Source organism: Camelus dromedarius, chromosome 9 (assembly GCF_036321535.1).
Source record: "Camelus dromedarius isolate mCamDro1 chromosome 9, mCamDro1.pat, whole genome shotgun sequence".
Classification (NCBI taxonomy): Eukaryota; Metazoa; Chordata; class Mammalia; order Artiodactyla; family Camelidae; genus Camelus; species Camelus dromedarius.
In genome coordinates this window covers 59,394,916-59,467,004 of record NC_087444.1, presented here as the reverse complement: position 1 = coordinate 59,467,004, position 72,089 = coordinate 59,394,916, and the positions used below count along the sequence as shown (strand labels likewise).

The following is a 72,089-nucleotide window of genomic DNA, read 5'->3' as shown; positions in this document are numbered from 1 at the left end:
TTCCAAATGTGTGTGGAATGATTCCTTCAGGTAACTTGTTGGAAAAACAGGATTTCTGTGTTTGGGAGAGAGAGAACCCTATATATATTAGGGGAGGTATATTCTCCAAATCGGTTTTACAGCACAAACTGCCTTTAACTTGGAACTGGCACTAAGAAACATGCTGAATAATCATAGTAAGTGTTTCTAGATTTATGCTTGCACTTTAGCCTAGCTGAATAAACGCTACTGCACATTTTCCATTCTTGGATCCGAATGTGTATTGGTAGCGTCCTTCACCTACCTTGGTGGGAATATAGACTTCCCGTGTTTTGGTGAGAGTCTTGTCTATCTATCTTTATATCTATATATCTATATCTATCTATCTATATCTATATCAATCTATATCTATATATATGGAGGCATTTGCTCAAACTCGGTATTACAATGCAAACTGCCATTAACAAACAATCAGCTCTATGAAATTTGTTGAGAAATCAGGGAAAGTTTTTCTAGGATTACATTTGCATTTTAACACAGCTGAATGAATGATTATACATATGTTCCATTCTGGGTTCCGAATGATCATAGAAAGTGTCGTCCACCCAACTTGTGGTGATAACAGGGTTTTTGTGTTTGGGATATAGGCTTATCTGTATATATAAGGGGACGCAATCTCTCCATCTCAGTTTTACAGTGAAAACGGCATTTATCTTGAAGCCAGGTGAAGGAAACATGCTGAGTAATCAGGGTAAGTGTTTCTAGATTTAGCATAGCACTTTAGGGTACCTGAATGAAATCTTGTCCATATGTTCCAATCTGAGGTCCGAATATATGTGGAATCCTTCCTTAGCTACCTTGTAGTGAACACAGAGTTTCTTTTTTTGGGAGACAGGGATACCTATATGTATAAGGGGAGGCACTCACTCCAAATCGGTTTTACAGCACATATTGCATTTACCTTGAAACTGGCTGTAGGAAATGTGCTTCAAAACAAGGGTAAATTTTTCTCTGTTTAGCCATCCACTATAAAATAGATGAATGAATGCTTCTCCTCATGTTCCATTCTGGGATCTTAATGCATGTGGAAGCCATCCTTCACCTACCTTTTTGGGAACCCAGAGTTTCTGTGTTTGGGAGACAGACCTACCTGTTTATATAATGAGAGGCACTTGCTCCAACTCAGTTTTACAGTGCAATCTGTGTTTACCTAGAAACTGGTTGTTGGAAACATGCTGAGAAATCAGGGTATTTCTAATTTTAAATTTGCAATATAGAGAAGTTGAAAGAACGCTTCCCCACAAGTTCCATTCAGGGATCCAAATGCAAGTGGAAGCTATTCTTCACCTACCTTGTTGGGAAAATAGATTTTACAGGTTTGGGAGAGAGGCCTGCTTATATATTTAAGTAGAGGCATTTGTTTGAATTCAGTTGTACAGCACAAACTGCATTTAAGTTGAAACTGGCTGTAGGAAACATGCTGAGAAATCAGGGTAAGTGTTTCCAGATTTACACTTGCACTTTACCATAGCTGAATGGACGGTTCTCCACATGTTCCATTCTTGGATCCGAATGTGTTTGGAAGCTGTCCTTCACCTACATTGTTGGGAAAACAGAGTTTCTGTGTTTGGGAGACAGGTAAAGTTATATATATAAGGGGAGATGCTTGCTCTAACTAAGTTTTCTAGTGCAAACTGCACTAAACTTGAAGTTGGTAGTCTGAAACATGCTGAGGATTCAGGGTAAGTGCTTCCTGATTTACACTTGCACTTTACCATAGCTGAACAAACACTTGTCCACAGATTCCATTCTGAAATTTGAATGTGTGTGGAAACGGTTAATCACCTACCTTTCTTTGGAACACAGAGTTTCTGTGTTTGAGAGACAGGCCTACATGTATGTATAATGGGAGACATTCTCGCCAACTCAATTTTAGAACATAAACTGCATTTACTTTGGTACCTGCTGTAGGAAACATGCTGAGAAATCTGGGTAATTGTTTCTAGATTTACCCATTACTATAGCTAAATGAACACTTGTTCACATGTTCCATTTTCTGAATCGAATGTGTGTGGAAGCCGTCCTTCAACTACCTTGTTGGGAACACAGAATTTCTGTGTTTGAAGACAGTCCTATCTACATATATAATGTGTGTACTCTCTCGAAATTGGTTTTACAGTGCAAACAGCACTTACCATGAAATTGCATATAGGAAACATGCTGAGAAATCAGGGTAAGTGTTTCTAAATTTACCCTAGCACTTTAAAGAAGGTGAATGAATGCTTGTTCACATATTCCATTCTGTAATCCGAATGAGTTTGGAATCCTTCCTTAACCTTCCTTGTTGGTAACACAGATTTTCTCTATTTGGGAGACAGACCTACATATATATAAGTGTTTCTATATTTATTTTTCCAAACCAAATATGTGTGGAAGCCGTCCTTCACTTCCCTTTTGGGAACAAAGAGTTTCAATGTTTTGGATACAGGCCTACATATATATGTAAAGGGAGGCAATAGCTACAACTCGGACTTGCAGTGCAAACTGCATGTACCTTAAAACTGGCTGTAGGAAACATGCTGAGAATACAGGGTATGTGTTTCTAGATTTAACCTTGCACTTTACAATAGCTGAATGAACACTAATCCACATATTTCATTCAGGTATCAGAATGTGAATGGAATCCTTCCTTAAGTAAATTGTTGGGAAAACAGAGAATTTGTGTTTGGTAGAAATACCTAACTATATATATAAGGGGAGGCACACACTCCAACTCGATTTTCCAGTGCAAACTGCATTTACCTTCAAAATGGCTGTTGAAATGATGCTCAAAAATCAGGTATGTGTTTCTAGATTTACCTTTGCACTTTATCATAGCTGAATGAAAGCTTATCCACATGTTGCATTTAGGGATCCGAATGTGTATGGAAGCTGTCCTTCACCCAACTTTTGGGGAACACAGAGTTTCTGTGTTGGGTGACAGGCCTGACAATATATATATATATATGGAGGCAATAGCTTCAACTTAGTTTTACAGCTCAAACTGCATTTACCTGGTAATCAGCTGTGAGAAACTTGCTGAGAAATCAGGGTTCATATTTTTAGGTTTAACCTTGCAATTTACCATAGCTGAATGAACGCTTCTCCACTTGTTCCATTCTGTGATCCGAATGTGTGTGGAAGCAGTCCTTCACTTACATTATTGGGAACACAGGGTTTCAGTGTTTTGGAGACAGGCATATATATATATATATATATATATATATATATATATATATATATATATATATATATATATATATATATATATATATATAATGGGAGGCATTCGCTCTATCTCAGTATTACAGCACAAACTGCATTTACATGGAAATCAGCTGTAGTAAACCAGGTGAGAATTGATGGTAAGTATTTCTGGATTTACCCTTGCATTTTATCATAACTAAATGAATGCTTCCCCACTTGTTACATTCTGGGTACTAAATGTTTATAGCAGCTGTCTTTCACCTAGCTTTTTGGAACATACTATTTCTGTGTTTTGCATACAGGCCTACCCACATATATATATAATGGGAGGTATTTGGTCCAACAGCGTTTGTCACTGCAAACTGCATTTACCTTAAAACTGGCTGTAGGAAACATGCTTAGAATTCAGGGTAAGTATTTCAACACTTACCCATGCACATAACTATAGCTGAATGAATGCTCCTCCAAATGTTCCATTCTGGGAATGGAACCCTTCACCCAACTTTTTGGGAACACAGAGCTTCTGTGTTTGGGAGACAAACTTACCTATATATATAAGGGGAGGTACTCTCTACAACTTGGTTTTACAGCTCAAACTACATTTACCTTGTAACTGGCTGTTGGAAACTTGCTGAGAAATCAGGGTTAATGTTCCTAGATTTACCCTTGCATTTTACCATAGCTGAATGAATGCTTCTCTATTTGTTCCATTCTGGTATCTGAATGTGTGTGGAAGCCGTTTTTCACTTACCTTGTTGGGAAAATAGGAGTTTCTTTGTTTGGGAGGAAGTCCTACCAATATATGTAAAGGGAGACACTCGCTCCAACTTGGTATTCCTGTAACATGGCTGAAAGAATTCTTGTCCTCTTGTTCCATTCTGTGATCTAAATGTGTTTGGAAGCCGTCCTTCACTTACCCTGTTGGGAACAAACAGTTCCTGTGTTTTAGAGACAGGCCTACTTAAATATATAAGGAGAGGTACTCGCTCCAAGTCAGTTTTCCAGAGCAAACTGCATTTACCTTGCAAACGGCTGTCTGAAACATGTCAGAAATCAGGTATGTGTTCATAGATTTACCCTTGCACTTTACCATAGCTGAATGAATGCTTCTCCACATGTTCCATTATGGGATCCAAATGTGTGTGGAGCCGTCCTTCACCTACCTTGTTTGCAATACAAGGTTTCTGCATTTTGGAGACAATCGTACCTATATATATATAAGGGGAGACACATGCTGCAACTCAATTCTCCAGCATAAACTGAATTTAAATTGAAACCAGCTGTAGGAAGCATGCTGAAAATTCTGGGTGTTTCTAAATTAAATCTTGCACTTTGTCATAGCTGAATGAACGCTTCTCCACATGTTCCCTTCCTGGCTCCAAATGTGTGTGGAAGCCCTCCTTCAACTAACTTCTTGGGAACACAGAATTTCTGTCTTTGTGAGACAGGCTTACCTATATATATGATGGGAGGGAATGGCTTCAACTCGGTTTTCCATCACAAGCTGCATTTACCTTGAAGTAGGTTGCAGGAAATATGCGGAGAATTCAGGATAGTGATTCTAGGTTTTCTCCTGCAGATTACTGTAATAGAAAAACGTTTCTCTACATGTTCCATAATGGGATCTGGATGTGTGTGAAAGCCGTCTGTGATCAATTTTGTTTTTAATATAGAATTTCTGTGTTTTGGTAACAGGCATTTACCTTGAAACCATCTCTAGGAAACACGCTGAGAAATCACAGTAAGTGTTTATAGATTTACAATTCTACTTTACCATAGCTGAATGAATGCTATTCCACATGTTCCTTTCTGGGACCCGAATGTGTGTGGAAGTCGTCCTTCAACTAGTTTGTTGGGAACGTATTATTCCTCTGTTTGGGAGACAGGCTTATCAATATATATTAGGGGAAGAACTCACTCCAATTCGGTTTTCCAGTGCAAACTGCATTTAGCATGAAATTGGCTGTAGGAAACATGCTGAGAAATCATGGTAAATGTTTCTATATTTACACTTGCACTTTAATATAGTAGAATGAATGCTTATCCACCTGTTACCTACAAACATACAAATTTGATTGGAAGCCGTCCTTCACCTAGCTTGTTGTGAAGACAGAGTTTCTGTGTTTGGCAGACAAGCCTACCTATACATAAAAGGGGAGGCTATTACTCCAACTCGGTTTTCCTTTGCAAACTGCAAACTGCCAGTTGAAACTGGCAGTAGGAAACATGCTGAGATATTAGGGTAAGTGTTTCTAGATTTAACCTTGCCCTGTACCATAGCTGAATTAACTTTTCTCCACATGTTACATTATGGGATCTGAACATTTGTGGAAGCCGTCCTTTACATAGCTTGTTGGGAAAACAGAACTTCTGTGTTTTGGAGACAGTCTTTTATATATATATATAAAATACATATATATATTGAACCCTTCACCACATGTTCAATTCTGGGATACGAATGTGTGGAAGACATCCTTGACCTAGCTTGTTGGGAACATAGATTTTCTGTGTTCTGTACACAAGCCTACCTATGTGTATAAGGGGATGAACTCACTCCAACTCGGTTTTCCAGTGCAAACAGCCTTTACCTTGAAAGTAGAAATGGAAACATCCTGAGAAATCAGGGTAAGTGTTTACATATTTACACTTGCCCTTTAACATTGCTGAATGAAAGCTTCTCCACATGTTCCATTCTGGGATATGAATGTGTGTGGAAGCTATCCTTCAGCTAGCTTGTTTGGAACACAGAGTTTCTGTGTTTGGGAGACAAGACTACCTATATATATATAAGGGGAGCACTTGCTCCAACTCGGTTTTCTGGTTCAAAATTCACTTACATTGAAACCGGCATTAGGAAACATGCTGAGAAAAGAGGTTAAGTATTTCTAGATTTACCCTTGCCCATTACAATAGGTGAATGAATGTTTCTCCACATGTTCTATTCTGGGATTTGAATGTATGTGGAAGCCGACCTTCAACTAGTTTGTCGGGTAAACGGAGTTTCTGTGTTTGGAAGACAGGCCTATCTATGTATATATAATGGAAGACACTTGCTTTAAATCGGTTTTCCAGGGCAAACAGCATTTACCTTGAAACTGGCATGAAGTAATATGCTCAGAAATCAGGGTGTTTCTAGATTTAACCAGGCCCTTTACCATAGCTGAATGAATGCTTCTCCTCATGTTCCATTCTGGGATCCGAATGTGTGTGGAAGCCATCCTTCACCTAGCCTGTTGGGAACACAGAGTTTCTGTGTTTGGAGACAGGCCTAACTATATATAAAAGGGAAGCCACTCACTCCAACTCGGTTTTCCTGCACAAACTGCATTTATCTTGAAAACAGCACTAGGTAACATGCTGAGAAATCTGGTATGTTTTCTGGTTATATTTTGCCCTTTACTTTAGTTCAATGAACTCTTCTCCACATGTTCCATTCTAGTATGCGATTGTATGTGGAAAACGTCTTTCAACTAGCTTGTTGAGATCAAAAGAGTTTCTGTGTTTGGGATATATATATATATATATATATATATATATATATATATATGTATATATATGTGAAGTGACACCCCCGAACAAAATTTTCCAAGGCAAATTGCATTTACCTTGATCACGGTTTTAGGAAACTTGCTGAGAAATCAGAATAAGTGCTTCCAGATGTACCCATGCCCTTTATGCTAGATGAATGAACACTGATCCACATGTTCGATTCTGGGATCCGAATGTGTGTGGAAGCTGTCCTTCAGCTACATTTTGGGGAACACAGAGTTTATGTGTTCAGGGAAATGCCCTACCTATATATGTAAGGGGTGGCCCTCGCTCCAAAATGGTTTTTGAGTGCAAATGGCCATTAACTTTATACACGCCGTAGGAACCATGCTGAGAAATCAGGGTAAATGCATCTAGATGTAACCTTGGCTTTTATGCTAGATGAATGAACTCTTCTTAACATATTCCATTCTTGGATTCGTATGGTTGTGGAAGCATTCCTTCAACTACCTTGTTGGGAACAAAGAGTTTCTGTGTTGGGGCACTGCCATATATATGTATGTATATATATACATATATATATGCCCTGGCTTCAACTCTGTTTTCAAACACATATAGCCTTGAAACCGGCTCTAGGAAACATGCTGAGAAATCACAGTAAGACTTTCTAGATGTATCCTCAGATTTTATGCAACATGAGTGAATGCTGCTTCACATGTTCCATTCTGTGATCAGAAAGGTGTGGAAGCATTCCCTCAGCTACCTTGCTAGGAACACAGAGATTGTATGTTAGGGTCTCTCCCCTACCTGTATATATAAGTGGAGGCCCTTGCTCCATATCAGTTTTCTAATGCAAACTGCTTTTAAACTAAAACCGTCTCTAGGAAACATGCTGAGAATTCAGGGTAAGTAGGTCTAGATGTACCATTGCCCTTTATGCTACAGGGAAGAATCCTGCTCCACATGATCCATTTGGGGATCCAATTGTGTTTGGAAGCTGTCCTTCATCTGCCTTGTTTGGACACATAATTTCTTTCTTAGGGGCTTTCCCCTATCTATATATATAAGGCAGCCCCTCGCTCCAAATTATTTTTCCAACACAAACTGCCATTATTTTCAAACAGACTCTAGGACATGCTGAGAAATCAGAGTAAGTGCTTCTAGATGTACTTTATGCTGGTTGAAGGAATGCTACTCCACTGGTTCCTTTCTGGGTTCCGAATGTGTGTGGAAGCCATCCTTCAGCTAACTTGTTGGAAAAACAGACTTTCTTTGATAGGTGCACTGCCCTACTTATATATATAAGGGGAGGCCCTCACTCTAAGTCGGGTTTCAACCTCAAACTGCCTTTACCTTCAAATCGGCTGTAGAAGACATCCTGAGAAATCCAGGTTAGTGTGTCTAGATGTATCCATACATTTCTGGTAGATGAATGAAGGCTGATCCACATGTTCCATTCTGGGATCCTAAAGTGCATGGAAGCTGCCTTCAGCTACTTCTTGAGAATACAGATTTTATGTGATGGGGTACTGTCCTACCTATATACAGAAGCGGAGGCCCTCATTCCAACTCGGTTTTCCAGCACAAACTGCCATTGCCATCATTTCGTCTGTAGGAAAAATTCTAAGAAATCAGGGTAAGTGCTCCTAGATATATACTTGCACCTTATGATAGATGAATGAACCCTGTTCCACATGATACATTCTGGAATCAGTATGTGTGTGGAAGCCTTCCTTCATCTAACTTGTTGGGAACACAGAGTATCTTTGTTAGGGGGGACTGCTCTACCTATGAATATAATGGGATGATCTCGCTCCAACTCGGTTTTCCAGTGCAAACAGCCTTTACCTTGAAAGTAGAAATGGAAAAATGCTGAGAAATCAGGGTAAATTCTTCTAGAGGTACACTTGCCCTTTATGCTAGATGAAGTAACCCTGCTCCACATGTTCCATTCTGGCATCTGAATGTGTTGGAAGGTGTCCTTCAGCTACCTTTTAGGGAACACAGATTTTCTGTGTTAAGGGCATTGCCGTTCATTTGTATATATAAGGGGAGGCATTCACTCCAACCCGGTTTTTGCATTACACATTGCCTTTACCTTGAAACTGGTTGGACCAGTCTCAGAAATCACAGTAAGTGCTTCTAGTTGTACCCTTGCCCTTTATGCTAGATGAATGACGGCTGCTCCACATGTTACATTTTGGGATCTGAATGTCTTTGGAAGCCTTCTTTCAGCTATCTTGTTGGGAACACAGAGTTTCTGTGTTAGGGGTACTCCCCTACATATATAAATTTTGTTGGCCTTCACTCCAACATGAAGCATAAACTCCAGCATAAACTGCCTTTATCATGATACCATCTCTAGGAAACATGCTAAGAAATTAGGGTAAGTGCTTCTAGATGAAACCTCAGACTTTACGCTACATAAATGAATGCTAATGCACATGTTCCATTCCAGGTTCCCAGTGTGTGTGGAAGCTTTCCATTAGCTACCTTGTTTACCTTGTTGGGAACATAGAGTCTCTGTTTTAGGGGCACCCCACTTCCTATATATGTATAAGGGGAGACCCTTGCTCCAAATGAGTTTTCCAACGAAAATTTCCTTTACCTTAAAATTGGCTCTAGGAAACATGCTGAGTTATCAGGGTAAGTGCTTCTTGATGTACACTTGCAAGATATACTAGATGAATGAACGCTGCTCCAAATGTTCCATTCTGGGATCCGAATGTGTGTGGAAGACACCTTTCAGCTAAGTTGCTGGGAACTCAGAGTTTCTCTGATAGGGGCACTGCCCTACTTATATATATAAATGGAGGCCCTCACTCCAACTCGGTTTTTCAGGGCAAACTGCCTTTACCTTGTAACTGGCCCTAGAAAACACGCTAAGAAATCAGCGTAAGTGCTACTAGATGTACCCTTGCCATTTCGGCTACATGAATGAACGCTGCTCCACGTGTTCCATTCTTGGGTCCAAATGTGTGTGGAAGCTGACCTTCAGCTTCCTTGTTGGGAACACAGTTTCTGTGTTAGGGGCACTGCCATACATATATTTATATATATAATTGTAGTCCCTCACTCCAAATTGGTATTCGAGTGCAAACGGCCATTACCTTTATACAGGCTGTAGAAATCATGCTTATAAATCAGTGTAAATGATTCCAGATGTAACTTTGGCCTTTATGCTAGATGAATGAACGCTGCTCAACATATTCTATTCTGGCATCTGACTGTGTATAGAGGCATTCCTTCAGCTTCCTTGTTGGGAACACAGAGTTTCTCTGTTGGGGGCAATCCCCTACGTATATATATAAAGGGAGGCCCTTTTTCCAAAACAGTTTTTCAGTGCAAACTACCTTTAATTTGAACCCAGCTCTAGGAAACATTCTGAGAAATCAGGGTAAGTGCTTCTAGATGTACCCTAGCCCTTTATGCTAGATGAATGAACGGTTCTCCACATGATCCATTCTGAGATCCGAATATGTGTGGAAGCTGTCCTTCAGCTACCTTGTTTGAAACACAGAATTTCTGTGTTATGGGCACTGCCCTACCTATATATATAATGGGAGGCCCGTGTTCCAAATCTGTTTTCCAGTGCAAACTGCCATTACATTCAACTGGTCCTGTTTTAGAGGAACTGCCCCACCTATATATATACAAAGGGAGACCTTCACTCCAACTCGGTTTTCCAGTGCAAATACCCTTTACCTTGCAACCAGCTCTAGGAAACATGCTGAGAAATGAGGGTAAGTGCTTCTGGATGTACCCTTGCCCATTATGATAGTTTAATGTACGCTGCTCCAAATTGCATTCTGAGGTCTGAATGTGTTTGGAAGCTATCCCTCAGCTAACTTATTGGGAACACAGAGTTTCTGTTTTATGGGCACAGCCCTATCTATATATATAAAGGGAAACCCTAGCTTCAACATGGTTGTCATAGTGCAAATTGCCTTTACTTTCAAACCGGCTCTAGAAAACATGCTGAGAAATCAGGATACTTGCTTCTAGATGTACCATTGCCCTTTATGATAGATGAATGATCGCTGGTCCACATATTCCATTCTGGTATCCTAATGTGTGAGGAATCCGTCCTTCATGTACCTTGTTGTAAATACAGATTTTTTGTGTTAGAGGCATTGAACTACCTATATATATTAGGGGAATCCATCATTCCAACTTGGTTTTCGAGTGCAATCTGCCTTTACCTAGAAATCGGCTCCAGAAAATATGCTGAGGAAGTAGTGTAAGCGCTTCCAGATGTACCATTGTTTTTTATGCCAATTGAATGAACGCTGCTCCAAATGTTCATTCTGGGATACGAATGTGTGTGGAAGCCATCCTTCAGCTACCTTGTTGGGAACACAGAGTTTCTGTATTAGGGGCATTGACCTTCCTATATATATAATGGGAGACCTGTGTTCCAAATCTGTTTTCCAGGGCAAACTGCCTTTACATTCAACAGGTCCTATGAATACTGCTGAGAATTCAGGGAAAGTGCTTTTACATATAACCATGCCCTTTATACTAGATGAATGAACGCTGCTCCTCTTGTTCCATTCTGGGATTTGAATGTGTGTGGGATCCATCCTTCAACTACCTTGTTGGGAACAGAGATTTTCCATGTTTGGGGCACTGCCCTACCTATATATAGGGGAGACCCACACTCAAACTTGGTTTTCTAGCACAAACTGCATTTAACTGGAAACTGGCTCTAGGAAACATGCTCTGAAATCAAGGTAAGTGCTTCAAGCTATGCCTTGCCCTTTATGCTAAATGAATGAACGCTGCTCCATAGTTCCCTCTCTGGGTTGTGAATGTTTGTGGAAGCCATCCTTCAGATAACTTGTTGGGATCACAGAGTTTCTGTGTTACGGACACAGACCTACCTATACATATAATTGGAGGCAATCTCTCTAACCCAGTTTTCCAGTTCACACTGCCTTTACTTTGAAATCGGCTGTAGGAAATATGTTCAGCAATCAGGGTTATTTTTGCAAGATGTATCAATGCCTTTTATGCTATATGAATGAACGCTGCTCCAAATGTTCCATTCTGGGATCTGAATGTGTGTGGAAGTCAGCTTCAGCTACCTTGTTGGGAAAATAGTTTCTGTGTTAGGGGCACTGTCCTACCTATATTTACAAGGGGTGGCTCTCACTTCTACTTGGTTTTCCAGTGCAAACTGCCTTTACCTTGAAAACTGGCTCTAGGAAACATGCTGAGAAATCAGGGTAAGTGTTTCTAGATATACCCTTGCCCTTTATGCTAGATGAAAGCACGCTGTTCCACATGTTCCTTTATGGAATTTGAATGTGTGTGGATCCGTTCTCCAGCTACTTTGAAATGAACAAAACATTTTGGTATCAGGAGCACTGCCTTACCTATGTGTATAAAGGAGGCACTAGCTCCAACTCGATTTTCCAACACAAAATGCCTTAAAGTTGAAACCGGACTTAGGAAATATGATGAGAAATTGGGGTAAGTGCTTCTATATGTACCCTTGCCCTTCATGATACATGAATGAACACTGCTCTACATGTTCCATTCTTGGATCCATATGTGTGTGGAAGCCCTCCATCAGCTACATTGTTTTGAACACAGAATTTCTGTGATAAGGCACTGCCCTAGTTAGATATATAATGGAGAACCTAGCTCCAACTCAGTTTTCCAGTGCAAACTGCCTTTAAATTGAATCTGGCTTTAGGAAACATGCAGAGAAGTCAGGGTAAGTGATCCCATAAGTACCATTGTCCTATATGCTAGATGAATGAACTCTGCTCTACATGTTCCATTCTGGGATCCTAAAGTCTGTGGAAGGTGTCCTTCAGCTACCTTTTTGGGAGAAAAGAGATTCTGTTAGGGGCACAGCCCTACTTATATATATAGGAGGAGGCCCTCACTCCAAGTTGGTATTTCAGTGCAAACTGCCTTTACCTTGAAATTGGCTCTTAAAAACTTTCTGAGAAATCAGGATAATTGCTTCTAGATTTACCCTTGCCCTTTATGCTAGATTACTTAACGCTGTTTCACATGTTCCATTGTAGGACCCGAATGTGTGTGGAAGCCCTCCTTCAGCTACTTTTTGGGGAACACAAGTTTCTGTGCTAGGGGCACTTCCCCATCTATATATATAAGGGCGGCCCTCTCTCCTACTTGATTTTCCAGTGCAAACTGAGTTTACAATGAAACCGGCTCTAGGAAACATTCTAAGAGATCAGGGTAAGTGCTTCTAGATGTAACATTACCCTTTATGCTAGATGAGTGAACACTGCTCCACATGTTCCATTCTGGAATCTGAACATGTGTGGAAACCGTCCTTCAGCAATTATGTATGGACACACTGATTCTGGGTTACGGCCACTTCTCTACCCATATATATAAGGGGAAGCCCTCCCTTCAACTCAATTATCCAGCACAAACTGCCTTTACCATGAAACCTACTCTAGTAAACATGCTAAGAAATCAGGATATGTGCTTATATATGTATCGTTTCCCTTTGGTAGATGAATGAACACTGCTCCACATGTTCCATTCTGGGATCCAAATACGTGTGGAAGCCATCATTCAGCTACCTTGTTGGGAACACAGTGTTTCTTTGTTACGGGAACTTCCCTGCCTATATATATATGGTGGATCCTCAGTCTTACTCGGATATGCAGCACAAACAATGTTTACAATTTAAACGGCTCTTGGAAACATTCTGAGAATTAGGGTAAGTGTTTCTAGATGTACCCTTGATCTTTATCTTAGATGAATGAACGTTGCTCTACATGTTCCTTTCTGGATTCAGAATGTTTGTGGAAGCCATCCTTCAGATACATTGTGGGAAAGACATAGTTTCTGTGTTAGGGGCTCTGCCTTACATATATATACATAAGGGGTAGCCTGCTTTCCAACACAGTTTTCCAGCTCAAACTGCCTTTACTTTGAAACTGGCTCTAGGAAACTTGCTAAGGATTCTGGTTAAGTGCTTCAGATGTAACTTGCCCTATATGTTAGATGAATGAATGATGCTCCACATGTACAATTCTGGCATTTGTATTTGTGTGAAAGCCATCCTTCAGATACTTTGCTGGGAGCATAGGGATTCTGTGTTGGGGTACAGTACTACCTATATATATCAGGCGAGGCCCTAGCTCCAACCAGTTTTCCAGCACAAACTGCTTATACCTTGAAATCACCACTAGGAAACAATGTGAGAAATCAGTATATGTGTTTCTAGATGTAATATTGTCCTTTATGCTAGATGAATAAGCTTTGCTCCACATGTTCCATTCTGACATCCAAATGTGTTTGGAAGCCTTCCTTCACCTACGTTTTTGGGAACATAGCATAGTTCCCCTAAAACAGGAACTCTGTGTTCCCAACGAATTAGGTGAAAGATGGCTTCCACACACATTCAGATCCCAGAATGCAGCACGTGGAGAGGCGTTCATTCATCTAACATACAGATCATGAGTATATCTTTAAAGACTTACTCTGACTTCCCAACATGTTTCCTAGAGCTTCATTTCAAGGGAAAGGCAGATTGTACTGGAAAACAGAGTTGGACCGAGTGCAACCCCATAGGTATGTAAATAATGTAGTTCTTGTAACACAGAAATCTGTGTTCCTTAAAAGCTAGGTGAAGGAAGGCTTCCACACACATTTGGATCCCAGAATGGAGCATGTGGAGAGGCGTTCATTCATCTAGCATACAGAGCATGGGTACATATAGAAACACTTTGATTTCTCAGCATGTTTCCTAGAGCCGATTTCAGGGAAAGTGGTTTGTGCTGGAAAACAGATTTTGAGTAAGTGTCTACCCATAAATATGTAAGTAGTGTAGTTCCCCCAACACAGAAACTCTGTGTCCCCAACAAGCTAGGTGAAGGAAGGCTTCCATACACATTCAGATTCCAGAATGGAGCATGTGGAGAGGCGTTCTTTCATCTAGCATGGTGGGCATGGGTACATCAAGAAACACTCTGATTTCTCAGCATGTTTCCGAGAGCTGGTTTCAATTTTTAGGCAGTTAGTGCTTGAAATCCAGGTTGAAGTGACTGCCTCCCTATAGATATGAAGGTGGCTTAGTTCCCCAACACAGAAACTCTGTGTTCCCAACAAGCTAGGTGAAAGACTGCTTCCACTACTTTCATATCCCAGAGTGGAACATGTTGAAACGTGTACATTCATCTAGCATACAAGGCATGAGTACATCTAGAAACACTTACTCTGATTTCTCAGTTGTTGCCTAGAACCAGTTTCAAAATAAAGGCAGTTTGTGCTGGAAAACCTTGTTGGAACGTGTGCGTTCCCACAGATATGTAAGAAGCATAGTTCCCTAACACAAAAAAAAACTTTGTTCCCAACAAGCTAGTTGTTGGATGGCTTTCACACACATTCAGATCCCAAAATGGAACATTTGGACAAGCGTGTATTCATCTAGCACAAAGCAGAAGGTTACATCTTGAATCACATACACTGATTTTTAAAAAGTTTACTACAGCCAGTTTGAATGTAAAGGCAGTTTCCACTTGAAAAGCAAATTGGAGCGAGTGCATCCCTGTGTGTATATATATATATATATATATATATATATATATATATATATATATATATATATATATGCCTGTGCCTCTAACCCAGAAATTTTGTGTTCCCAACTAGGTATTTGAAGGACTGCTTCCACACACATTCAGATCCAAGAATGGAACATGTGGAGAAGTGTCCATTCTGCTAGCCTTAAAGACAAGGTTACATCTAGAAACAAGTACCCTGATTTTTCATCATGCTTTCTAGAGCCAGTTTGATGAAAAACACAGTTTGCGCTGGAAGACAGAGTCAGAGACTGTGCCTCCCTTTAGGTATATTGGCTGGCCTGTCAACTTAACACAGACACTCTGTGTTCCTAACAAGACATGTGCAGGAGGTCTTCCACACATGATCATATCATAGAATGGAACATGTGGATTAGCGTTCATTCAGCTAGCCTGAATGGCAAGAGTACAGCTAGAAACATCCTGATCTCTCAGTATGTTTCCTACAGGCAGTTTCAAAGGAAACAATTATTTCGCTGGAATACATATTTTGAGGGAGTGCCTCCCCTTATGTATTTAGGTTGGCCTGTCAAAACAACAGATACTCTGTATTCCCAAGAAGGTAGGTGAAGGAAATCTTCCACACACATTCGGATCCCAGAATGGAACATGTGGAGAAGAGATCCTTCAGCTAGCATGAAGTACAAGGTACATCTAAAAACACTTACCATGATTTCTAAGAATGTTTCTTAGAGCCAGTTTCAAGGTAAAGTCATTTGTACTGGAAAACTGAGTAGGACCGATTGCCTCCCCTTAGGTGTATATGTAGGCCTGTCAACCTAACACAGAAATCCTGTGTTCCCAACTAGGTATATAAGGATGGCTTCCAAACACATTCGGATCCCAAAATAGATCATGTGGAGAAGCATTCATTCAGCTAGCCTGAAGGACAAGTGTACAAGTAGAAACAATTATTCTGATTTCTCAGCATGTTTCCTAGTGTCAACTTCAAGATAAAGGCCAATTGTGCTGGAAAACTGAATTGGAGTGCATGCCTTCCCTTATGTATATAGGAATGCCTGTCAAACTAACACAGAAACAATTTTTCCCAACAAGGTATGGGAAGGATGGCTTCCACACACATTCGAATCCAAAAATCGAACATGTGGAGAAGCATTCATTCAGCTAGCCTGAAGTGCAGTTGTACATCTAGAAACACTGATCCTGATTTCTAAGCATGTTTCCTAGAGCTGGTTTCAAAATAAAGGAAGCTTGTGCTGGAAGAACGAGTTGGAATGAGTACCTCATCTTATAATACAGGTATGCTTGTGAATCTAACAACAACAACAACAACAACAACAAACTGTGTTCCCACTAAGTTAAGAAAAGATCAGCTTCCAAACACATTCAGATTGGAGAATTAGACATGAGGAGAAGTGTTCATTCAGCTAGCCTGAAGGGCAAAGGTACATCTACAAATACCCTGATTTCTCAGCATGTTTGCTACAGACGGTTTCAATGTAAAGGCAGTTTGTGTTGTAAAACCGAGTTGGAGCGAGGTCCTCCACTTATGTATATAGGTAGGCCTGTCAACTTAACATATAAATTCTGTTCCAAACAAAGTAGGTGAAGGAAGGCTTCCACACACATAGGGATCCTAGAATGAAACATGTGGAGAAGAGTTCCTTCAGCTAGTCTGAAGGGCATGATACATCTAGAAACAATTACCCTGAGTTCTAAGAATGTTTCTTAGAGCCAGTTTCAAGGCAAATGCAGTTTGCAATGGAAAACCGAGTAGGAGCAAGTGCCTCCCCTTATTTATATAGGTAGGTCTGTCAACCTAACACAGAATCTTTGTGTTCCAAAGTAGTTGAACCTTGGCTTCCACACACATTCAGATTCCAGAATGGGGCATCTGAAAAATCGTTCATACAGCTATCCTGAAGAGAAAGGATACATCTAAAATCACTTACCCTGATTTTTCAGAATCATTGCTACAGCCAGGAGCAATGTAAAGGCAGTGTGCACTGGACAACCGAGTTGAAGCGAGTGCCTCCACTTATGTATATAGATAGGCCTGTCAACCTAACACAGAAACTCTGGGTTCCTAAAAATGTAGGTGAAAGAAGGCTTCCACACACATTGAGTTCTCAGAATGGAAAGTGTGGGGAAGTGTTCATTCAGCTAAACTGAAGCACAAGTATACATCTCGAAGCCCTTACCCTGATTTTTCATTAGGTTTCCTACAGCTAGTTTCAAGTGAATGGCAGTTTGTGCTGGAAAACTGATTTGGAATAGTGCCTCCCATAATGTATATATTTAGGCCTGTCAACCTAACACAGAAACACTGTGTTCCCAGCAAGGTAAGTGAAGGATGGCTTTCATGCACATTCAGATACCAGAATAATACTTGGGAAGAAGAGTTCATTCAGCTAACCTGAAGGGCAATGGTACAACTATGATCAATTATCATGATTTCTCAGAATATTTCCTTGAGTGGATTGCAAGTTAAAGGCCGTTTGCACTGGAGAAACAGTTGGAGCGAGTGAATCCTGTTATGTATATAGGGAGGCCTTTCAAAATAACACAAAAACAAATTGTTCCCAACAAGGTAGGGGAAAGACGGCTTCCACACACATTAGGATTCTAGAATGGAACATGTGAAGTTGCAGTCATTCAGTTAACCTGAAGGGCAAGGGTACGCTATAAACACTTACCTTGATTATTAAGCATGTTTCCTAGAGCTTGTTTCAAGGTGAAGGCAACTTGTGCTGGAAAACCTAGTTGCAGTGAATGCCTCATCTTATATATAAAAGAAGGTCTCTTATCATAACAACAACAAAAAAACTGTGTTCCCTACAAGTTATGAAAAGGTCAGCTTCCAAACACATTCGGATTCCAGAATTAGACATGTGGAGTAGTGTTCATTCACTTAGCCAGAAAGGCAAGTATATATCTAGAAACACTTACCATAATTTCTCAGAATGTTACCTAGAGCTGGGTTCAAGGTAAAAGCAGTTTGTATTGGAAAACCGATGGGAATGAGTACGTCCCCTCATGTTTATAGGTAGGCCTATCAACCTAACACAGAAACTCAGTGTTCCCAAAGATGTAAGTGAAGGACAGCTTCCACAAACTTTCAGGTCCCAGAATGGACCTGGTGGAGAAACGTTCATTAAGATAACCTGAAGGGCAATAGTACATTTAGAATCACTTACCCTAATTTCTCAGCATGTTTACTAGAGCCGGTTTCAAGGTAAAGGCAGTTTGTGCTGGAAAACAGAGTAGGAGTGAGTGCCTCCACTTATGTATATAGATAGGCCAGTCAACCTAACACAGAAACTCTGGGTTTTCAACAAGGTAGGTGAACTACGGCTTCCAAACACATTGAGTTCCCAGAATAGAACATGTGGGGAAGCATTCATTCAGCTAGCCTGAAGGACAATAATACATCTAGAAACACTTATCCTGAGTTCTCAGCAAGCTTCTGAGAGGCGGTTTGAAGGGAAAGGTAGTTTGTGCTCGAAAACCGAGTTGGAGTGAGTGCCTGCCCTTATGTTTATAGGTAGGCTGGTAAACCTAATGCAGAAATTCTGTGTTTGGTAGATGTTAAGTTAAGGATGGCATCCACACACATTTGGATCCCAGAATGGAACATGTGGATAAGCCTTCATTCAGCTAGCCTGAAGGACAAGGGTACATCTACAAACACTTACCCTGATTCCTCAGCATGTTTCCTATAGCCAGTTTGAAGATAAAGGTGCTTGTGCTGTAAAACTAAATTGCAGCAAGTGCCTCCCCTTATATATACATGAAAGCATGTCAACCTAACACAAAAAAAATCTATGTTCCCAACAAGTTATTTGAAGGTCAGCTTCCACACACATTTGGATCCCAGAATTAGACAAGAGGAAAATCGTTCATTCAGCTAGTCTGAAGGGACTAGATTAAATCTAGATACACTTACTTTGATTTCTATGCATGTTTCCTTGAGCCGGTTTAAAGATAAGGGCAGTTTGCACTGGAAAACCGATTTGGAGTGAGTGCCTCCCCTTATGTATATAGGAAGGACTGTACACCTAACAGAAATTCTGCATTCCCCACCTGATAGGAGAAGGACTGCTTTCACACACATTCGGCTTCCAGAATGATATGTGTGGAGAAGCATTAAATCAGCTAGTCTGAATGGCAAGTGTGCATAGAAAAAACAATTACCATGATTTCTCAGCATGTTTCCTAGAGCCCTTTTCAATGTAAAAGTAGTTTGAGCTAGAAAATCGAGTTACAGCGAGAGTCTCCCATTATGTATATATGTAGGCCTGTCAACCTAACATAGAAACTCTCTGTCCCAACAACGTAGGTGCAGGATGTCTTCCACACACATTCAGCTCCCAGAATGGAACATGTAGAGAAGAGTTCTTTAAGCTAGCCTGAAGGGCAAGGGTATCTCTAGAAACACTTACCCTGATTTCTCAGCATATTTCCTAGAGCCGTTTTCAAGGTAAAGGCAGTTTGCTCTGGAAAAACGATTTGGAGTGAGTGCCTCCCCTTATGTTTATAGGTAGGCCAGCCAACCTAACACAGAAAATCTGTGTTCCCAAAAAATGAGGTAAAGGAACGCTTCCATATACATTCAGATTCCTGAATAAAACATATGGAGAAGTGTTCATTAAGCTAGCCTGAAAAGAAGGGGTACATCTAGAAACACTTACCCTGACTACTCAGCATGTTTCATAGAGCTGTTTTCAATGTTAGGGCAGTTTGTACTGGAAAACCTAGTTGAAGCGAGTGCCTTCTTTTATTTATTTAGGTAGGCCTGTTAAATTAATACAGAAACTATGTGTTCTCAACAAGCTAGATGAAAGAGGGCTTCCCAACACACTCGGATCCCAGAATAAAAAATGTGGAGAAGCATTCATTCATCTAGCCTGAAGGGTAAGTGTACATGAAGAAATACCCTAAATTTTCAGCATATTTCCTAGAGCCGATTTCAAGGTAAAGGTCGTTTGTGCAGCAAAACTGAGTAGCAGTGGGTGCCTCCCCTTATGTATATAGGTAGGCCTGTAAACCTAACCGAGAAAATCTCTGTTTCCAACAAGGTACTTGAAGGAAAGCTTCAACACACATTTGGATCCCAGACAAGAACATACGGAAAAGCATTCATTCAGCTAGCCTGATTGGCAAGCATACATTAGGAACACTTACCCTTATTTCTTAACAAGATTCCTAGAGTCATTTTCAAGATAAAAGTAATTTGTACTGGAAAACTGATTTGGAGCAAGTGCCCACTCTTATGTATATAGATAGGCCTGTCAACATAACACATAAACTGAGTTCCCAACAAGGTAGGTGAAGGATGGCTTCTGGACACATTAACGTCTTAGAATGGAATATGTGGAAAAGTGTTTATTCAGCTAGCCTGAAGAGCAAGCGTACATCTAGATACACTTACCCTGATTTCTCACCACATTTCCTAGAGCTGGTTTCAAGGTAAAGGCAATTTTCCCTGGAAAAATGAGTTAGAGCGAGTGCGTCCCCTTATGTTTATAGGTAGTTCTGTCAACCTAACACAGGAACTCTATGTTCCTAACCCTAAATTGCTGGGAACTCAGAATTTCTTTGTTAGAGTTATAGGCTGACTTATATGCCTTATGGGAGGCACTGACTCCAAAACGGTTTTCCAGTGCAAACAGCTTTTACCTTGAAACTGAGTCAAGGAAACATGCTGAAAATTCATCTTTTTCTAGATATAACCTTGTACTGCAAAATAGCTGAAGGAAAGCTTCTCAACATGTTGCATTCTGTGATCTGAATGTGTGTAGAAGGGAACTTTCAATTACCCTGTTAGGAACATAGAGTCTGTGTTAGGGAGACATGACTACCTAAATACATAAGGGTTGGCACTCTATCCAACTCGGCTTTCCAACTGAAATTGGCTTTACATATAAACTGTCTATGGGAAACATGCTGAGAAATCAGGGTAAATGTTTCTAGATGTACCCTTTTCATTCAAGAAAGCTGAAAGAATGCTTCACCTTATGTTCCATTCTGGGATCCAAATGTATGTGGAAGCCTTCCTTCCCTTACCTTGTTTGGAACTCAGAGTTTCGGGGTTAGGGAGACAGGCCTACCTATATATATGTGGAGAGGCACTCGCTCCAACTAGGTATTCCATTGCAAACGGCCTTTATCTTGAAACCAGCTCTAGGAAACATGCTGAGAAATCAGAGTAATTGTTTTTTAGAAATTTCCTTGGAATTCAGGCTAGCTGAATGAATGTTTTCCACATGTACCATTCTGGAATCTGAAAGTGTGTGGAAGCCGTCCTTCCCACCTTTATGGGAACACTGTATTTGTGTTTTAGGGAGAGAAGCCTACTTGTGTGCATAATTGGAGGCACTTGCTCCAGCTCAGGTTTCCAGCACAAACTGCTTACCTAGAAACCAGCTCTAGAAAACATGCTGAGAAATCTGGGTATGTGTTTCTAGAAGTACTCTTGCCCTTTAGGCTAGCTGAATGAGCACTTCTCTGCATGTTTGACTCTGGAGTAGGAATGTGTGTGGAATCCGTCCTTTATGTTCTTTGTTTGGAACACAGAGTTTATGAGTTAGGGAGGCAGGCCTACTTATATGCATAAGGGGAGAAACTTGCTTCAACTCAGTGTTCCATAACAAAATTCTTAAACTTGAAACTGCTTCTAGGACATATGCAGAGAAAACATGTTCGATTCTGAGATGGGTATGTGTGTGGAAGCCGTCCTTGAACTATTTTATAGGGAACAGTGTTTCTGTGTTAAGGGGAAAGGCCTAAGTACACACAGAAGTGGAGGCACCCAGTCCAACTTAGATTTCCAGCATCAACTGCCTTTACTTTTAAACTGGCACTTGGAAATATGCTTAGAAATCAGGATAAGTGTTTCTAGATATACAATTGCCCTTCAGGCTGGCTGAATTAATGCTTCTCCACATGTTCCATTCTGGGATTCAAATATGAGTGGAAGTCTTCCTTCACCACCCTTGTTGGGACTCCAGAGTATATGTGTTTGGGAGACTGGCCTACTTATAGGTATAACAGGAATCATTCACTCTGACTTGGATTTTGAGCTCAAACTGACTTTAACTTGAAACCAGCTCTACAAAACATACTGAGAAATCATGGTAAGTTTTTCTAGATGTAACGTTGCCTTTCAGGCTAACTGAAGGAACGCTTCTCAACATGTCAAATCAGGGATACAAATGTGTGTGGAAGCTTTCCTTCCCCAAACTTTTTTGAAACAAATTGTTTCTGTGTTAGGGAGACAGGCCTTTCAATATACATAAATGGAGGCATTCACTCCAAAAAAGGATTCCAGCACATACTACATTTACCTTGAAACCAGCTCTAGAAATCTGCTGAGATATACAATTGCCCTCCAGCTAGCTGGGCATACACTTGCTCCAACTGGGTTTTTGATCACAAACAGCCTCTACCTTGAAACCAGCTCTAGGAAACATGCTCTGAAATCAGGGTAAGTGATTCTAGATGTACCCTTGCCCTTTGTGCTTGATGAATGAATGGTTGTACACCTGTTCCATTTTGAGAGCAAAATGTGTTTGGAAGCCTTCCTTCACCTACCTTGTTGGGAACACAGAATTTCTGGGTTCAGGTCTCGAGCCTACAAGTATATAAAAGGAGAGGGACTCACTCCAAATTGGTTTTCCAGCACAAACTGCATTTACCTTGAAACTGACTCTAGGAAACATGCTGAGAACTCAGGGTAAGTGTTTCTACATGTAACCTTGCTCTTTGTGCTAGATGAATGAATACTTCTGCACATGTTCCTTTCTGGGATCCGAATGTGTGTGGAAGCTGTTCTTCACCAACCATGTTGGGAAAACAGAATTTCTTGGTTAGTCTCACTGGAGTATGTATATATAAAAGGGGAAGAACTCACTCCAATTCATTTTTCCAGAGCAGACTGCCTTTACCTTGAAACCAGCTCTAGGAAACATGTTGAGAAATCAGGGTAAGTGTTTCTAGATGTACCATTTCCTATTGTGCTATATTAATCAATGCTTCTCCACATGTTCCCTTCAAGGATCTGAATGTGTGTGGAAGCCTTCATTCACCTACCTTGTTGGTATCACAGTATTTTTAAGTTAGATGCACAGGCGTACCTATATTTATAAGGGGAAGTAGATGCTGCAAATCAGTTTTCCAGTGCAAACTGCCATTACCTTCAAAGCGCCTCTAGAAAACATGCTGAGAAATAATGGTATGTGTTTCTAGATGTACCCTTTCCCTTTGTTCTAGATGAATGAACGCTTCTCCACATATTCCATTCTGGGATCCGACTGTGTGTGGAAGACTTCCTTCACCTACCATGTGGGGAACATAGAAATTCTCAGAAAGGGGCATTTGTCTACCTATATAGATAAGGGGAGAAACTCGCTCCAACTCGGTTTTCAAGTATAAATTGACTTTAAATTCAAACGGGCAACAGGAACCTTGCTGAAATTCAAAGTACGTGTTTTAAGACATATCCTTGCCGTTTGTGCTAGTTTTATGAAAGTTTCTCCAAATGTTCCTTTTGGGATCGGAATGTGTGTGGATGAATTCCTTCATCTATATTGTTGAGAACAGATATTTTCTGGGTTATTGTCACTGGACAATCTATACATATATGGGGAGGCAGTCGCTCCAACTAAGTTTTTCAGCGCAAACTGCCTTTAATTTGAAAAAAAGACTCTAGGAAACATGCTGAGAAATCAGAGTAAGTGTTTCTAGATGTACCCCTCCACTTTGTACTAGATGAAAGAATGCTTCTCCACATGTTCCATTCTAGGATCCTAATGTGTGTAGAAACGATCCTTCATCACCTTCTTGTAACAGTGATTCTGGGTTACAGGAACTGGCCTACATATATATATATATAGGGAGGGACTCGCTCAAACTCAGTTTTCCAGGCAAACTCTCTTTAACTTGAAACCAGCTCTAGGAAACATGCTGAGAATTCATGGTATTTGTTTCTAGATATACCCTTGCTATTTGACCTAGATGAATGAATGCTTCTTCACATGTTCCATTCTGGGACCCTAATGTGTTTGGAAGCCTTCCTTCACAACCTTGTTGGGAACACAGAGTTTCTGGGTTAGGGGCACTGGCCTACCTATATATATAAGGGGAGGCACTTGCTCCAACTCGGTTTTTGAAGACAAACTGCCTTTACCTTGAAACCAGTAGTAGGAAACATGCTGAGAAATCAGGATAATTGTTTGTAAATATAACCTTTCCCTTTGTGCTGAATGAATGACAGCTTCTCATCATGTTCTATTCTGGGATCCGAATATGTGTTGAAGCCGTCTTTAACATACCTTGTTTGATCACAGAGTTTCTTTGTTAGGGTCACTGGCCGACATATATATATAAGGGGAGGCACTCGCTCTAACTCAGTATTCCAGCACAAACTACCTTTACCTCGACACCAGCTCTAGGACACATGCTGAGAATTCATGGTGAGAGTGTCTAGATTTACACTTGCGTTTTGTGCTAGGTGAATGAACGCTTCTCCACATGTTCCATTCTGGGATCCGAATGTGTGTGGACGTCGTCCTTCACATACCTTTTTGGGAACACAGAGTTTCTGGGACAGGTGCACTGGCCTACCTATATATATAGGAGGAGGCACTTGCTCGAACTCAGTTTTCCAGTGCAAACTGCCTTTACCTTGAAAATGGCTCTAGGAAACATGCAGAGAAATTAGGGTAAGTGTTTCTAGATGTACCCATGCCCCTTGTGCTACATGAATGAACTCTACTCCACATGTTTCATTCTAGGACCAGAATGTGCGTGTAAGTCGTCCTTCAAACTCCAACTTTTGAACACAGAGTTTTTGGGTTAGGGGCACCAGCCTACCTTTATATATAAGGGAAGTCACTCCCTTCAACTCGGTTTTCCAAGGTCAATTGTCTTTACCATGAAACCCGCTCTAGGAAACATGCTGAGAAATCAGGGTGTTTCTAGATGTACCCTTGTCCTTTGTGCTAGTTTCATGGACACTTCTCCACATGTTCCACTATGGGATCAGAATGGGTGTGCAAGCCGACCTTCACCTACCTTACTGGGAACACAGAGTTACTGGGTTTGGGGCACTGGCCTACCTGTATATATAAGGGAAGGCACTCACTCCAAGTTGGATTTCCAGTGAAACCTACCATCACCTTGAAAGCGACTCTAGGAAATTTGCTGAGAAATCAGGTGTAGTAATTCGAGATGTACCCTAGCCGTTTGTGATAAAAGAATGAACGTTTCTCCAGAAGACCATTCAGAGATCCAAATGCTTGGGGAAGACTTTCTTCACCTACTTTGTTGTGAAAACAGAGTTTCTGTGTAGGGGCATGGACCTACTTTTTTTTGTAAGAGGAGTCACAAGCTCGAAATTGCTTTTGCAGGTAAAGCTATCTTTATATGGAAATCGACTCTAGGAAACATGCTGAGAAATCACTGTAAGTGTGTCTAACTGTATCCTTGCTTTTCATGCTAGATGAAACAACACTACTGCCCATGTTCCATTCTGGGATCTGAATGTGTGTGGAAGCCCTCCTTCACCTAACTTGTTGGGAACACAGAGTTTCGGGATTAGAGGCACTGTCCTACTATATATATAATAAGAGTCAATCGCTCCAACTCGGTTTTCCAGTACAAAGTGCCTTTACCTTCAAACCGTCTCTAGGAAAAATTCTTAGAAATCAGGGTAAGTGTTTCTAGATATTCCATCGCCCTATGTGCTAGATTAATCAACACTTCTCCACAAGTTTCATTCTTGGATCTGAATGTGTGGAAGCCGTCCTTCACCTACTTGGTTGGGAACACAGAGATTCTGGCCTAGGGGAACTACGCTACTTACATATCTATGGGGAGGCACTTGCTCTGACCCGGTTTTCCATGGCAAACCGCTTTTACTTGGAAACCGGCTCTAGGAAACATGCTGAGAAATCACAGTTAGTATTTCTAGATGTCCCTCTGCCTTTTATGCTTGATGAAAGAACGCCTCTCCACATGCTCACTTCTGAGATCTGAATGTGTGTGGAAGCCATCCTTCACCTAACTTGTTGGGAACACATAGATTCTGTGTTAGAGAAACTGTGCTACTTCCATACCTGTGTGGAGGCACTAGCTCCATCTCCGCTTTCAAGTGCAAATTGCCTATCCCTGGAAATGATCTAGGAAAAATGTTGAGAAATCAAAATATTTCCACATGTACCCATGCAATTTAAGCTAGATGAATGAACACCACCCCATTTGTTCCATTCTGGGATCCAAATGTGTGTGGATGCTGTCTTTCACCTAGATTGTTTGGGAAGACAAAGATTCTGTGTTAGGGATATTACGCTACATACATATCTATGGGGAGGCACTCACTCCACCTTGGTTTTGCAGCGCAAACTGCTTCTCTCTTGAAACGGGCTTTAGGAAACAAACTGAGAATTCAGATTATGTGTTTCTAGATGTAAACATGCCCTTTATGCTAGATGAATGAACGTCTCTCCACATGTTCAATTCTGGGATCTGAATGTGTGTGGAAGCTGTGCTTCACCTAGCTTGTTGGTAAAACATAGTTTCCATTTTAGGGGTATTACACTACATACATATATATGGGGAGGCACTTGCTCCAGCTCAGTTTTGCAGCACAAAATACCTTTCCCTTGAAACCCAATCTAGTAAACATGCTGAGAAATCAGAGTAAGTGTTTCTAGATGTACCCATGCCCTTTATGCTAGATGAATGAACGTCTTTCCCCATGTTCCATTCTGGGATCCTAATATGTTTGAAAGCCTATTTCACCTAGCTTTGGGAAAACAGAATTTCTTTGATTGAGGAAATACACTACTTACATACCTATGGCAGACACTCACTCCAATTACTTTCCAGCAAAACTACCTTTACCTTGAAAACAGCTTTGGGAAATATGCTGAGAATTTAATGTAAGTGTGTATAGATGTACCCATGCGCTTTATGCTAGATCAATGAATGCCTCTCCACATGTTCCCTTCTGGGACCTGAATGGTGTGGAAGCCATCCGTCACCAAGCTTTTTGGGAACACAGAGTTTCTGTGTTAGGGGAACTACGTTACTTCCATACCTATGGGGAGGAACTCGCTCCAACTCGGATTTCCATCACAGTCTTTCCCTTGAAACTGGCTCTGGGAAATATGATGAGAATTCAGAGTAAGTATTTCTAGATGTACCCATGCTATTTATGCTTGTTGACTGAACACTTCTCAACATGTTCCATTCTGGGATCCAAATGTGTGTGGAAGCTGTCCTTCATCTAGCTTGTTGGGAAAAAGATTTCTGTGTTAGCTGACCTATGCTAATACAAACCTATGGGGCAGCACTGGCTCCAACTTGGATTTCCAGGTCAAACTGTCTTAACCTTGAAAACGACTCTAGGAAACATGCTGAGAAATCACACTAAGTGTTTCTAGATGTACTCATGCCCTTGATGCTAGATGAATGAACGCCACTCCACATGATCCATTCTGTGATCCAAATGTGTGTGGTAGCCATCCTTCACCTAGCTTTTTTGGAACACATAGAATCTGTGTTAGGGGAACTATGCTTCTTACATACATATGGCAGAAACAAGCTCCAACTTGGTATTCCAGCTCAAACTGCCTTTCCCTTGAAATCTGCTCTGGGAAATATACTGAGAAACTGAAGTAAGTGTGTCTATATGTACCCATGCCCATTATGCTAGATGACTGAATGCTTCTCCACATGTTACATTCTGGGATCTGTCTGTGTGTGGAAGCCATCTGTCAACTAGCTTGGGAACACAGTGTTTCCGTGTGAGGGGAACTACGCTAATGATATATCTGTGGTGAGGGACTCGCTTCAGCTTGGTTCTCCATTGAAAACTGACTTTCCCTTGAAAAGGTCTCTAGTAAACATGCTGAGAAATCATAGTGTTTCTATATGTACCCATGCACTGTAATCTAGATGAATTCACGCCTCTCCACATACTCCATCCTGGGGTCTTAATGGATGTGGAAACCATCCTTCATCTAGCTTGTTGGGAACAAACAGATTCAGTGTAAGAGGAACAACGTTTCTTACATACTTATGGGGAGGAACACACTCCAGCTTGGTTTTGCAGTGAAAATTGCTAGTACCTTGAATCCGGATCTAGAAAACATGATGGGAAATTAGAGTAAATGTTTCTAAATGTACCTATGCCCTTTATGCTAGATGTATGAACACCTCACATCATGTTCCATTCTGGGATCCAAATGTGTGTTGAAGCCATCAATCACCTAGCTGGATGGGAACACATAGTTTCGATGTTAAGGGAATTGTGCTACATACATATTTGAGGGGAGGCACTCACTCCAACTTGGTTTTGCAGTGAAAATTGCCAGTACCTTGAATCTGGATCTAGAAAACATGCTGAGAAATAAGAGTAACTGTTTCAGGATGTACCCATGCCCATTATGCTAGATGAAAGAATGCCTTTCAACATGTTCCATTCTGGGATCTGAATGTGTGTGGAAGCTGTCCTTCAACTAGCTTGTTGGAACACAGACTGTCCAAGTTAGGGTAACAACGCTGCATACATATGTATGTGGAGGCATTAGTTACAGCTTGTTTTTTCAGTGCAAACTGCCTTTCCCTTGAAACAGGCTGTAGGAAACATTTTGAGAAAGAATAAGTGTTTCTAGGTGAACACATGCCTTCATGCTAGAAGAATGAATGCTACTCCACATGTTCCATTCTGGGATCTGCATGTGTGTAGAAGCCATCCTTCAACTAGCTTGTAGTGAACAAAGATATTCTGTGTTTTTGGAACTATGCAACTTATATACCAATGGGGATGTAAAAGTTCCAGCTGGGTTTTGAAGCAAAAATTGACTATCCCTGGAATCCAGATCTAGGAAACTTGTTGAGAAATGTAAGTAAGTGTTTCTAGATGTACCCATGGCCATTATGCTAGATGAATGAACACCTCTCCACATGTTCCATTCTGGGATCTGAATGTGTGTGGAAGACTTTCTTCACCAAGCTTGTTGAGAACAAAGAGTTTTCGTGTTAGGGAAATCATGCAACTTACATATCAATGGAATGATACTCCCTCCAGCTCGGTTTTCCAGCTCAAACTGTCTTTCCCTTGAAACTGGAAAAGGAAACATGTTGACACATCAGAATATTTGTTTCCAAATGTACCCATGCCCATTATGCTATATGAATGTACGCCTCTCCACATGATTCATTCTGGGATCCAAATGTGTGTAGAAGCCGTGCTTCACCTAGCTTGTTAGTAACACAGAATCTCCATGTTAGGGGAATTATGCAACATACATATCTATGGGAAGGCACTAGATCCAGCTGAATTTTGCAGGAAAAATTGCCTGTCTCTTGAATCTGGATTTAGGAAACATGCTGAGAAATGTAAGTAAGTGTTTCTATATGTATCCATGCTCTTTATGCTAGATGAATGAACGCCTCTCCACATGTTCCATTCTGGGATCTAAATGTGTGTGGGAGCCGACCTTCACCTAACTTGTTGGAAACACAGAGCTTCTGTGTTAGCAGAATTATGCTACTTATATATCTTTGGGGAGGCTCATGCTCCAGCTAGGTCTTCCACTGCAAACTGCCTTTCTCGTGAAACGGGGTCTAGGAAATATGCTGAGAAATCAGTGTAAGTGTTTTTACATATACCCATACCCTTTATGCTAGGTGATTGAACGTCTCTCCACATGTTCCATTCTGGGATCTGAATGTGTGTGGAAGCCGTCATTCACCTAGCTTGTTGGGTACACAGACTTTCTGTGTTGAGGTAATATGCTACTTATATACCCATGGGGAGGCACTCCCTCCAGCTCGGTTTTCCAGCACAGACCACCTTTCCCATGCATTCGGCTCTAGGATTCATGCAGAGAAATCAGAATAAATATTTCCAGATATTACAATACCGTTTATGCTATATGAATGAAGGCCTCACCTCATGTTCCATTCTGGGTTCTGAAAGCATGTGGTAGTCGTCCTTCACCTAGCTTGTTGGGAATGCAGAGTTTCCATGTTAGGTAAACAACACTACTTGCATATCTATGGGGAGATACTCGCTCCAGCTCGGATTTCCTGCACAAACTGCATTTCCCTTGAAACCGTCTCTAGGAAACATGCTGAGAAATTAGAGGAAGGGTGTCTAGATGTACCCATGATGCTTATGCTAGATGAATGAATGCCTCTCGAGTTGTACCATTCTGTGATATGATTTTGTGTTGAAGCCGTCCTTCACCTAGCTTGTTGGGAACACACAGTTGCTTTGTAGAGGACCTATACTGTTTTAGTGCCTATGGGGAGGCATGCACTCAAATCTGATATTCCAAAACAAACTGCATTTATCTCGAAACCGGCTCTAGAATACATGCTGAGAAATCAGAGTATGTGTTTTTAGATATACATATGCCCTTTATGTTAGATGAATGAATGCCTTTCCACATATTCCATTCTGGGATCCAAGTGAGTGTTAAGCCATCCTTCACCCTGTTTGTTGGGAACAGATTTTCCGTTTTAGGAGCACTAAACTATATTCATACCTGTGGGGAGGCAATCACTCCAGGTTGGTTTTCCAGTGCTAACTGCCTTTCCCATGACACCGGCTCTTAGAAACATCTGAGAAATTAGAGTAAGTGTTTTTCAATATACCCATGCTCTTTATGCTAGATGAATGAACACCTCTCTACATGTTCCATTCTGGGACCCAAATGTGTGTGGAAGCTTTCTTTCAACTAGCTTGTTGGGAACACTGAGTTTCTGTGTTAGGGGAAATATGCTACTTACATATCTATGTGGAGGCACTCACTTCAGCTTGCTTTTCCAGCACAAACTTCCTTTCCCATGAAACTGGCCCTAGGAAACATGCTGAGGATTCATAGTAACTGTTTCTAGATACATTGTCATTTATGCTAGATGAATGAACGCCTCTCCACATGTTCCATTCTTGTATGCAAATGTGTGTGGAAGATCTCCTTCACCTAGCTTGTTAGTAACATAGAGTTTCTGTGTTTGGGGGTGTACGCTACTGACATGATTATGGGGAGACATGAGCTCTAACTCGGTTTTCCAGCTAAGCTGCCTTTCCCTTGAATATGTGTCTCAGAAACATACTGAGAAATCAGAGTAAGTGTTTCTAGATGTACCCATGTCCATTATGTTAGATGAATGAACGCCACTCCACATGTTTCATTCTGGGATCCAAATGTGTGTAGAAGCAGATTTTCACCTATCTTTTTGGAACACATAGTTTCTGTATTACTGAAACTATGCTACTTACATATCTATGGGTAGGCATTCGCTCCAACTGTTTTCCAAGGCAAATTGTCTTTCCCTTGAAACTGGCTCTAGGAAGCATGCTAAGAATTCAGAGTAATTATCTCAAGATGTATCCAACCCTTCATGCTAGATTAATGAAAGCCTTTCCATATGTTCCATTCTGGGTTTCGAATGTGTTTGGAAGTGGTCCTTCAGCTAGCTTATTGGTAACAGAGTTTCTGTGTTACTGGAACTATGCTACTTTCATACCTATGGGGAGGGACTCACTCAAACTCAGTATTTCTGCGCAAATGGTCTTTCCTATGAAACTGGCTCTAGGAAACATGCTGATAAATCAGAGTAAATGTTATTACATGTAACTGCCCTTTATGCTAGATGAATGAAAGACTCTTCACATGTTCAATTCTGGGTTCTGAATGTGTGTGGAAGCCGTCCTTCACCTAGCTTGTTGGGAACACAGCGTATCTGTGTAAGGGGTACTACACTTCTTACATATGTATGGGAAGGCACTTGCTGCAACTCAGTTTTGCAGCACAAACTGCCTTTCCCTTGAAATTGGCTTTAGTAAACAGGCTGAGTTATCAGAGTGTTTGTAGATGTAGTCATGCCCTTTATACTAGAAGAATGAACACCTCCCCAGGTGTTCCATTCTGGGATCCCAATATGTGTGGAAACCTTCCTTCACCTAGCTTGCAGGGAACACAAAGTTACTGTGTTAAGAGATTATACCACTTAGATACATACTGGGAGGAACTCATTCCAGCTCACTTTTCCATCGCAAAATACTTTTCAATTCAAACAGGCTCTAGGAAACATTCTGAGAAATTAGAGTAAGTGTTTCTAGTTGTAACCATGCCTTTTATGCTAGATGAATGAACGCCTCTCCATTTATTCCATTATGGGACTCAAATGTGTGTGGAAGGTGTCCTTCATCTAGCTTATAGGGAACACCAAGTTTCTCTGTTAGGGGAACTATGCTACTTACTTACTTATGGGGAGGCACTTGCTCCAACTTGGTTTTCCTATGCAAACTACATTTCCCTTGAAACCAGCTCTTGGAAATATGCTGAGAATCAAAGGAAATGTTTCTAGGTGTACCCATGCCCTTTATGCTACTTGAATGAACACGTGTCCATATGATACAATCTGGGATGCCAATGTGTGTGGAAGCCTTCCTTCACATTGCTTGTTTGTAACACAGAAACTTTCTGTGTTTGGGGAACTGTGCTACTGACATAGCTATGGGGAGGCACCGCTTGAACTCAATTTTTCAGTGCAAACTTCCTTTCCCTTGATACTGGCTGTAGAAAACATGATGAGAAATCAGAGTAAGTCTTTCTACATGCACCCATGCCATTTACACTAAATGAATGAATGCCTTTCCATATGTTACATTCTGGGATCCCAATGTGTGTGGAAGCTGGACTGCACCTAGCTTGTCAGGAACACAGAGTTTCTGTGTTAGTGGTAATACTTTAATTACATACCTATGGGAGGCACTTGCTTCAACTCGTTTTTCCAGAGCAAACTGCCTTTCCCTTCAAATCTACACTAGGAAACATGCTGAGAAATCTGAGTAAGTCTATCTTGATGTACCCATTGCCTTTAAGCTAGATCAATGAATGCCTACCCAGTTGTACCATTCTGGGTTGCGAATGTTGTGGAAACTGTCCTTCATTTAGCTTGTTGGGAACACAGAGTTACTGTGTTAGGGGAACTATGCTACTTACGTATTTATGGGGAGGTCTGTGCTCCAACTCGGTTTTCTAGTGCGAACTGCGTTTCCCTTGAAACTGGCTCTAGGAAACATGCTGAGAAATCAGAGTAAATGTTTCTATATGTACCCATGCCCTTTATAATAGATGAGTGAACAGCTCTCCACACGTTCAATCCTGTGGTCCGAATGTATGTGGAAGCTGACTTTCACCTAGCTTTTGGGAACACATAGTTTCTGTTTTAGTGATACTACTCTACTTAAATATCTAAGTGGAGGCACTTGCTCCAACTCGATTTTCCAGCACAAACTGCCTTTCCCTTGAATACGGCTCTCAGAAACAAGCTGAGTAATCAGTGTAGCTGTTTCTAGATATACACATGTCCCTTAGGATAGATGAATGAATGTCTCTCAAAATGTTCCTTTCTGGAATCTGAATGTGTGTGGACATCTTCCTTCACCCAGCTTCTTGGGATCCCAGAGTTTCTGTGTTTGGGGAACTACGCTACTTACTTACCTATGTGGTGGTCCACGCTCCTTCTTGGTTTTCCCATGCAAACTTCCTTACCCTTGAAACCAGTTCTAGGAAACATACTGAGAATTCAGAGTTAGTATTTTTACATGTACCCATGACTTTTATGTCAGAAGAATGAACATCACTCCACATGTTCCGTTCTGGGATCCTAGTGTGTGTGGAAGCCAAATTTCACCTAGCTTTTTGGGAAAACATAGTTTCTATATTAGGGGAACTATGCTACTTACATATCTATGGGGAGGCACTCGTTCCAACTCAGTTTTCCAGCACAAACTGCCTTTTCCATGAAACCAGCTCTAAGAAACATGCTGAGAAATCACAGTAAGTGTTTCTAGATGTACCCAAGCCCCTTATGCTAGATACAGGAATATCTCTCTACTTGTTCCATTCTCAGATCTGAATGTGTGTGGAAGCCATTCTTCACCTACCTTTTTGGGAACACAGAGTTTCTGCTTGAGGGGAAATCCGCTACTTACATATCTATGGGGAGGCACTCGCTCCAACTCAGTTTTCCAGCACAAACTGCCTTTCCCATGAAGCCAGTTCTAAGAAACATGTTGAGAAATCAGAGTAAGTGTTTCTAGATGTAACCATGCCATTTATGCTAGATGAATGAACACCTCTCCACATGTTCCATTCTGGAACAATGTGTGTGGAATCCGTCCTTCTCCTGTCTTGTTGGGAACAGAAAGTTTCCGTTTTAGGAGTACTACACTACTTTCACACCTATGGTGAGGAAATCGCTCCAGGTTGGTTTTCCAGCACTAACTGCCTTTCACTTGACACCAGCTCTAGGAAACATGCTGAAAATTCAGAGTGTTTCTAGGTGTCCTTTATGCTAGATGAATGACCGCCTCTCCACGTGTTCCATTCTGAGATCTGAATGTGTGTGGAAGCCGTCCTTCACTTAATTTGTTGGGAAGACTGATTTTCCGTGTAAGGAGAATTATGCTACTTACATATCTATAGGGAGGCTGTCGTTTCAGCACTCTTTTCCAGTCAAAATGCCTTTCCCATGAAACGGCTCTAGGAATATGCTGAGAAATCAGAGTAAGGGTTTCTAGATGTACCCATGTCCTTTATGCTAGATGAATGTACACCTCTCCTTATGTTCCACTCTTGTATGTGAATGTGTGTGGAAGCCGTCCTTCACCTATCATTTTGGAAACACAGAGTATCTGGATTAGGGGAACTGGGCTACCTCTTTTTAACAATTCAGGCACTGGCCCTAATCATTTTTCTAGCACAATCTGCTTTATCTTGAATCCAGCTGTAGAATACATGCTGAGAAATCAGCATGTTTTTATAGTGTATCCTTTCCCCTTGTGCTAGATGAAAGAAAGCTTTTACACATGTCCCATTCTGATATCCAAATGTGTTTGGAAGCCGTCTTTCATCTACCTTGTTGGATCACAGACATATATATATATATATATATATATATATATATATATACACATACATATATATATACACATATACACTAATATATATAGGTAGGAACTCACTACAACTCAGTTTTTTAGCACAAACTGCATTTACTTTGAAACAGACTCTAGGAAACATACTGATAAATAAGGGCATGTGTTCTATGTGTAACTTTGTCCTTTGTTCTTGATGAATTATCGATTCTGTACATGTTAAATTCTGAAATCCGAATGTGTGTCGAATACTTGCTTCACCTACTTTTTGGAAACAGAGCATTTCTGGGTTGTTGGCACTGGCATAGATAGATAGATAGATAGATAGATAGATAGATAGATAGATAGATAGATAGATACAGATATAGATATAGACATAGACATAGACATAGACATAGACATAGATATAGATATAGATATAGATATAGATATAGATATAGATATAGATATAGATATATGTATGTGGAAGCATTCATTCCAACTCAGTTTTCCAGCACAAACGGCCTTTACCTAGAATTCAGCTCTTAGATACATGCTGAGAAATCAGGATAAGTGTTCCACATGTACCCTTGACTTTTGTGCTAGGTGAGAGAACGCTTCTCAGCTTGTGCCATTCTGGGATCAAAATGTGTGTGGAAGCTGTCCTTCAACTATCTTGTTGGGAACACAGAGTTTCTGGGTTAGGGGCACTGGTCTACCTATATATAAAATGTGATGCACTCACTCTAACTTGATTTTCCAGCACAAACTGCCTTTATCTATAAACGGGCTCTAGGAAACATGCTGAGAAATCAGGGTAAGTGTTTCTAGATGTAGTCTTCCCCTTTGTTCTAGATGAAAAAATGCTTCTGCACATATTCCACTCTGGTATCCAAATGTATGAGGAAGCTGTCATTCAACTATCTTGGGAACACAGAGTTTCTAGGTTAATGGCACTGGCCTACCTATATATATATATATATATATATATATATATATATATATATATATATATATATATATATATATATATATATATAAGAGGAGGCACATGCCTCGGTTTTCCAGAGCAAACTGCCTTTTTACCTTGAAACCCACTTAAGGAAAAATGCTGAGAAATCAGGCTATGTGTTCCAGATGTACCCTTACTCTTTATGTTAGATGAATGAAATCTTCTTCACATGTTCCATTCTGGGATCCAAATGTGTTTGGAAGCCTTCCTTCACCTACGTTTTTGGGAACACAGAGTTTCTGGGATAAGGTAACTGGCCTACCTATATATATAAGAAGAGTAACTGGCTCGAACTCAGTTTTCCAGCACCGACTGCCTTTACATTGAAACCTGTGTAGGAAACTTGCTGAGAAACCAGGTTAAGTGTTTCTAGATGCACCCTTGCCTCATGCGCTAGATGAATGAAAGCTTCTCCACATGTTCCATTCTGGGATCTGAATGTGTGTGGAAGCCTTCCTTCACCAACCTTGTTGGGAAGAGAGAATTTCTGGACTATGGGCACTGGCCTACCTGTATATAAAAGATGAGCAACTTGCTCCAACTCGGTTTTCCAGCTCAAACTGCATTTACCCTGATACCATCTCTATGAAACATGCTGAGAATTCACGGTAAGTGTTTCTAGATGTACTTTTTCTCTTTGTGCTAGATGAATGAACTTTTCTCCACATGTTCCATTTTGGAATACGAATGTGTGTGGAAGCTGTCCTTCTCCTCCTTTGTTGGGAACACAGTTTCTGTGTTAGGTTCACAGGCCTACTTATATACATAAAGGGAGGCAATCACTCCAACTCGGTTTTTCTGTGCAAACTGCCTTTATCTTGAAACCAGCTCTAGGAAGGCTGCTGAGAAATCAGGGTGTGTCTTTCTAGATGTACCCTTGCCCTTCAGGGTAGCTAAATGAACGCTTCTCCACATGTTCCCTTCTGGGATTCGTATGTGTGGAAGCTATTCTTCACCAACATTTTTGGGAACACAGAGTTACTGTGTTAGGTTTACTGGCCCACCTATATATTTAAGGGGAGGCACTTGTTCCAAGTCGATTTTCCAGCACAAACCTTTACCTTGAAACCTTCTCTAGGAAGCATGCTAGGAAATCAGGGTAAGTGTTTCTCAAAATACCCTTACCCTTCAGGCTAGCTGAAAGAATGCTTCTCCACATGTTCCATTCTGGGATTGGAATGTGTGTGGAAGCCATCCTTTACCTAGCTTGCTGGGAACCCAGAGTTTCTCTGTTAGGTTGACAGACCCTATATAAATAAGGAAAGGTTATCACCCCAACTCAGTTTTCCATTGCAAACTGCCTTTACATTGGAACCAGCTCTAGGAAACATGCTGAGAATTCAGGGTAAGTGTTTCTAGATGTATGCTTGCCCTTCAGGCTATCTGAAAGAATGATTCTCCACATGTTCCATTCTGTGATCCAAATGTGCATGAAAGCCGTCCTTCACCTTCTTATTGGGAACACAGAATTTCTTTGTTATGTTGACAGGCCTACCTAAATACATAAAAGGAGTCACTCCCTCCAACTTGGTTTTCCAGCACAAACTTCCTTTCCCTTGGAACCTTCTCTAGGAAATATGCTGAAAAATCAGGGTGTTTCTAGATGTACCCTTGCCCTTCAGACTAGCTGAAAGAATGCTTCTGCACATGTTGCATTCTGGGATCGGAATGTGTGTGGAAGCCGTCCTTCACCTAGCTTGTTGGGAACCTATAGTTTATGTGTTAGATTGACAGTCCTACCCATATACATAAAGGGAGGCACTTGTTCCTACTTGGTTTTCCAGTGCAAACTGCCTTTAACTTGAAACTGGTTCAAGGAAACATGTTGAGAAACCAGGGTAAGTGTTTCTAGGGAGTATCTTTATCCAGCCTAATTCACATAAATATTTCCTTTCTGAAATCTATAAGACCAGCACAATTTACTGTAGAGGAATTCAATGACATTATCTTGTATATCACCTCTCTGTGAAACTTTAAATACATAATTCCCTGATATACCTCCCATGTAATACTTATTCTCTTAAAGATTTAAAAAAACTTACTACTTATAAACTCATCAAGTTTTCTTTTGATATTTATGGCAAAAGAAGAGTGACTGTGTTACTTAGTCCCTAAGACCTAACAGATTGCATGCAATGGCTATTTATAAATGTCACTGGACTATCACCTTATTCTTTAAATACCCTAGGCAACTTAGCTTGTGAATACTCTCAGGTTCTTACAAGAAAAATCACCAGTGGGCAACATGTTTTCCTAGAAGCTAGTTTGTGACTTTCTGCTTTACCTTCCACTTCTAGATTCACTCTCAAGTAGCTGGCATAAAATTAGAGTAATTATGCAACTTTGAACCATAAAGAAGTGGAATAAAAATATTGGTCAGGAAAAACAGTGTATAAATAAATAAATCAAGAACCATGCTGTATCTACAGCTAGTATTCCATGGGACAAAACCTTTCCAGTGTTAGTATGTCCCTACTCTTCTTACAGAGTGATGAGAAGTCGAATTCTGGAAATTGGAAATTGGATTATTCTCCATTGTATCTTTAGCACAGAGAATCTAGCACATACAGGCACTCAGTGAAGTAGCAAAGTAATTTTAATGTGATTTTTTAGACACACAAACATATACCACACAAGTGAGCTATAGGACACATCAAGTTTATTGAAGTAAACTTGGAGGTAAACTTAGAGGTAACTTAGATAAAAGGAAAGAAAGAAAGAAAGAAAGAAAGAAAGAAAGAAAGAAAGAAAGAAAGAAAGAAAGAAAGAAAGAAAGAAAGAAAGAAAGAAAGAAAGAAAGAAAGAAAGAAAGAAAGAAAGAAAGAAAGAAAGAAAGAAAGAAAGAAAGAAAGAAAGAAAGAAAGAAAGAAAGAAAGAAAGAAAGAAAGAAAGAAAGAAAGAAAGAAAGAAAGAAAGAAAGAAAGAAAGAAAGAAAGAAAGAAAGAAAGAAAGAAAGAAAGAAAGAAAGAAAGAAAGAAAGAAAGAAAGGAAGAAAGGAAGGAAGGAAGGAAGGAAGAAAGGAAGGAAGGAAGGAAGGAAGGAAGGAAGGAAGGAAGGAAGGAAGGAAGGAAGGAAGGAAGGAAGGAAGGAAGCTCTGAACTTAACAATTGGTAAATTGGCTTGATTTATGTCAAAAACTCTTAGGCTTCCAAAATGCACATTTCTCGACTCTCATCTGTGTACCTATGATTTAATGGAAAACCATAGCATCTCTCCTTCTTGTGCCACTCTTTACTTCCAACCTTAGAACATTGCTCTGCATTCAGTAGTATCTTTATTTCAATATTTATTGACAGGCAAACTATTCTCAGCCAATTCAAATAGTTCTGTCAACAAAATACTTCTGTGCAGGGCTGCTGATCTGGCTGGCTCCTGTATAAAACTGCCTGGCCAAAAGAGCTTGAAATGTAGTGTCTTGGCGGTTGCAGGGAGCCTCGCCATCTGTCTAACCAATCACCCTCCTCTCCTACTGTTGTGACTTCTCTCCCACACTTACCAGCATGGCCACCTCAGCTTAGGTCTGTAACTTATTTGCTCAGTTGTCTCCCACAGATTTGGACTTTTTTCCATATTTCTTTGTTCAAAGCTTAAAAAAGATTTCCAGTTTCTAGTTCCACATGCAAGGAGACTGGAAGTCACTACTTCATTCTAACAATAAGTAAAAAGTTTAATGGATTGAAAAATCAGCAACTCTTCTAGGATCAATAAGAAAAGAGAGGAAACATTGTAAGCTGTTACCTCCAAGTTTGGAGAGACATACAGGCAAATATAGGGAGACATGGCTTACTAGAGCAGAGACTCACCAGGAGAAACTGCCACAGGAACCAGTGCTGGAGCAAGAAAACCTGGGCTGTAATGGGTAGATATTAACCCAGATATATCAGTGATCACTTTGAACATCAATATTCTAAGTGCATCAGTTCAGGGTGGGGGGCATAGCTCAGTGATTCAGCACATGCTTAGCATGCATGAGGTCCCGGGTTCAATCCTCAGTCTCTCCATTTGTAAAAAAAAACGATATTCAAATAATGACTGAAAATATAAATACATCGCTAGGGGCAGTATTGTTTTGTTTTTTGTTTTTTTTTTAATTTACAAACAACATTCTTCTCAGTCATCTCAGAAGTCAATAAAAGAAGTGTCTTAATGGGGAAAGAAGTGTCTTAATGGGGAAAGAAGTGTCTATCTTTCACAAATTTCCCTGGCATTTTGTTTTAGATAAGACCAGAGACTGTCCCAAAGACAGTTTCTTATCTACTTAGCACCAAGCTAGAGTACGTTTTGTGATCTTTTTGTTTTCTAAAAATGCATCATTAGTTTCACATTTTAAAGGAGACACTGAGCCCTAGTGGTTATGAATATAATTAAGTGTATATTCAAAGACTCAAATTTCAAGAACTGAGCCCAAGGTAAATTCATTCTTCTGGATCATTGTTGAGTATTTCCACTATGTAATTTTCCCAACTCTGTTGTTATGCCTTAAAGAAATAAATGTATATCTGGTGGATGAGCCAGTGCATTTGGATTATTTTATTTTCTATTAAAAAAGAATCATAATATCTGGATCACATTGTGGACAAGAAATTCGAGTTTAACTTCATCAATACATTTTATATGCTTTTCTATTTCTAGCAATATTTGAGTCTTCTTAAAATTTTATAAACTTGAAAAGTTTATATAATGTATAACCCACTGATTAAAGGGGTTAATTGTAAAAAGCAATCATGAATTTCACAGTCATTGTTTCTAATATAAAAATATGTTCCTTGTGCATATCTCAACATTTGTAAAGTTAAAATAGAAATTTCCCTTTCCTTCACTCCAATTTTACATGCCAGAGATAACCATGGTTAAAATTTTGACATGTGTCTTCTCAGATTTTATTTTCCTATTCACATAGAAACATGCATGTATATATATTTTAATTTAGTCTAATCTTTACTGTGAAAAATTTCAAAGTTGAGGAAATTAGAATATTATAATGAGCCAATATATACCTTTCACCCAACTTGAACTCTTTCCATTTTTCCTCAGTCTTGCTTCATCCACACTCCCACCCACTTTCTTCCATCCCTCACTGGGTTATTTGTAAAATATATACATGTATACATATAAAATATATACATATATGTGTGTATATGTATGTGGCATAATATTTTATTAGTCAATACTTTACTTTAGTATTTAGAGTCAATAAAGTATGTATAGTCAATACAATACTTTATTTATTTATCTCTAAAACATAAGATATTTAAAAACCATTACCATACCTAAAATTTTCTAAATAAATAACTTCAATAAAATGAAGTAGTGTTCAAGTATTCCTAAAAATCTGAAAATATATATAAACTATACGCATGTATACAACAGAACTATACTAGACATAATGCTAGTTTATTGCAGAAAAATTTAAATTTTAAAAGTAAATAGTAGATGAAAGAACATTATTAGGATCTATTGGGATCTTTGAGCTTATGTTTTATACTCCTATTAATTTATGAAATTCTATCTGAGGTCATGCTTAAAGCTCACTTCCTCCATAAATGACTACTAATATCACCTATCTTTTCATGTGTGTATTTTCCAATCCGATATCATTAGTGAAATGCCTTTTAATGACTTTTGCCCATTTTTTGAATTGAACTGTCTTTATTTCTTTATTTTACTGTGGAGTTATGATATGGACTTAAGAGATGACTCCTTGGTCAGATGTGCAGTTTGCAAATATTTTCTCCCTTGCTCTAGCTTGTCTTTTTATCCTTTCAACAGGCTCTTTCATATAGCAAAAGTTTTTCATTTTGATGAAGTCCAATATGCTGGTTTTTTTCATTTATGGGTCATACTTTTGGTGTCTAGTCTAAGAAGTCACCACTCAGCATCAGCTCCCCATGGTTTCTCCTATGCTATCATCTAAAAGTTTTGTAGTTTATGTTTTACTTGAAGGTCTATGATTCATTTTGAGTTAATTTTTGCATAAGGTGTTAGACTTAGGTCAAGGTTCATTTTTTTCTATGCATATCCAATTGTCCCAGTATCATTGGTTGAAAAGACTTTTCAAAAATAGTTTTTTTGTATATTTGTCAAAAGTCAGTTCCCTGTTCTTGGCTGGGGGCTATTTCTGGGTTTTCTGTTCTGCTCCACTTACTTATGTGTCTATTGACTTATAAATTTTATGTAATGGTTCTAAATATTTCCTACTATACAATCTAGTCACCTGTCTACTGTAGTCTCCTGTTCATTGCTGTCCTCAACCAGGGACTTTTATCATTATATTCCTAGTGTAAGTTTTTTGTTTTGGGGTTTTTTTGGGGTCTATGAAGAAGATATAGAGAATCTTGTATATTATTCTATTTAATGGTATTTTGTGAATTTCCTTGTGAAGAATTTAGTCTCTTTATTAAGCTTTCTTAGAGGGAAAGCTCTAAGCCTCACCATTGAGTATGTTAGCTTTTTCATATGTAGCATTTATTATGTTGAGGTCGTTATCTTTCATTCCTAGTTTGTTAAGGGTTTACATCATTAAAAGGTGTTAAATGCTCTTTCTGCAAAAACTGAGAAGATCATGGGTTCCCTTCACCTTTATTCTGTTGCTGCGGTATATTAAATTGATTAACATTTGTATGTTGAACCATTCTTGCATTCCAGAAATAAATTCCACTTGGTCACAGTGTATACTTAAAAATGTGCTGTTAAATTCTGTCTGCTGATATTTTCTTGAGAATTTTCTTCAGGGATATTGGTCTGCAATATTTATAGTGTCCTTGTCAGGATTTGGTATCAGTGTAATGCTGACATCATAAAATGAGTCTGGAAATGTTCTCTCCTCTTCAAATTTTTGGAAGAGTTTGGGGGAGAATTAGTGTTAATTCTTCTGTAAATGTTTGGTAGACTTCACAAGTGAAGTCTCTGGTCTTGAGCTTTTATTTGTTTGAATTTTTTTGATGACTGATTCAATCTCCTAACTAGTTTTGGATGTTTAGATTTTCTATTTCTTTATGGTTCAGTCTTGGTAAGTTTTGTGATTCTAGGAATTTGTCCATTTCATCTGAGATATATAATTTTTTGGTGTATAATTTTTCATAATGCTCTTATAATACTTTTTATTTCTGTAAAATTTATTGTAATAGCCCTTCTTTCATTTATGATTTGAGTTGTTTGAGTCTGTCTCCCTTTTTTCCATAGTCAATCTAGCAAAAAGTTTGTCAATTTTGTTTATGTTTTCAATAAAGCAACTCTTGGTTTTATTGATTTTTCTCTGTACCTTTTCTGTTCTCATTTTGAATATCTCTGCTTGAATCTTTATTATTAACTTCCTGCCAATAGTTTTGCATTTAGTTTGTTCTTTTTTAGTTCTTTAAGGTGTAAATTGTTGATTTGGGAATCTTTCTTTTTTAAATATAAGCATTTGAAGGTATAAATTTTCTTCTTATTACTACTTTTACAGAATCCCTAAGTTTTATATGCTAGGTTTTCATTTTCATTTGACTCAGTTTTCCTAAATTTTTTTATGATTCCTTCTCTGACCCGTGGGTTGTTTAAGGGTGTTAATTCCTCACATTAGTGGATTTTCCCAGTTTTTCTTCTGCTATTGATATCTAGTTTCATTCCATTTTGATTTAAAAGATTATTTGTATGATTTTAATCTTTTTAAATTTATTGAGACATTTTTTGTGGCCTGACATATGGTGTAACATGGAGAATATTCCATATGTACTAGAGAAAAATATGTTTTGCTGTTGTGAAGTGGAGTTTTCTATCTATATCTATATCTATATCTTAGGTTCAACTGAACTATAATGTTGTTCAAGCCCCCCATTTCCTTATTGACCTCTGTCTTGTTCTACCTAATATTGAAAATGTGTTATTGATGTCTCCTACTATTATTGTAGAGCTATCTATTTGTCCCTTCAATTTTGTCAAAGTTTGCTTCATATATTTAGGAGCTTTAATGTTTGTTACACATATCATTATAAACTATATTTGTATAATAACTCAATTGAAAAATAGGCAGGAGAACTGAATAGACATTTTGCCAAATAAGACATACAGATGGCCAACAAGCACATGAAAAGATGCTCAACATCACTAATAATCAGAGAAATGCAAATCAAACCCACAATGAGGCATCACCTCATACCTGTCAGAATTGTCATCTGAAAGAACACAAACAACAAATGTTGGCAGGGATATGGAGAAAAGGAATACCTCATATGCTGTTGGTGAGAATGTAAATTGGTGTAACCACTGTAGAAAACAGTATGGAGGTTCCTTAAAAAGCTAAAAATGGAACTACCATATGATCCTTTGTGTATATATATATATATATATACACACACACACACATATATACATATATACACACACATATATATAATGGAATACTAATCAGCCATAAAAAATGAAAATTTGCCATTTATAAAAATATGGATGGACTTGCAGGGTATTATGCTTGGTGAAATAAGTCAGACAGAGAAAGACAAATATTGTATGATATCACTTATACATGGAATATAAAAAATACAACAAATTATAAACTAGTGAATATGGCAAAAAATAAACAGACTTATAGAGAACAAACTAGTTGTTACCAGGTTACATTGTCTTTGTGTTGCTTTGTTAAGTGACTGTGCTAATTTGTCATCATTCAGGATCATCAGGGTGTGCTTAAATAACACATTACTCATAACAGTTGAATTATCTTACTTTTTGGAACTCTTAAGAGTTTCTTCATTTCTAACATATAAGAGTTTTCTCTTGCACAGTGAAGAAAAGTGACAATGAATAAAGGTATGTTCATGTATAACTGAAAAATTGTGTTCTACACTGGAATTTGACACAACATTGTAAAATAACTATTGCTCACTAAAAATTTAGAAAGAGAAAAAGAAGGATAAAAGAAACATTTTTAACACAAAATAAAGCAGTCAGATGTAAAACAGAAAAAAAAAAAAAAGACAAAGAGTTTTCTCCTGGATCGATCTCCCTGTAATCACTTGAAACTCTCATTTTAAAATGTTGCTTTATGGTTTGGTTTGAAGGTTCTAACCCTAGTCTGTATTAACTTTTATATCTTTTCCTTTTTTAAGTTTAATTGAAAAGAAAACTGGAAAAAAAAAAAAGAAAAGAAAGAACCTCTGGCAGCTGTGATACCAAACAGAATTATATTACAATAAAAGTCCTATAAATGATGAAATGCATTTTTAAACAGCTATAAACAGAACTTACCTCCATGAGGTATGGTTACTAAGCCTAATGTACGGATTTTCCTTGCTTTTGCTTTTGAAGTCCATGATGCTGAACTAGCAGAGTGTTTTGTTGATGTGTCCCCCCATGGTGTCATGCAGGTGGTCCCCCTAGGGTTGGATGGAGAAGGACCAGTAATACACCAGGCAGGAGATCATGTCTGGTGTGAAAGTGATGATCATGGCCTATGCTGGGAGGAAAACAGTAAAGGGAGCATTAATTTAGAGACTTTATAGTTATGGTCAACAGACATGACAGAACTTCATTTTCAGCAGTCAATTTTTTTTTAAGATTCAGAAAAATTAATTATTTCCTGTAACTGGATATAGATAGTGAATGCCTTAAAGTCTTTGAGCAACTGCTTTAAAGTAGAATACTTACTTTGCTTTTGGTCTTTAACCTAAGGGAATATCCAGAAGTCCAGTGACAGTTCAAAAGCAAGGGCCTGAACCTTGCCTATTACATTTTTTAAGTACAGTAAGAATAACTGTAGAATAGGGTACTGTGGATAACTCAAGATCTGCTTGGATATGTTATATGTAAATTATATTTTCAAAAATTAGAAATATCATGAAAATCAATCAACCTTGGAGACCTATTTGGTATAATTTAATCTTAAATAATGTAGATTTAGATAGCCCTTTTGTATATGTAACATTTATGAAAATAAGTTGGCTTTATATAACTCCTTTGTAGATAAATGATTAAAAAATTGTTTTTTTATCATTTGCTTCTTAAAAATAGAATATTAATTGCATAAAATATATTTTCCTTTAAATTCATACTTTTTTCCCTATACTATCTTGACTTGTTTAGATAAGTCAACCCATAGTCTTATCTATTTTAAACACTCAGTATGTGCTTCTGTCTGTTGCTTTATTAGAGAAGAAGAATTCTTTATTATTTTTAATAAAATATACTAGCAGGAAGCTATACTGGGATTCTTCCATTCACACAGTTAAGCAATGATACCTGTTTTGTTAGAGCTAGTGTTTAAGCCTCTCAACTTCCAAAAGATTACATGGACAAAGTTAAAATTGTCATAAATGATCAACTAACAAAGTTTAGTGTGTTCCTTGATTAAAAGTATAAATATGGGTCAGTCTTAAATTAGGATGTAAAGCTCCTATGAATTACATGAGTTTTCTCCAAAATTCTTTAATTTGGGCTTTAAACCCTCCAGTAAAAAACTGGTTTGAAGGAAGAAGAAAGTTGAGAATAGAATCAATCCAAATTCTATGGGAATAAACAAAGCTAAATGTTTCAGTCATTTTTTGAAGCAGAACAGGTATGTTTTATGCACCATATGATTTTAATTGTATTCATTTGAACATATGTTTTAGACACTATGAGACCACAAGCCAACAAACAAGATCTCAGGCAAAGCAAGAAAAACAACCAAGGGGATTTTCTATTGCAAAATTTCCCACAACTATAACTGTAATAGAAGAGAACAAATCTGATGCCATTTTGGATCTGTTCCTTTAGTTTTAACCACTGTGCCCTGTTTTCCAGGCTTAATCTTGCTGGCTCTGCACCTTTTGCAAAACAACGTTGCCTTTAGCCTGAAATCTACAGGCAAACCTATTCTCAGGGCTCTGACCTTTAAGGATGTTAGCACTTCTGCACTTATGCAGAGATGGCAAGTTGCAAAATAGAGAATAACCTTTGTTTCTTTGGAGGTTTACAGGGACACCATAGCCTGACGCACATGGATGGCTGCAAGAACAAAGAATTCCTGCAGCAAGAAGTTTGCACAACCAACCACACTCCCTTCCCTTTTTAGTTTATAAGAAGCCTGAAATCTGACTTGGGAAAAGATGGTTCTTCAGAGCATTAGTCCCCCATCTTCTTGGTCTGCCAGCTTTTGAATAAAGTCAATATTCCTTGCCCAAAACCTCATCTCCTGATTTATTTGTTTATAACTGTTGTGCAGTGAGCAGAACATGTTTGGCCTTGGTAACAGAACCAGCTTTATCATTTCCTCTGATGTGAAATCTCTGGGTGTACACGTGTTTTCCTGGTGGTGGTGGTGGTGGTGGTGGTAGACAAAACTATTTCACTTCTCCTAGATTTCAATAGACTAAAATTTTCTGCTATTTAATTCAACTCTAGATTTTTACAGAATCTCCTGCAGATATGCTTCTGGAAGCTACAAAAATTCCAACAAGGAAAATAATTCTATTGTCTCCTGAATAGATACTTTTCCTCAAAACTGAGCAGCTCTGAGACACACTGCAGGAGTACAGATAGATGCAGTATGCTTCACTTCCCATGCTGTTCCAACACAATTTTCCACTTACATCAAAGTAAATTAAAATCGGTCTTCAATAGCAGATGCTCTGGCATGATACAACAATGTCAATTCCACTTATTTATTGAGCCAGAGCAGTTTTAGAATGAATGATTTTATACCAAACTCCTGCTTGGTGCCCTGTCTTCTCCCTGGTGGCTAATTCCTTCTTCTTACTTCCTAAAAGTTCTCCTGTTATGGGAAGTTAGCCTTTACTGTGCACATTCAATTGGGAAGGCACAAATTAAATATGTGAGGGGATGACATACATATTTAATTCTTACTTATACATATATACAAGCACACAGGACCTGTGTCTTGGAAGATGTCACTTCCTAATGTGGGCAAAAGGATGGTCTATAGTTTAATCAATGATCTAAAAGCAGTTTTCTAGGATATAATAAAGCAATGCTTGAGTTATAAGACAGAACAACTACTGGATATGAATCAGTGTCACCAAACAGTGGGTGCACGTGTGTGCATACACACGCCCATGCACACGGAGCAGCCTTGGAGACACTCCATCTGTGCTGATGGAGCAAAGTCATGCTGGGGAGATGAGGAAAAAGTGCCTAATACAATCAAACCAGGACACCTGGGTAATGGATAATAGGTGTCAATTGAAATTTCTGGTTAGCTGAAGGTCTGAAAAAACCACTTTTAGTTTCAAACCTTGTTGCCAAAAAGTTTCTTAAAGCACAAGAGCCCACTTTCCTCCCTTGCTTCATGTCATAAGGCATATTAAACATGACAGATTCATACTTCTCTGACTGTGAAACTGGAAAGGCCTTGCTGTCATATTTCTGAACATTAGTCTATGTTTTGCAGCACAGTGGATACTGAAAACGGGGCAATTTGAGTGAATGGAAATGGACATAACCTAGCAGTAATTGGCTGTGTGTGATTGGCCAACTTTCTCCTAAAAGTAGGGGTAGCAAGCAAATCAGATAAATTGAGAGTTCTTGGGGTGGGGAGTGGGGGGTGCTGATAGCTGGGTGGTCACAGGTAGCTTGTTTTACTGTGTAAAACTGTGACTATGATCAAGACAGTGACACATTGTCAAATTCTTGTGCCTGTAGCTTTGATACCTGGCCAAGTCTATGCAGCCAATTTTATCGATGGTGCATAATGAAGATAACTAACATTCCCTGAGGACCAGGCTGTGTGACCTCCATGCATTAACTCACTGAATTCCCTAAGCACACTTTGTGGTACATAACAGTCTTAAAATATGCAGCAGGGAATTATTCTGTTTGCAGATGATAAAATGAAGATCTGAACTGTTGAAGCCTGGCCTGAAATCATGCAGATGGGGTGATGCCATTCTGGGAGCTGAGCTTGGGCCAGACTCCAGAACCTGCAGTGCCCAGCAAGTCCTCTCACCCAGGAGCCTGGCTCACAGCAACTGCCAGGCTCTGTTCTGTTTCTATGAGTGCTCATGGGAAAAGACCAAGACTCAGGGCCATCATGACTTGATTAAGAAATCCAAACTGGGATAGCCTTTTGTTGGGGACTGTAACCTGGGAGAGAAATTGGCAGTGAATTAAGGAAGGAAACAGTACTGGTTGTAAGGGTATTTCTAGGGAAGGAGGTTCCCTGATGGGCTGGCATGGGAATCACTGTGGTTGTGAGCACCCTGTTGTCCTGTTGGGGTGGGGGCAAGTGAGAAGAGAGACTGTTCAGACTGATCATAGTCAATACAGATTGTAAACAGCTGAGTTCTCTTCCCTCGCAGCTCAGACACATGCAGGGCATGAGGATGCTTAGCTAATGACAAACAGTGGGTAGTAAATGCCAAGAGTAGGGTGGGGAGGAGACATGGGACCACCTCGTGGAAGAACCTCTGCCCCAGGGGACCAGGAAGGTAATGAATGATTGAGGATGCACAAAGAGTTTATATGGCCTCATCAGGTAGTTCCTACTTTAAACTGATAGTCTGGAATATATGGTAAAATACAGGTGGAATGACTGCTTTTATTTTAGGTTATACAAACTCTAAATGGATAGATTTCTATCTCCATTATACAAGCACTGCTGGATAACTTTTATAGTCATGTGAGGCTTAAAAGACTGAGTGCTTATTAATACTATTATCATGCTTCTATTGAATTAACACTTTAGCAACAGTATAATGGTCATGCTTCTTAACAACTGCCTCTGTAAGAGGTCTTGTAAGTCACAAATAATAATTATAAAGAAAATACATTAAAATAATAATTACAGTTACAACAACTATGTTGTTTATAGAATGATAGTGTTAGCATCTCCCTCTCATATTAAACAATACTGAACACTGGATTCCTTAGGAAGCAATGCTAATGCATTTTTAGACTTTTCAAGGTCTTCACCCCGTGAAGACTTTTTAATCACATTGGTCCACCACAGCCAGAATTGCTGTTCCTTGAATAATGAGCTGCCATGCTCCAATGTCCTGGGCTTTTTCTGGCACTATGCGTCTATACTGGGTAGTCAAGTTTCCACATGTCCATTCTGATTTCCAATATATTGTTTCCCAGAGCCAACAGAGGGGCCAGTGGAAAAGAGGCCACAAATAAGGTGGTGAACCGAAAATGAATAACTGTTGAAGGAATGGACACACATCATGGAGTGATGGATGGACAGAAGGACAACATATATTCCTTTACTCCTGTAAAAAGAGAGAGGCAAATGACGAACTAAATCCCAAAGAGAAAAGACATACATGGTAATAATAATGTTCAACAGTGAAAGAATCCAAACAAAAGACAAATATAAAGTCTCTGGGAAGAAGACTAATTACAATCTGTTTCTTTCACATATATACACTTAATAGGAATAACATACTTTAAAATCTTTAACCAACCATATTGATTTGCTGATAATAAACTTGGGAATCTTGAAGCATATTATTCATTCTCAATGTTGAAATAATACAATCTTGGAAGATGATTTGTAATTGAGGATTAAAAAAAGAATATTGTGAAAGTATCCAACAATTTAAATAGAAATAAGAAATACACCTTTGGGAAAGCTATGCATAGAGAATTCTGGAGGAAATATGCTGAAAATAGGCAAGTGAGAAAGCTCCCTTGAGTCTGGGAAGGTGAGTGCAGCACATTTGGAGAGTCTATGAAGTTATTACAAGTCACAGAAAGGTATGCAATTAAAGTGTCTTAATAAGCAAAATAGCCTTCTTTAGGAATTTTTATCTTGATATTTCTATAGTCTGTGTGGTCACAGGAAGTTAAAATTATGGTGGTGGCTTAGAAGTTTTTTCTTTGTAATTTACACGGCGTTGCTACAGATGGGGCAGCAGAGATCTGTGATAAGCTGTTCCATGGGGTGGGGGAGTGGTTAGAAATGATAAGGCCAGAGATCTAAAAGACTTTTAGACCCTCCTCTCCTAACTGACAGACCTTTAAAGTAAACTAGCACAGGTATGTAACTAAGACAGTGGATGAGAGGAAAATTTATAGTCCCTTTAGGGTTACTGCTCAGTCAAGGGATAGGGACCACTCTGGCCAGGAAGGGCAAGACCGTGGATGGGTGGTTGGGTAGGAGGAGCTGACATTTGCTTCTGACCTAAGAGGCAAGGGTGTGTTGCAGAAAAGCAGACAGTGCTGGAAAGATGCAGCAGGTCCACAGCCCAGAGGGAGCTGTCATATTCAGGGAGGTCAGAGAGGCAAGAACCAGAGTTAGTGACACCACAGAGTCAGCAGCATGGCAGCAGTGTCAGTATCTGTGTCCATAACCCATCTAACCCTACATGAACTCACCTGCATACAGGGGGCAGGTAAGTAGCAGGAATGTGTGGAGTGGGTGCAGCCACTGGCAAATTGGCAAGTGGACATCCTAATGAAATGCACTGCTCACAGTCACCATATTGGAACGAGGGCCCCACACTGTCAGATCTCCTTCTCATTCAAGAGAAGCCAGAAACTAAGACTTTATTAACAATCAACCCAGTTCAAAATCCAGAAAAGTCACCATTTATAATGACAACAAAGGCACAGATTATTTAGAAATAAATTAGTGAAGAATGTTAAGATGGTTCTGATAAGTGACTTAAAAAAAGAAAAAAAAAAAGATGATTGAATGAACAGTAGAATGCACCATACTCTTCATTGGGCAGACTCAAGGTTTGGGGACATAGCAAATTTTTTCTCCAAAATAAATTTAGAATCTGAATGAAAATTTAGTTAATAATTCCAAATGGATTTAAGAAAAAAGCTGAAAGGTGATCCTAAAATTATTACAGAAATATACACAAATATACAAGTAAAATAATGAGGAGGGGTGTTTGAATTGGTAGTATCAAGGACAGTCCTGTAAAGGATAAAATAGGACCAACTCTAGGAGGTATTAATCTATGGTCATGGAAACAGTTTAGAAATAGTGCACTGAGAGTATGAATGAAATAGCATACATTTCAAGAATAGACATGGATATTTATGAGATTTTAGTAATATTATAAAACTGACACTTCAAATCAGTGGATTCAAGTACTTGAGTAATTAGCTAAATCATTGGAAGACCTGGTACATTGTCCTCACTTTTGACATTAAAATAAATTCCAGATAATTTTTTTAATTAAAAAATAAAACACCAGAAAAAAACCCAACATGATTTAATCTGTTCAGATATTCAAGCGAGAAGAACTTTCTAAAAAGCTTTTGGAACCGAGACCAACAACAGCAAAGGCCTAGCAATTCAGCAAGTCCAGAAACACCCACTGTAAAACAAAACGAGCCCTCATCTGACCCTCTCTCACGGTCTTGTATTGCTCTCTGACACTTTCTACACTTTCTTCTTCCTTTTAAAGTCCAGTTTCTTGGAGAAGTACCTGCACTGATGACTCCTCCAGGGCTCAGAGCCCTGCATCCCCCATGGCCCTCATTGCGGCACTGAGACAGAAGTTGCACTGTTGGTGGCTGCATGTTCCAAAGCCAGTGGGCATTTTGAGTCCCTGTTTATTTGATTACCAGGTAGCTTTTGCTGTGGACAAATATATTCCTCTCTGTGGAATGTTTTTCCCCTTTGATTTTTGTTTTACTTAAATAATTTTAAAAGCCCAGGCAGAAAAGTGTGTGTGTACATATGCAGACACACACATATATACACAGATCTGTTTTTTAAGGCTACCTAAGTATAGCCTTCCTCCTCCTTTTCCCCGGCCTTAGCAATTAAAGGTGGGCTTTAGCTCTTGCTTTTTTGCCCCCCACACCCACCTTTTTCACTATGCTCCTTTTAGTCAGTGTTCAAATCCCTCTGAAGCCAGGTTACAGCATTCTCTGTGCTGTCTCAACTAGTTTTCTCCCAACTGCTCTTCTATTCTTCTTTCTCTTGGTGGATTTCTCTTCTCCCACTTGCCAAGTACATGGCCCTTTTCCCCAGGGCCTCGTCTTCAATCCTCTGCTTGGGAGGACTGAATCACCCCCATGGCCTCACCCACAGCTCCTCTGAGCTCCTGACTGGTGAATCCAGCTTAACAATGGACATCACCCTTCAGATCTCCCATAGACAATTCACACTCAAAATGCCACGCATGGAACCATCTCTTCAAAGCCAGCTCCTCCCCTTACACTCCCCCTGCAGATCCACTCTCCAGATGGGTCACTGGAAGGTCATCTCAGCAGCTATGTGTCCCCCCCCACCATGCAGTCACCTCTGCAGCACTTACCACATCTGCCTCCCATGTCTCTATCCCTCTGCCCAGGGCCTCTCTGCAGGCGTGTGTCACTTGTTGTCTGGGTTACCTGGGGTGGTCCTCTGAAATATCCTCTTCCCCCCAAATATGGGCCTCCTGCCCAAAATATTATCATCCATTCTGCTGCCAGAATAACCAGATCTTCTCCAACATAAACATTATGCAATTCTCTTGCTTACAAATATTCCAATGTATCCCTGTTTCTTTAAGGACACATTCAAGTCTAAGCTCACAAGACCCATCATGACAGAGGCCTTGTGTACCTGATATTCCCACCTATGGATACTTTGTTCTAGCCTTACTTGTCATTCTTAAGTCTGGCCATGCTGCTTCATGCCTGTGTACTCTTATATATTTCTACCTCTCTGCATGAAGTGTCCACTCCCTCTACCACATGTTAGAGAGCTAACTTCCATTCACCTTTCAAAATCCAGTTCAAATATCTCGAGCTCTAGGAAGTTCAATTTGTGTTCACTTGCTTATCAATCTATCAACTACTCACCATGCCTCATTTGGCCTGGGGAGTGCAGATACCAAGTCTTACCTGTCTTGGTCTCCCCAGCAGTTGATGCAGTGTTTGGCATAGCAGGTGCTCAATGTTTGTTGGATGGATAAATGAATGAATGAATGAATGAATGAATGAATGAATGAGTAAAGAGATAAGAGGACTACAATCCCCCCCATTATTCAGCTGCCATTTTGAAAAGTTCATTCTTCAGAGATGAGGAAATATCAGTGCACGTGGTGGGCAGACAGAGCAGAAGTAAGGGCATGGGGGAGACAGGCCTGCTCCTGGAGAGCACAGGGGACGCATGGGTGGGATAGCACAGGAGAGAGAGGGAATGAAGGGGGTGGTTGCAAGGAGATATTGAAGAACAACTGATATTAACTGCAGTAAATTAAATGAGGAAGATAATATATGAAGGGAAGATCAAGTTAGCACAGGAAGGGTGGAAGAGCCAGTACCAGAGGCAAAGGGCTCACTTCATCACTCACTGCATTTCACTTAGGGCACCTGTCCTCTGGGAAGGCATCGCCAAATTCTTGAGAGACTGGTGTTTGTGCTGTGGGTGCTCTAAGTACAAAACAGTATCTTATGGCTTCCATATTTTGAGGCTGATAGATTATTTCTCTTATGTCCCATATCTGAGTTCTCAGATGGCAGGATCATTCACTGGTGGGGGGAGAGCTACTTTGGTTAACAACTCAGGGTTACTCTCATAATCTCAAAGGACCATGGGGAATTCACTAAAACAAATAAAAGAGAAATTTCACTCAAAAAAATGTGCCGTATAGAACCTTGTAGGGGCCTTGGGGGTAATGTTACCACAAACTCACCTAACAGTTGTATGTGAGTGTGTTGAAACTCCAAGCTCAAGTCACTTAAACACATATGAGAATGAGGGTCCAGGCTGTGGTGCTCTGGACAAGGACAGGAAGATGCAAAGCCTGACTACTGCCTCCAACATTACCAGTCCAGCCAGGGAGCACAATGGATACACGGACACGATCACACACCATGAAGACAAGAATCAAGTGCAATTAATGCCTAGAAATAAGAGCAGAAAATCTGTAAAAAATGGAGGGTTTCCTGCCAAGGCTTGGCAAGAATCCTTCCAGGTAGAAAGCCAGAGAAAGGTACTTCAGGCTAAGGAGCCCATGGTTGGTGGCTAGGTGTGATGCCTAACTAAGCACGGGTGGAGGGCTCCAGGGTCATCTGTCAGAAGCTGTTCCCCTTCAGCAGCTAAGAGGCATAACTAAAAAGGCAGGTGGGGTGTCATTAATCATCATGGGGAAAACTGGGAGGAGGAAACTGTGGTCAGGAGGTCACCATCAATGGCACTTTATTTTAGAGGGACAAAAATAATTCAAAAAGCACTTGGAAATTCTATCTCTCATGAACCAAAAGAAAAGAGATAGGTTTTACTCTAGTGTTGAATACAGAATAACAGATTGCCTAAGCTCAGAAATGGATTAAATTTTCTAATTCATTAGGGATTATTTAGATAAAAGGAAAACAATTTAATAAATCTGAAAAATCTCTCTAGAATGGCTGTTACTCCATCCTTTTATGCAGGGTAGGGGGAGGCTGAACTATTTAATTGGTATTTTAATGAGACTGTAAAGTTCTAAAAGTCCTATCAATTTCTCCCCAAAGCATATAGCTTTTCCTTTCAATGCCCTTTATTTGACATAACTAGAACAATAACTTTTTTTCCAATGCTTATTTTGTGTGTGTTAAAATAACAAATGATATGCTGCCCTAAGAATGTTGTTGTTATTATTAATGCTGATAGTAGCCCTAATAAGAAATATTTACAATTATGAATCATTTTGGAATTACAGGTTATTGGCTTATAGTCCTTTTGAAAATAAGCATAATAAACAAACATAACTTCTACACCAGGGACTGCAGCTGCACCCTTAATGGAACCTGGCCATGAAACACAACAAAAGCAAAAATGAAACTCAAATCAGACACCAGGCCACAAAGCATCACTGACTGAAGACACCACAAGATGGCCTTTCACTCACCGTAGGAACCAGATGTGTTTCCATGTATAATGTATATTTTTAAAAGCAATTATTTTATATATAGAATGTGATTTAGTAAAAAAAACAAAACAAAACAAAAAACCTCCCTCTATCTGTAGACTTATAAACAGGAAGCACAAAGGGGTGCCTTTGCAGACATTAACCCACATGCATAAATGCAAAGCCTGTTGACCAAACTCCTTTCCTGTTCTCCTAAGCTTAAAAAAAAAAAAATTCAAGGCAGTGGTGAGCTGAAAGGGCTCAGATACAAAACGTGCACATCATCAGCCTTCTAGTAGATAAAAGCGTGCCATGCATAATGGAAAAGATGACATTTCCTATGGAAATCTATTTTGAGATGCAACCATTTAATGGCAACCAAGAGCTCAAAACCAAGTTCAACTGAAGAGAAACAGAGCCCAAGCAAATGTACAGAAATGGACAAAGACACTGGAGAAGGAGGGGATTTGTGCTCAACCTTAATTCCAGACTAGCAAATTCATCCTGAATTGAAGCCACTGATGTGCCATGAGGTCACTCAAGGTACCAGGCAAAAACTATTGGCCAGAGGAAATAGGGACAATGTCAAAGGCAGGTGTGAGATGTGGAAGGGGTGACCCTGTGAACCTTGCTGCCATGAGGCAGGATGCTCTTGCGGGCTTTCTGCACAGTCTGGCTGGCTCACATGACTCTGTTTAGAAGGATACCAGCCAACAGCTGTGCCACACGGGCTACAGCCCTAGCCGAGTCACATCTAGTAGCAGTTCTGAGTTCATCCTTAGACGACATGGTCAGAAGGGTCTGAGAATTAATGGTGGAGACATACCTGAGTGAATATTCCATTTCATCCCTTGGAAGTAAATCTTCAGCTTTGTACAGCATAAATATTGACAAAGATGCACACAGGCACCCTATCTGAAGGCCTGACTGCATAATTGTATCTAATGGAGAAAATTGGGTTCCATTTTCATATGCTAGGTCATTGTTTGGTTTGGTAACTGATTCTTCTGAGACCCAAAACATACTCTAGTATAACCGACAGCACCAAAATCTCCACTGATGACTTACTCACTTCAAGGTATTCATAAAATAACCCCAGTATGCCCATGGGCTGCAGATGGTACTCCCGTTCCCATCATGGGGTGTTCTGTTCTGCTCCTGAAACTGCAACACCTTTAGATTCATGACCCAGCTGCCAAACAGATCAAATTATAAGGCAGGATATTATCAGACCAAGGTCATAAAACTATTACTGAAATTTCAAGCTGAACACATCATCTTCCCAAGAATTTAATTTCTTGTTTTCAGGATAAATTTCTTTTTATTGCTGCCTCCCTACCCCCAAATATTGTGAAAACTAGTCCTGACTATGTACCTTGGGTTTACTAAAATTGTAACGACTACTACTTTATCTCCTACCTCCTTTTCAGGTGGGCATTTGAGCTTTTAGAAGATACCTTCCCTCTTTTGTATTTTTCCCCCCATTTCTCTGCTATTATCCACCATGGTCTTTCCATTTTGAAAATCATCAGAGAAAATAAGTAAAAGAAAGAAAGACAGGGTCTGTGAGCTGGTGTTAAGTACTGCAGAGGAAAATAAAGGAGGGAGAAGAATGAAGAGTGCTTGCATTTGTGGTAGGGAGGAGTGGGGAGGGGGCAGTGACCTTTGAATAAGGCAAAGAAGGAGGCAAAGGGGCAGGCAGAGGTGGGGCAGAGGGAATGGTGATCACAGGCCTGGTGGCCCCTCACGCTAGACAGACACCATTGAGGCTGGTGTGGGCCAGAGTGAACAGGAAATAAGTGGTGGTTTTGGGGGTGAAACCTAAGAGAACTCAGTGAAGATGTGGGTGTTTTTCCCTTTGAAGGAAGTGGGGAGCCATGGAGGGTCACGGAGCAGAAAAGTGATACTCTAACATTGGATAAAACAGGTCCAAGACCCTAATTTAAGCTGAACAATTCAAGGGCCAAAGTAGTGACATGCTGCCTCAAAGTCAGTGCAGGGCTTGGAAGAAACACAGCCTCGACTTGCAGCCCAGTGCTCTGACCCTTCCTGGGTGCTGTCCCACAGAGCTGTCTCTAAGGTTATCTTTTTTCCTCACTCAGAGTCTTGTGGGCCAACTGAATGCTTCCTCCTTTTTCAAATGGCAATTTGTCCTGAAAAGAAATTGGAGTTGGCAGTGAAACAAGGCATGCACCTGTAGCCTACAGAGCTGTTGTCCCTGAAAGCAGCAGCTGGCGTGTGGTTTACTCATGGAGTTCAGCAGAAGAGACAGAGCAACAACAGACAACTTAGCATCTGGCTGAGCTTCAGCTGACTGCACTGCACGTTTGGATGGATTTCAAATTTGGACAATGAGGCAGCTTTACATGAAAGGCAGGTGTATACACTGTACATGCACACATATGTGTATGCACACACACATGGACACACAGAGTATACAATGTGACTTGTAAGGAGCTGCCCCTGCTAGGTTTCCCACTGCCTCTGATCTCAGTGTTAACTATTCACTGACCACGCTCCCAGGTTTGCTATGAGATTTCTTTGCAATGGAACATACCCTTGGCTTCACAAGCTTTCCCAATTCTTTCAGTGATATTAGGGGAAGAGCAGGGAGCTCAGGGAAGTGGTGGGGATATGGATTCAAGATTCCCCTGGATCTGAATACACACTTTATGGCTTATTTGTTATTTAACTTTATTTACATTCAAAATGCAATTGTTGCAGATCTCAGAAGATGATTTACACTCACTGCTATTCCAGAAGGTTGTGGTTAGTAGACCCACCACTGGATCCTCTCATTCAACATGTTCTTCCAATAATTCAGATATTACTGCATCACAAATATCCATTTCTATATTTTAATATGTGCTTTTCAGTATAATTATCTTCCTTCTTTAGTCTCTAAATCTTATGATTTTAAAACACCCTGAGAAGGGGTCCACAGGCTCTTTACCTATGATAAATTGATAAAGAGATCCTGGAGACCGAAACCACATTTAAATCCTGAGATAAAATCAAATCTGTCATATACATGGCTAGACTTAGTTTGCAAATACTTTGTTTAGAAATTTTCACATCAAAAAACAAGGTCCTGTATAGCACAGGGAACTAGATTTCATACCTTGTAATTGCCTATAGTGAAAAAGAATATGAAAATATATATATCTGAATCACTATGCTGTACACCAAGAATTAACACAATATTTTAAATCAACTATACTTCCAACAAAAAAAAAGTTGAAATAAAATTGGGAGATGAAACCTACACTCCCCAGGCTGCTGTCAGGATTAAATGATTCAAAGCAGGAGAGGTATTAGCAAACCCCCTAAAACATCAAAACCCCGTGTGGGATCTTCCTTTTGAGTAGCACAGGCTAACTGGTTTTGGCCAACTGTAAGTAAGGGTGAAGTCACTTAGACCCTTGGTATGGGGACACCGTGTCCACAGGGGTGGGAGTCACTGCAGCACCTATGAGAATGACGGGGACTGCCTGCTGCTGACACTTTTCTCCAGGCCAAAGCCCAGAGTACTGCAGTCAGGTCTGAGGTTCGGCCAGGAGCACGCAGCTCAGCAGCCACTCCAGGGCCCTGCAGTGCAAGTGGTGCTGGGACCGTGCTCGTCCATCACCCTTCCTGGCACCCAGACTTGGGAGTCTCCTGGGAGACTTTTTTCTCTGCCTCACACTTCCTGTCTCAGCCTCTTGTGGAATCCAGTCCACACCCCAGGGAAGCAGGGCTTTTACCCTCTGGGACCCAAATCCATCACGGTTTGGGTTCAGGATGGAACTTCCATGCTAACTCATCTGGCACTCCCTTCTTTGCTGAACTGCCCTCCAATGCCAATGGCATTAGGTTGTATTAGATGTCCCGACTGGCTTGTCCTTCTTAGCTAAGACTCTGAGCCACTTTCTTAGTCTTCCTGAGTAGAACCACTCATCTGTGGCAGAAAAGCTTGGGTTGTCATCTACCCAAAATTGTCCTCTGTCTTTTGAGTTTTCTGTTGGATTATGGTTCTTGTGCAGGGATATCAATTTGCACATAGGAGCACCTGTAGGCATTTTTAAAAATTCAGACACTGGATCCTCAGCCCCCCTCCCCCGGCCAAGGCTGGAAGCTTTCTCCCTCTAGCAGGGGTTACACAATCATTTGCTTAGGAATTGACCACACATATTAGCAATAGTCATAGTAAATTGCCATTTACTCAGTACTTGCCACTTAGCACTTTCTACCTCATGTTGTCTTTATACCTTCATTATCACATTTAATCTCTGCACTATAGTCATTTCTGTTGAGGACACTACCACTTGCTAATCTTAAATACAAGTATCTTTGCTTCTCTGAATCTATTTCATTCCTGAGTTTCCTGTTTCTGAATTTAAAGAGTGAGTGAGGGACACTTGTTTTTAAGATTCTCTTATTATATGTCTCTGACTCACCCTCTAACCAAATCATATTTGGAGAAGAGAGATTTTCTCTTTTAAACATTTGCTTTTTCTTAATATATAGTAATGCATAACTGTGGTGGAAAATGTAGAAAACATATAAAGTAAGAAAATTACAGCCATACATTATCTAAACACCAAAGGACAATGCTATGTCATTTGGGGCATTTAACTATTTTTCTTAATATTTTATCATAAAATTTTTCCAGGGCAATTTGCTTAACCCTGGAATTGTACTAGCCTTTTGTCAAATACAGAATAAAATTCCCAGAAGTGACCCCAATATCAAAATAATATGTGAGGCTGGGGAGGCCACAGGGCTCTCAGCTTATTCTCTGAGTCCTAGAAACAATGCTGTTAATTCACTGATGTTATGCATTCAATGTCTGTGAGTCACTCACTCAGCTGGCTCGGACTGACTACTATATACCAGATGCCGATCCAAGTGCTAGGGAGACCCCAGAGGGAGCCTGGATCAGAGCATCACTGTCCTTCTTCATTTGCTTACAGAATTCTCAAAAATCCCACATGGAATTGGGGGGTGGCGGCAGGTGAGTTATGGTGAAATTAATTTTATTATGTTCCTTTGGACATATTTAAATAGCATGAAAATAGTCGCTAAATTTGATAAGTTTTCTTTTCCCTTCCTGTGTATTTTTGAGGATGGGTATAGTTTTGTCATAGCAAGAGTAACTGATAGATCTTTGGTATGTTAGGATTTTATATGAAAAAGTAAGGAGGTAACTGGCACCTTATACAAAGAGAAGAGGCAGTGAGGAGAACACAAGCCACCCTCAAGCTTGGCTATCATTCAGCATTCCAGGGTTTTCAAACAAGGGAAACATAATTCAAAACATATTCCCTAAATATTTTAGCCCATAGTAGAAATACATGGAGGCAAAGTTCAGCTCACTGGAACCTACAATGTGCTTACTTAAGTGAAAGTATAAACAGACCACAGATACTATAATGCATCCTTTACTTTAAACTATTTCATGTGAGCAAGTTTCACTTCACATGAATTTCTCAGTACAAATTTAGGAAATATATCCTTCTCCTTGATTGGTTAAAATAGCTCACTGATAACCAGATTCATCAAAATTTAGTGTTAAATAATTAACCTATTTCCTTCATGAAATGCTTTTGAGTAATGTGAGTTAAGTATTTCCTCTATCTGATCTATTTCTTTTCACACAGGAAAATAGTATGACTTGCACATGACCTAATTTTACTCCTCTGGAAAAATCTGACTGTGAGCTCAGGGTAAGAGTTGTCTACTGCACAGAAGGGAAAAAAAAAGATTCATTTCACAGTGAAGATCAGAATCTTTTCTTGAGGGGCATGGTGAACTGGGGGACAAGGGAAGTGTCTTTGTTTAGAAACAGACCCCAGTAATTCATACTGAAGTTGAAAAATGAAGCCCTTGTGAAGAAATGTGGAAGGACACATTTACACCCAAAGGAGTTCACTCTGCAAAAACAGAAAGAAAGAAAGAAAGAAAAAAGAATTTAACTGCCCTATAAAGAGAATGGACAGAAACTTGGTATTAAGGGAGAGAGAAGGAAGGTTAGAGAAGGGAAGAGAAACAATGAAAGGGAACTTGGATGCGGTGGGCAGAATAGCAGGATTCTGGAGCCTACAATGAAGGATGATAAGAAAAAAAATTAAGTTTTAAAAAATTAACAAAGTTTAAAATAGTTTAAAAATTAAAAAACAAAGTTAAAAAAAATTTTTATAGTGGCAAAAAAGACTTGAAAATGATGGAGGTTTTTTATTACAAAATTCAAGTTGTTTGAGTTTCTCCTCCATGCTCCAAACATCACTAAGGCCTGCTTGTGTAAGTTGTTCTGGGGGACACCACAGAGAAAGGTGAGCTCCGCAGTTAGGTTGGCCAGGAGAAGAATGCTGGTGTGGAAGACAAGACAGAAGAGAGATCAACAGTTTCATGAGAACAGAAACTCAAAGCCAGAAATTATCTTAAAAAGGTTAGTGTGGTAGGCAGAAAAATGGTCCCCCCCAAAGATGTCCATGTCCTAACCCCCAGAACATATGAAGAGGTCAGGTTCCCTGGCAAAGGGGGACTATGTTTGCAGATGTGGTTATGGTTGCTAACCAGCTGACTCTAAGAGAGATGAGCTGGATTATTCAGGTGGTCCCAGTGTAATCACCAGTGTTGTTAAAGGAGGAAGAGGGAGGCAGAATAGGGGAGAGAGGAGAGGAGATGTGACCACAGAATCAGAGTCAGAGGCACACAACCTTGCTGAGCTTCAGAAGGAGAAAATAGGTCACAGGCCAAGAGACACAGGTGGCCTCTAGAAGCCAGAAGAGGCAAAGATACAGGTTACCCTGGGGCCTTCAGAAAGAAGCAGCCCTACAATGAGGTATCACCTCACACCAGTCAGAATGGCCCTCATTCAAATATCCACAAATGACAAATGCTGGAGAGGCTGTGGAGAAAGGGGAACCCTCCTACACTGCTGGTGGGAATGCAGTTTGGTGCAGCCACTATGGAAAACAGTGTGGAGATTCCTCAAAAGACTAGGAATAGACTTACCGTATGACCCAGGAATCCCACTCCTGGGCTTGTATCCAGAAGGAAATCTACTTCAGGATGACACCTGCACCGCAATGTTCATAGCAGCACTATTTACAATAGCCAAAACATGGAAACAGCCTAAATGTCCATCAACAGGTGACTGGATAAAGAAGAGGTGGTATATTTATACAATGGAATACTACTCAGCCATAAAAACCGACAACATAATGCCTTTTGCAGCAACATGGATGCTCCTGGAGAATGTCATTCTAAGTGAAGTAAGCCAGAAAGAGAAAGAAAAATACCATATGAGATCTCTCATATGTGGAATCTAAAAAACAAAAACAAAAACAAACAAACAAACAAAAACAAAGCATAAATAAAGGACAGAAATAGACTCACAGACAGAGAATACAGACTTGTGGTTACCAGGGGAGTGGAGGATGGAAAGGGATAGACTGGGATTTCAAAATTGTAGAATAGACTACACTGTATAGCACAGGGAAATATACACAAAATGTTATGATAACTCACAGAGAAAAAAATGTGACAATGAGTGTGTATATGTCCATGAATGACTGAAAAATTGTGCTGAACACTGGAATTTGACACAACATTGTAAAATGATTATAAATCAATAAAAAATGTTAAAAAAAAAAAGAAAGAAAGAAGCAGCCCTGCCACACCTTGACTTCAGCAGACTTCTGTGTTCCAGACAACTACGAGGTTAAATTTGTGTTGTCTGGTGGAGACTTCTTCTTTTTGCTTCCTACTACCATGACTTTTGGGGATACTTGTTACAGCAGCAACAGAAAGCAAATACAATAAGCTCCTTGAAATGTGCGGAAATTGCAGATAACCCTGGACTGTCCACTTTGATATGGGACTGGGTTTATATGAAAATCAAAAGGGCAGTATGAGCTTAGCTAACTTCTGTTTTTCTCATTTTTAGGAAGAGAACAGTAAGTCAAAACCTCTGTAGTTATTATTTTAGACAAGTGTCTCTTAAAACTTTATGTAACCCTGTGCCTTAGGATACCAAGGGAGTCTCTGTTCTTAGAAGCACATGGTTTCAGAGAGACAGGGTCTTACATCTGAGTCCCACAGTGGTCTCTTATTGGCAATGAGAGCTTGGGCAAATCATTTACCCTCTTTAAGCCACAGAATCTTCATTTGCAAAAGGGAGATAAGAATAAGGATTGTTTGGGTGATTAAATTAAACACACACACACACATATGCACACATATATGTACAACACTTAATAAAGTGGCTAGCACATACTAGGCATTCAACAAATTCCTATTATGGATTTTTAAATGCATATATAAAAGGAGGAGAAAGTTGTGGGAAGTTGTGGGAAAACTTAGTTCACGGCCCAAACAAGGGCCATCTCTCAAAGTGCTCTGATCAGTCAGCCCCCAGTGATGGGTTAATAAGCAGAAACTATAGCACTTGGGGATTTAAGTTAAACATAAAAAGGAAGGTATTTAAGCATAATTATTAAACAGCAGGTACGTTTATGACTGTTGGCTGGATCATCTTATCTGGAGACCTTTAATAAGCAGAGAGTCTCCCCTGTTTTAGAGATGGGCACACAGCTATTTGGACTTGCATGAAAATGATGTGGATGGGTGGGCCGTTCTCACCCCAAGATAACATGACTTAGTACTCATGGAAGTAACACCTCTTGTATGTTATTCCAGATTGACGGTCCTCCCATGATTATTGTCAGCTGTGTCATCAATTCAAGGAGACAGCCACCTGGGTCACACTGGAATATTAGAAAGAAAATCTCATTTAAATTTTAAATAGGTCTAATATGAAATAAAGTCATTATTTTATGGCTAAAAAAATCTAAGGAACAGACAGTGAAGACACTCTTCATGGGGCAACTAAGAGAAAACACTAAACAGGTTAGACTGTCAGAACACAAAGCTGTATTCACACCTCTTCATTTTTGTATTTTCACAGCCAATACACCAGATCTCCCTGATAAGTCACAAATCTCTTAAAGAATGTGATATAGAAACACGAAGAGTAGTAGTTGACAAACTGGAACAAGAACACCTTCATGGTTAGGCTGTTCTCATAGTCAGTCTGGTCCTTGGGAGCTCTGCAGCTAGAATAAAGAAAAGTTAAGTCTATAAAACTGTGAACGGCTTTGAGACCCTAATCAAAGCCATGTTTACATGAGTTAACATGGTATATATATATATTCACACACAATTAACACTGTGTTCATTTAAGCTGTTTTGAATTCCTTAACATAGCTGCTATGTCAATTCCAAGTTTACACACTGTTGTAAGAGTTTCTCCCACTATGAACCCAATATCTTGCAAAGGAGAAAAAATAGTCAGCTGTTCCTTAAAATTTATAAGTATAACAGTATCCAATGGGCAAGAACTGTCCTCTGTCAGGTGTAAGTTGACAGAAAACTACTTTTGAACATCCTGCTAAGTGATATTCTCTTTTCTCCCTGAATGGCAGTAAGGTAGGACTATTGAAGAAAACAAACAAAACACGGGGCAACTTGCTAGAAGCATTTGGGGAACATAAAGTGGGTCATCCTCCTAGTTTAGAATTTGAATCATTCTTAGTGTTTGCAGAAGATGACAACTGAGCAGACCACTGGGAGAATGACCCAGCCACATGCAACGTGTGGGAAGCACTTAACTTGGGCCGCTAAGCCGCTGGCTGGGATACAAGCCAGAGAAAAGAAATATTTATTATAGAAGCCATAGGTGATGAGAACGGAGCTACACTAACAGGAACAGCATTGGGGAAGACACATAACACTGTGATTACTTGTCCTCTCCGTAACACACGAGAAAATCTGCCACTGGAACCACGAAACTCTTCCACTTATTTGCAATAAAGAGACTATTTACTTTCAACAATAGGGTACATGATCTAATGTAATTGAAAATATTATTCAGCACTGACATGTTTACATAAAATTTGGACATTCTAATGCAAAGCTGGAGCTAATTCACTTCTCACATAGTCTAGAGAAAATATGTTTACACTTGAAGTTTTCTAAAGACTGTAATGTACTGGAATTGAAGTGCCTAAAAGATACAGTCCCTGTTTTGACCTGGTTCTAAAACTGGTGTAGAAATGACCTCAGCTGCAGCAGGAGCTTACCAGAATCAATCGTCATGATTGCCACTTCCTCATATATGGTGTTCAGGGTCACAATGATGATAAAACTGATGAGGGAAGCAGTGATGGACGTGGCCCATATGCACTGTCAGGTACTTCTGGATTAGGTCTCTTCCATTCAGGTTCTTTAGAAGTTTTGCAGAAAATACAATGAACACTGAAAGCCTGTAAACAATGACCTCAATAACTGAAGCATCAGTCAACAGGACCTGAAAACACAATAAACACAGCAGCATGATACTCACTAGTGATCATATTTTTACCCAGAAATTTTGCCCCCAACCTACACTTAAACTGACAACATACCATGTGCTGTAAACCTCACATAAATGTGAGAAGTGATGTAAATCACACATAAATGCCATAAGAGATGTGAATATCAGGCATGTTAAACTTCAGGGGAGGAGGAATGATGGATGTCAAAAAGGATGAGTGCATCCAGTAATGTAACATGCTGACAGCAGAAGCAGCTGTGTGCATGGCATAGGGAATATAAAGGAACTCCCCTTTCTGTGAATATTTCTGTAAACCTAAAACTGCACTAAAGAAGGAGGCCTGTTAAAGTATATCTTTAAATGGGGTGGAAATGGAGTAACTAGTGGCATGTTCTTTTGGAGACAAGCCTGTGATAGCAGAACCAATGGAAATATCCCTTCTACATCTATAGAATTACTTAGGTTATGAGCTAGTTGTAACCCATGAAGGGGATATGCTTCCTTTCAAGGGAGAACCTATCACTGATTCAGAGGTCAGCAGGTGTTAGCTGTCATCTTCATTCTGAATAGGACCAGTGAAGCTGTGGACATGCCCTGAGGGAACCACAGGAAATGACAGCAGGTCTCTGCTAATGGAAGCTTCACATGCTTTTCATACTCCTTGAGATCTTAAAATGGCAGGTATTCATACTCCCTGCATTTGCACAAGGTTCATGTCCCTGATCCATTGTAGTTCTGACTGTGTGGATCCAAGGGCAGCGGGGGTGTCTGAAGCATAATTTGCACATGCCTGATAGGGTTTCAGTTCCTCACTAGGCAGGGTTTTTTTCTGGCCACTGAAGAATGCACATTAAAACTTCCCAGTTTTAAACTGTTTTCCTTCCATCTACCTTCTTGGTCATAGTCCAGAAGCATGTACTCAGTGTCCCTGGCTGCTCCTGATGGCTGCCCCAGAGAGAAAGCTACAAAGAATGTGAAATTCAAGTGAACCACATCATGTTATTTACAGTAATAGCGGGAGGCTGGCTTGCACCTGCAGGGGAGAGCAGAAGGATTGTTTACAAGCCCCTCCTAGAGCCACAGTCCTGCATCTGGATCCCAGCTCCGATGCTAGCTGTGGGACTTTGTGCAAATTACTTAACCTTTAGGGACTTCAATCTCCTCACCCATGTAATGGGGGGATAATAATAGCAATTTATAGGATTATTGTGATGACTCGATGATTTACTACAGGTGAAAACAATTAGAACATTAACCCCAGGCATGTGAATAATTCTAAGTATTAGCTATGAATATGGTGACCAAAGTGTTAAAAGGTGTTTTTCTTAGTTTTTTAGCCATAAGTTTGTAGAGAAAACATTTTACTTCCTCCTCTACCCTCTCTCATTATCCTTTTCTTCACAGTTAAGGCTTCATGCTTGTGAAAGGAATAACTTGTTGGTGTGTGTGTGTGATTAAATGTGAAAATTAGTTAAGGCAGAGAAAAATGCATTATAGAAGGTATATTGAGCCTTCCTCTCTTGTACAGCACATATAGGCCACTTGTTTAAAAGTCTGCATAATGATTTTAAAAATTATGTATTGAGTAATCATAATGGTTAAGATTATTTAAATGCTTACTATTGCTTCAGCACATTTCTATTTTTTTAAATCCTCACAATCACCCTGTGGGGAAGGTAATATTATATCTCTTTTACAGATGAGGAAATAGAGTCATGTAGAGATGATGCAATTTGCCCCAAATGAAGCAATTATTAAGTGAATGAACTGAAATACTCAAAGAGCCCAAAGACACACTAACTCTGTATAGCACTGCCTCCAACATGGTCTGTGATATCAATTCTAATTCATTTCAGAACTTTTACAAACTTGACACAATTCCATTTTTCTTCCAAGCACTTAATGGGTTCAACATTTCTTAGGAAATAGGAAAGCTTTCCATTCTCCTTCCTCAAGTTTCTTCTTACATATCATCTTTTCTGATCATAACTTTAATATTTGCTCATTAAAGAAAATTTGAAAGTACTCAGAAGTGGACAGAACTGCTTTCCTGGATCTGTCTCCAGTCTTAGAAGAGGACCCAGATTTTGCTTTAGGATAAATAACTTCCCTTCTGTTTTTAGTCCTGTGATTTGAGCTTGATGGACCCACCCTTTCTGAGGCACCAGAGATAGATCCTAGTTGGTTTAAGACAAACAATCCCCCTCATTCTATTGGCCTTGCACCTGATTTGAGGATTGGCAAATAACCCAGTAAGAGCCACTGTTACGTGCTGGTGCCCATGTGAATGATGAGCTTCCTCTCTCAAGAGAGGAAGCTGCCAAAAGAGACTTCTCTTGGCTTGGATGGATGTGTGATCTGGGATGCTGAGTGCCTAGAAGCAGCACGCTGGGATACCCTTGGACACAGAATGAAGACAGGACAAAACCAGCCCTTGACATCATCTGGGCTACAGTATCTCCTTGACTGAAGCCAGACCTCAGACCTGAGGTTTTCAGTTACAGGAACCAATAAATCTCATCCATCCCCATTTTTTGGTTGTTGTTTAAACACATTGGAGATTGATTTTGTCACCTACAATCAAAAGACTCCAACTCTGAAAATGAATAAAAAATAAAATAAGAAAAAATGCTTCTACCTATAGGCATAATTCCTTAAAAATCATTTTATATATTAATTTTATTCTCAAGCCTATCATAATCATAACACTTTGACATGTTATAAAATATTTTCATGGACACACTTTTTCATGGCTGCTTAATATTCTACTATGTGAAGGGTTGGAATGAGAATATTTTGGCTGAGATTTTTTTATATATACATATAAATATATGTCTGTGACTTACATCCATACAGACTTCCCTGCCATTTTGAAAGACTTCCTGATTAAAAGTTTTTCAAAGCTGAGTTAGTGGATTAAAGCATATGAATATTTTTGACTCGATATGAACTGCCAAACTGCTTTCTAAGGAGGCTGGAGGAGTACACCAGAAATTAACACAGTGTTGTAAATCAACCAGACTTCACAAAAAGTATCCAAAAGCCTAGGCATGGAATTGGTGATCACGGGCACTTCATCCTCATAAACAGAGCTGCATCACTTGAGAGGTGGAAAAGTATTTCATTTTGATGTTCACTAACTGAATTACCATTGGAGCCTGACATCTACTTTTTTCCTTTGTAAATGTGTGTTCATCTTCTCTGTCTTCTTCACTCCTGAGATTTTTTGGTGTTATCTTTGAAGTGATCTGAACTCTCTATGTATGGAAGGAATTAGTTCCTTGTTGGATTTGTTAACAAATAACATCCTCTGGTGTTTTGTTTAAACTTAGGATGCTTCTGATGCATAGAAATCTTTATATATTTTCCTCTGAAACTTATTGCACATCTAGAGGTTGTATATTCATCCATATTTATTTCTAGTTTTTTTCTAATTGTGTTACTTTTTTAACATTTTTTATTGATTTATAATCATTTTACAATGTTGTGTCAAATTCCAGTGTTCAGCAAAATTTTTCAGTCATACATGGACATATACAAACTCATTGTCACTTTTTTTCTCTGTGAGCTACCATAACATTTTATGTATATTTCCCTGTACTATACAGTATAATCTTGTTTATCTATTCTACAATTTTGAAATTCCAGTCTATCTCTTCCCACCCTCTGCCCCCAACTAATTGTGTTACTTTTTTAAATGTTTCTGGAATTTATCACAGTATATGGTTTACGTAGGATTTCAATCTTTACTTTACCCCCAAGTAGCTAACAAGTTTTCCATTTATTCAATAACCTCTATTTATCTCCCTGATTTGTAACACCTTCCATCTCATATATTAAATTATTATTGATATCAGAGCCCATATCTGGACTTCCTGTCCTATTCTCTAATCTGGCTATTTTGGAGCTAGTGAAATTCTCATTATCTTATTAATTATTATATTACTAATATGATTTTATTCACAATAAACCCCAAATTAATTTTATAAGTTCTGATATTTTGGAGATATGGTCTCTTAATCTAGAATCATGTGTTTAAAGCTTCTTTTATGTCTTTCAGTAGTTTTCAATTTTTTATTTGATAGTTCCTACTATCCTTTTGTTAGGCTATTCTTACACATTTTACCTTGGTTCTCACTCTTGGAAAATTTTAGAATTGTTAATGCCTCCATGTGGTCTCTTAATCAGACCCTGGAGAATCCTGAACCACTGATCTGATTTGAACAAATAAGGTGAAAAGAACTGGGGGAAGCACTGTGAGCAGAAGAGACTGTGAAACCTTGTTGAGGTGCCAGCTGTGTTTGGGCACTGAGCTAGGCATTTTATATAATTGGAAAGGTAAATTTATTGCTGCCACTCATGCTGCAAAATTAAAAAATAAAACTATGTATCTTTGTATAAACATTCCAGAGCTATGAAAGATGATTTTTTGAGTCATCTGTATTATTGCTTCTTTCCATCAGCTGAGATAATTTAGAGCTGATGGTACTTGCAGTCAGCAGCAGCAGGACAGTAGGTTGTGAGCATGAATAACTCTTTGAAAGAAAATGCTTTTACCAGGAGCATCTGAAAATTTCTCCAACTATAGATTTTATAAATTGAATTACAGATTTACAGAACGTTGGCACTGGAAAGGTCTGGAGGGAGCAGGTCAACCTCTTCTTTTCATAAATGGAAAAAAATGAGGTTCAGTTACCAATAGAAAATGACATTTGTCTTTTACAGTGTAGTAAGTTTCTAACAATCTCCATTATGAATAGTTCCCATTGTTTACAACTGAAGACGGGGGTCAAAGCATGTGTTGGTGAAAGACTGTACATTCAGAGATGAAATCAGTAAGACTTAAGATTTACCTGGATTATAAAAGCAGATATAGTATAATAATAGCTGTAAATAAGTACATGGTCCTTCCTTTGTGCCAGGCAGTGTCCCAAGTAGATTCTGTACATTAACTCAGCCCGTCCTTACCACAGTCATGAGGAAGCAACTCTCTTATTCTTATTTTATAGGAAACTATGGCACAGAGAAGTTAAGTTGTCCAAGATCACTCAGGGAGCAAGCTACTGTGTTCAGATATGAATTTAGGCAGCTCTTTCAAACGGTCTCACTACCACACTGTTGGCCTCTCTAAACAATGGAGTATGCATTCACAATTAAAGTAAAATACTTCAATTACAAAACTAAAAAAAAAAAAAACAATTTTTTAAATAAGGAAGAATGACAAAGAAAAATGAGCCTTCATCTTCAATTTTTTAACAAGGATGTTCCAATGCAAATTTAAATTTATTAGTTGGCAATTTTAAATTTAAAATTGGCAGTTTAAATGACAAAAATGACTTCTTCAGTATTTTTTGTATGCTGCCAATATGATCTTTTGTTTGTTTGTTTGTTTTTCAGGACTCAAAAATATTATGAACATCTAATTTTGTCTAAGTTTCAGCTTTCATTTCTGAATGTACAGTCTTTCACCAACACATGCTTTGACCCCCGTCTTCAGTTGTAAACAATGGGAACTATTCATAATGGAGATTGTTAGAAACTTACTACACTGTAAAAGACAAATGTCATTTTCTATTGGTAACTGAACCTCATTTTTTTCCATTTATAAAAAGAAGAGGTTGACCTGCTCCCTCCAGACCTTTCCAGTGCCAACGTTCTGTAAATCCGTAATTCAATTTATAAAATCTATAGTTGGAGAAATTTTCAGATGCTCCTGGTAAATCATTTTCTTTCAAAGAGTTATTCATGCTCACAACCTACTGTCCTG

General features: G+C 39.4%; 1 pseudogene; it reads right to left on the bottom strand.

Moving 5' to 3' along the window:
- Positions 1–24,758: 24,758 nt before the first annotated feature.
- On the bottom strand, positions 24,759–66,361 carry LOC135322187 (anoctamin-6-like; annotated as a pseudogene).
- Between the last annotated feature and the right edge of the window lie 5,728 nt (positions 66,362–72,089).